This window comes from Eubalaena glacialis, chromosome 5 (assembly GCF_028564815.1).
Source record: "Eubalaena glacialis isolate mEubGla1 chromosome 5, mEubGla1.1.hap2.+ XY, whole genome shotgun sequence".
NCBI classification, from domain to species: domain Eukaryota; kingdom Metazoa; phylum Chordata; class Mammalia; order Artiodactyla; family Balaenidae; genus Eubalaena; species Eubalaena glacialis.
In genome coordinates, this window is record NC_083720.1 from 95,721,445 (window position 1) to 95,793,533 (window position 72,089).

The window sequence follows — 72,089 nt, forward strand, 5'->3', positions numbered from 1 at the left end:
TCCATTTCATTAGCATAGAGTTGCTTGTAGTAATCTCTCATGATCCTTTGTATTTCTGCAGTATTGGTTGTTACTTCTCCTTTTTCATTTCTAAATCTATTGATTTGAGTCTTCTGCCTTTTTTTCTTGATGAGTCTGGCTAATGGTTTATCAATTTTGTTTATCTTCTCAAAGAACCAGCTTTTAGTTTTATTGATCTTTGCTACCATTTCCTTCATTTCTTTTTCATTTATTTCTGATCTGATTTCATTCCTTCTGCTAACTTTGCGGGTTTTTTGTTCTTCTTTCTCTAATTGCTTTAGGTGTGAGGTTAGGTTGTTTATTTGAGATGTTTCTTGTTTCTTGAGGTAGTATTGTATTGCTATAAACTTCCCTCTTAAAACTGCTTTTGTTGCATCCCATAGGTTTTGGGTCATCGTGTTTTCATTGTCATTTGTTTCTAGGTATTTTTTGATTTCTTCTTTGATTTCTTCAGTGATCTCTTGGTTATTAAGTAGTGTATTGTTTAGCCTCCATGTGCTTGTATTTTTTTACAGATTTTTTTCCCCTGTAATTGATATCTAGTCTCATAGCATTGTGGTCAGAAAAGATACTTGATATGATTTCAATTTTCTCAAATTTACCAAGGCCTGATCTGTGACCGAAGATGTGATTTATCCTGGAGAATGTTCCATAAGCACTTCAGAAGAAAGTGTATTCTGTTTTTGAATGGAATGTCCTGTTAATATCAATTAAGTCCATCTTGTTTAATGTATCATTTAAAGATTGTGTTTCCTTATTTATTTTCATTTTGCATGATTTGTCGATTGGTGAAAGTGGGGTGTTAAAGTCCCCTACTATGATTGTGTTACTGTCGATTTCCCCTTTTTTGGCTGTTAGCATTTGCCTTATGGATTGAGGTGCTCCTATGTTGTGTGCATAAATATTTACAGTTGTTATATCTTTTTCTTGGATTGATCCCTTGATCATTATGTAGTTTCCTTCTTTGTTTCTTGTAATAGTGTTTATTTTAGAGTCTATTTTTTCTGATATGAGTATTGCTACTCCAGCTTTCTTTTGATTTCCATTTGCATGGAATATCTTTTTCCATCCCCTCACTTTCAATCTGTATGTGTCCCTAGGTCTGAAGTGTGTCTCTTGTAGACAGCATATATATGGGTCTTATTTTTGTATCCATTCAGCCAGTCTGTGTCTTTTAGCTGGAGTATTTAATCCATTTACATTTAAGGGAATTATCGATATGTATGTTCCTATTACCATTTTCTTAATTGTTTTGGGTTTGTTATTGTAGGTCTTTTCCTTCTCTTGGGTGTCCTGCCTAGAGAAGTTCCTTTAGCATTTGTTGTAAAGCTGGGTTGGTGGTGCTGAATTCTCTTAGCTTTTGCTTGTCTGTAAAGCTTGTCATTTCTCTGTCAAATCTGAATGTGATCTTTGCTGGGTAGAGTAATCTTGGTTGTAGGTTTTTCCCTTTCATCACTTTAAATGTCTTGCCACTCCCTTCTGGCTTGCAGAGTTTCTGCTGAAAGATCAGCTGTTAACCTTATGGGGATTCCCTTTTATGTTATCTGTTGTTTTTCCCTTGCTGCTTTTAATATTTTTTCTTTGTATTTAGTTTTTGATAGTTTAATTAATATGTGTCTTGGCCTGTTTCTCCTTCGATTTATCCTGTATGGGACTCTCTGTGCTTCCAGGACTTGACTATTTCCTTTCCAATATTAGGGAAGTTTTCAACTATAATCTCTTCAAATATTTTCTCAGTCCCTTTCTTTTTCTCTTCTTATTCTGGGACCCCTATAATTCGAATGTTGGTGCGTTTAATGTTGTCCCAGAGGTCTCTGAGACTGTCCTCAGTTCTTTTCATTCTTTTTTCTTTATTCTGCTCTGTGATAGTTATTTCCACTATTTTATCTTCTAGGTTGCTTATCCATTCTTCTGCCTCAGTTATTCTGGTATTGATTCCTTCTAGAGAATTTTTAATTTCATTTATTGTGTTGTTCATCATTGTTTGTTTGCTCTTTAGTTCTTCTAGGTCCTTATTAAACATTTCTTATATTTTCTCCATTCTATTTCCAAGATTTTAGATCATCTTTATTATCACTACTCTGAGTTCTTTCTCAGGTAGACTGCCTATTTCCTCTTCATTTGTTTGGTTTGGTGGGCTTTTACCTTGCTCCTTCAACTGCTGTGTGTTTCTCTGTCTTGTCATTTTGCTTAACTTACTGTGTTTGGGGTCTCCTTTTCGCAGGCTGCAGGTTCGTAGTTCCCGTTGTTTTTGATGTCTGCCCCCAGTGGCTAAGGTTTGTTCAGTGGATTGTGTAGGCTTCCTGTGGAGGGGAGTAGTGCCTGTGTTCTGGTGGATGAGGCTGGATCTTGTCTTTCTGGTGGGCAGGGCCGTATCTGGTGGTGTGTTTTGGGGTGTCTGTGACCTTATTATGATTTTAGGTAGTGTCTCTTCTAATGGGTGGGGTTGTGTTCCTATCTTGCTAGTTGTTTGGGATAGGGTGTCCAGCACTGTAGCTTGCTGGTTGGTAAGTGGAGCTGGGTCTTAGCATTGAGCTGGAGATCTCTGGGAGAGTGTTTGCCATTTGGTCTACCAGAGACCTCCCAGCTCCACATAATATCAATGTCCTGAACTCAGTTCTCCCACATCAGAGACAAAGGCCTGACCCCGGCTGGAGCACCAAGACACTGTCAGCCACATGGCTCAGAAGAAATGGGAGAAAAAAAGAAAGATTGAAAGGAAAAAAATAATAATAATAAAAAGAAAAAAAAAAGAAAGAGCAACCAAACTATAAAGCAAATCCTCCACCCATGATAACAAGCACTAAAAACTATACTAAAAAATATAAATAAAAACAAACAAACAAACAAACAAAGGACAGACAGATCCCTAGGACATATGGTAAAAGCAAAGCTATACAGACAAAACCACACAAAGAAGCATACACATACATACTCACAAAAAGAGAAAAAGGAAAAATATATATATATCGTTGCTCCCAAAGTCCACCGCCTCAATTTTGGGATGATTCCTTTTCTATTCACGTATTCCACAGATGCAGCGTTCATCAAGTTGATTGTGGAGATTTAATCCGCTGCTCCTGAGGTTGCTGGGAGAGATTTCCCTTTCTCTTCTCTGTTCGCACAGCTCCTGGGGTTCAGCTTTGGATTTGGCCCCGCCTCTGTGTGTAGGTCACCTGAGGGCATCTGTTCTTCACTCCGAGAGGATGGGGTTAAAGTAGCAGCTGATTAGGGGGCTCTGGCTCACTCAGGCTGTGGGGAGAGAGGGGTACGGAATGCTGGGTGAGCCTGCGGCGGCAGAGGCCAGTGTGACATTCCAACAGCCTGAGGTGCACCGTGTGTTCTCCCGGGGAAGTTGTCCCTGGATCATGGGACCCCGGCAGTGGCGGGATGCACAGGCTCCCAGGAGGGGAGGTATGGATAGTGACCTGTGCTTGTACACAGGCTTCTTGGTGGCTGCAACAGCAGCCTTTGCATTTCATGCCCGTCTCTGGTGTCCGCACTGATAGCTGTGGCTCGCGCCCGTCTCTGTAGCTCGTTTAGGTGGTGCTCTGAATCCCCTCTCCTTGCGCACCCCGAAACAATGGTCTCTTGCCTCTTAGGCAGTTTCAGACTTTTTCCCGGACTCCCTCCCTGCTAGCTGTGGTGCACTAGCCCCTTTCAGTCTCTGTTCACGCAGCCAACCCCAGTCCTCTCCCTGGGATCGGACCTTCAAAGCCTGAGCCTCAGCTCCCAGCCTACACCCACCCCAGCGGGTGAACAGACAAGCTTCTCGGGCTGGTGAGTGCTGGTCGGCACTGATCCTCTGTGCGGGAATCTCTCCGCTTTGCCCTCTGCACCCCTGTTGCTGTGCTCTCCTCTGTGGCTCTGAAGCTTCCCCCCCTCCACCCCCCATCTCTGCCAGTGAAGGGGCTTTCTTGTGTGTGGAAACCTTTCCTCCTTCACAGCTCCCTCCCACTGATGCAGGTCCCATCCCTATTCTTTTGTCTCTGTTTTTTCTTTTTTCTTTTTCCCTACCCGGGTACGTGGGGAGATTTTTGCCTTTTGGCAAGTCTGAGGTCTTCTGCCAGCATTCAGTAGGTGTTCTGTAGGAGCTGTTGCACATGTAGATGTATTCCTGATGTATTTGTGGGGAGGAAGGTGATCTCTACATCTTACTCTTCTACCATCTTGAATGTCTCTCTCCTCTTTGTCTTTAATTTTTGTCAATTTGATTACTATGTATCTTGGTGTGTTTCTCCTTGGGTTTATCCTGCCTGGGACTCTCTGTGCTTCCTGGACTTGGGTGGCTATTTTGTTTCCCATGTTAGGGAAGTTTTCGACTCTAATCTCTTCAAATATTTTCTCGGGTCCTTTCTGTCTCTCTTCTCCTTCTGGGACACCTATAATGTGAATGTTGGTGCATTTAATGTTGTCCCAGAGGTGTCTTATGCTGTCTTCATTTCTTTTCATTCTTTTTTCTTTATTCTGTTCCATGGCAGGAATTCCACCCTTCTGTCTTCCAGGTCACTTATCTGTTCTTCTGCCTCAGTTATTCTGCTATTGATTCATTCTGGTGTATTTTTCATTTCAGTTACTGTATTGTTCATCTGTTTGTTCTTTAATTCTTCTAGGTCTTTGTTAAACATTTCTTGAATCTTCTCAATCTTTGCCTCCATTCTTTTTCCAAGGTCCTGGATCTTCTTCACTATCATTATTCTGAATTATTTTTCTGGAAGGTTGCCTATCTCCACTTCATTTAATTTTTTTTCTGAGGTTTAACTTATTCCTTCATCTGGTACATAGCTCTTTGCATTTTTATTTTATCTATCTTTCTGTGAATGTGGTTTTCTTTCCACAGGCTGCAGGATTGTAGTTCTTCTTGCTTCTGCTGTCTTCCCTCTGTTGGATGAGGCTATCTAAGAGGCTTGTGCAAGCTTCCTGATAGGAGGGACTGGTGGTGGTTAGAGCTGGGTGTTGCTCTGGTGGGCAGAGCTCAGTAAAACTTTAATCTGCTTGTCTGCTGATGGGTGGGTCTGAGTTCCCTCCCTGTTGGTTGTTCGGCCTGAGGCAGCACAGCATTTGAGTCTACAGGCTCTTTGGTGAGGCTAATGGCAGACGCCAGGAGGGCTCATGCCAAGGAGTACTTCCCAGAACTTCTGCTGCAAGTGTCCTTGTCCCCGCGGTGAGCCACTGCCATGCCCGCCTGTGCAGGACACCCTCCAACACTAGCAGGTAGGTCTGGTTCAGTCTCTATGGGGTCACTGCTTCTTCCCCCTGGGTCCTGATGCACACACTACTTTGTGTGTGCCCTAAGAGTGGAGTCTCTCTTTCCCCCAGTCCTGTCAAAGTCCTGCAATCAAATCCCACTAGCCTTCAAAGTCTGATTCTCTGGGAATTCCTCCTACACTTTTCAGACCCCCAGGTTGGGAAGCCTGATGTGGGGCTCAGAACCTTCACTCCAGTGAGTGGACTTCTGTGGTATAAGTGTTCTGCAGTTTGTGAGTCACCAACCCAGCAGTTATGGGATTTGATTTTATTGTGATTGCGTCCCTTCTACCATCTCATTGTGGCTGCTCCTTTACTTTGGATGTGGGGTATCTTTTTTGGTGAGTTCCAGTGTCTTCCTCTCAATGATTGTTCAGCAGTTAGTTGTGATTCCCATGCTCTCGCAAGAGGGAGTGAGCACATGTCCTTCTACTCTGCCATCTTGAACCAATCTCCTCTTTAACCTTTTTGAATAAAATTTATTTTTAATATCCTATGTATTCTATAACAGACATAGAATGCAAAATTTTATTTTAAAACTCTGCAGTCCTTTTATTGGTAACCTAAGATACTTATTTTATACATTTAAATTTTCTTGAGATTTGATGACAGTATTTAGATACATTTGTAGCCCAGAAATTAAAATATACAAAATAGTTCTAGGAACACATGTATTTTTACCTGTGTGTACACTTATCAGTCATACAAAGGTACATATTTATTTTAAAATAAAAACTTTGAAAGTGAAACCAGTTCATCTAATTTTTACCAAGGTATGACAAGAAATATTTTATGCAAAAAATAAAAATTGAAGCAGAAATAAGACTTTCAACTTATGATTTTTTAAGACATTAGAAAACTATTCTACAAATTGCTGTTTCTCAGGACAGAACCATAACTGTTCCCCTTGTGTTTTAATCATGCTTATGATAAAACATAAAAAGTACTCTAAACACAATAAATGGAATTCTTACATTTTAAACCATTTTAATATAAAGGATAGCAATTCAAATCATATTTTACTTTTCTACTTAAGTTTACATTGCACTAAAATTATTTTACAGGGATGAACTAGTTGATGTATCATGACATAATACCTTAGAATCGTTCTTTGATGTTCGCATCTATATTAGTGGATATTTCACAGTCCACTTAGATGATTTGGTGTATACTAAAAAATTTAACAGAAACAAATCTATAATGCTAATCTGTTTTAAGAGCAAAGATACTCAGTATTTATTACTGCCTTTGGGAAATACACTAACTTTTTTTAAATGTTATTTAATTAATTTATTTATTTATGTCTGTGTTGGGTCTTCTTTGTTGTGCACAGGCTTTCTCTAGCTGCGGTGAGCAGCAGCTACTCTTTGTTGTGGTGAATGGCCTTCTCCTTGCGGTGGTTTCTCTTCTTGCAGAACACGGGCTCTAAGCATGCAAGCTTCAGTAGTTATGGCATGTGGGCTCAGTAGTTGTGGTTTGCAGGCTCTAGAGCACAGGCTCAGTAGTTGTGGTTCATGGGCTTAGTTGCTCCGCAGCATGGGGGATCTTCCTGGACCAGGGCTTGAACCCGTGTCCCCTACATTTGCAGGCGGATTCTTAACCACTGTGCCACCAGGGAAGTCCCAATACATTGACTTTTAAAAACACATTTAAATCACTCACAGTAACTGGAAATAACATTTGTGCAATTCCTGAAAATTCTTATTGTTGAGTCTCTACACAGCTACTTTTTAAATACAATTTTTATTAAGAAATGAAGAGAAAGTGTCCTTTTATTCAGTAGATCAGAATTACAAGAAGAGCAATATTAATAATAATACTTCAGTGTTGGCTTCTAAGCATGCTTCATATAACTTAAATTTTCAGTTCTCATGATTCTGCTGCAATATAACCAAGCCCGTTTATAATAAGAACTGATGCCAGAGTCTTTGAAAATCATGATTACAATTTAAAACTGGAATAGCATGATAAAGCTAATGGCAACCTCTTTTTAAAATTATAGTTGATTTACAGTATTGAGCTAGTTTTGGGTGTATAGCAAAGTGATTTAGATATATATATATAACTGAATATATATATTTCAGATTATTTTCCATTATAGGTTATTATAAGATATTGAATACAGTTCCCTATGCTATATAGTAAATCTTTATTGCTTATCTATTTTACATGTACTAGTGTGTATCTGTTAATCCCAAATTCCTAATTTATCCCTTCCCCCTTTCCTTTCCCTTTCCCTTTCCCCTTCCCCTTTGTTTTCTGTCTGAGTCTGTTTCTCTTTTGTATATAGACTCATTTGTATCCACATATAAGTGATATTACATAATATTTGTCTTTGACTTACTTCACTAAACAATATTCTCTAGGTCCATCCATGTTGCTGCAAATGGCAATATTTCATTCCTTTTTATGGCTGAGTAATAATTCCATTGTATGTGTGTATATATATACATACATATATAGGTATATATGTTTTATATATATATATATATATACGCACACCACATCTTCTTAAGCCAATCATTTGTTGATGGGCACTTGGGTTGTTTCCATATCTTGGCTATTGTAAACAGGGCTGAACATTGAGGTGTGTGTATCTTTTACTTTGTCTTTTCTGTATATATACCCAGGTGTGGGATTGCTGGGTCATATGGTAGCTCTACTTTTAGTTTTTTAAGTAAACTTAATGGCAACCTCTTGAATCCCATTTTAAGTTAGTTCTACTTCCAAATAACACTTTTTAAAAAAATTAATGTATTTATTATTATTTTTTGGCTGCATTGGGTCTTCGTTGCTGCACGCGGGCTTTCTCTAGTTGCAGTGAGCGGGGGCTACTCTTTGTTGTGGTGCACGGGCTTCTCATTGTGGTGGCTTCTCTTGTTGCGGAGCATGGGCTCTAGGCGTGTGGGGTTCAGTAGTTGTGGCACATGGGATCAGTAGTTGTGGAGCACGGGCTTAGTCGCTCCGCGGCATGTGGGATCTTCCCAGACCAGGGCTCGAACCCGTGTCCCCTGAATTGGCAGGCGGATCCTTAACCACTGTGCCACCAGGGAAGCCCCCAAATAACATTTTTAGCCAGCAACAGCTTACATTTTTTTCAATGTTCTAAGATATAACTTTTGGCATCCAAAAGTATAAGTAAGCACTTTCGATTTGTGATGAATAAAAAAATCAAGTGCTAAAATACACATGGTTTCCTGTGACAGGGTATATATTCCCCTTCAAGTAATGTTCTCCCCCCAAATTAACATTTTATTTCTCCCTCAAAGAGTTTACTAAGGAAAAGAAATCACAACAACTTTTTTTAGTTGAGGAGAAAAGACTGCTTCATAAGTTCATGTACTGTAAAAGCAACTGCTTGAGAAAGAACACAGTGAATGTAATTAAGAGAGAAACCATGATATCCTTCTGAATTCCCTGCCGTATAGACATACTTTATAGTCACCTCCATGGTATGGCACTTTTCAAATTCTGGAAGAACAGTCCTTAACTGCATTAACCGATGAGTTACATCATATGGGTCAGATACTGTCTGTGTTATTGCTCCAGCAGCACCACCATAATGTAAGTTTATGTGAGTTTTCAAAACTCAGACGTTAGGGTAGTCTGAAGGTCTGCGAAGAAGGGTGGGAGCATGGGAAAGGCACCAAAAGTAAAAAAAAAAAAAAGAAACACCTGCACGGGGAGCCGTTCCTAATACAGCAGGCATCAGGCCTCTGTAAAATTCAAGGCACCTTCCTTTGCATAAATTGTTTTGAATGCATGAATAATTCCTGTATAGGTATGTTCCCCTTTCACCGGGAGTGCTAGGCGTACTCTAACCACGTGAAGAGCCTAAGTACCTATAACTGCTGTTAAACCTGCCATCGATCCAGCCATTCATCTGTGCACAGACCAGAAACTCCCAGCTTTGTAGTAATTAATATTCTATAATGCTCTAAACGCGATAAACTGGATCGCACCACAGGGAACGATTTGGATCATCACTGCACCATTCCCTTTATACAATCCCCAAGGTATCCCTCCTTTGGGGAACAGCACGCAATGCAGCAAACACTCCCAAATGTTTGTAATGGTGATTGTGAGCTGGTAATAAAACCTTTGTTGATCTAAAGGAGCACCTGTTTTGGCACAGCGTCCGGCAACACCTGTAGCCAGGAAGGAGCACAGCCAGGAGAAGTCTCGGCCTGCGATGGGCCCTCCAGCTCCTGCTGCCTGCCGCATCGCTAGAGGTGGGGTCGCCACAGCCAGTGCAGCCTCGGGAGATTTGGTCGCCAAATTACAAGCCAAGGGCCCTAGCCATGGCCAGAGCGGGCAGTGACAGGGCACCAACCGCCAGTCAGGAGGGGCAGAGTCTGTCCTTTAACCTTTATACTAGAGTTATGTGGTTATATGTCATCATATTATAGTATTAGAGTATTCTAAATCTGACTATATACTTAGCTTTACCAGTGCAATGTGTATTTTCACGAGCCTTACATATTAGTAGTTAGCATCCTTTCATATTAACTTGAAGAACTTTTTTCAGCATTTCTTCTAAGGCAGGTATAGTGGTGATGGATTCCCTCAGCTTTTGGTTGTTATGAAAAGCTTTCTCTTGCCTTCATTTCTGAGGCATAACTTTGTTGGGTAAACTATTCTTGGTTGGCAGTTTCTATGTGACCATGCTGGTGCCTTGATTTTGGACTTCCTAGGTTCCAGAACTGTGAGAAATATGTTTATAAGCTATCCAGTTTGTGGTTTTTTGTTATTGCATCCTGAATGGACTGTATCAACCAAAATAGAATTGTTTATTGAAATTCTTTTTCTCTTGTAATGTCTTCTCCCCCTCTTCATATATTACACACTTTGGTTTTGGTGATTGTTCCCCTAAGCACTTTTATGCACATATATGTACCTCCTTATATACAGATATCTTTTCCAAAATGATCAATAAGATCATAATTGCACATGTTCAATATTTTTTCCCACTAAACAGGACATGGACAGGTTTCCAAGTCAGTATATAGTTACACTTCAGTATTTTTTAAATGCTGTATAAAACTGGATAGTATGGACATTGTGATTTTTTTCCATGTAATGAAAATCTTGGTTGTGTCCAGTTTTTAGCTCCCGTAAGCCTGTTCACTGGAAAAGTAACAAAACTATTTAAGGACACATATATATGTATAAATATACATGTGTGTGTGCATGTATATAGATGTGTATATATGTGTGTATGTGTGTGTGTGTATATATGTGTATATATGTGTGTGTGTGTGTATATATATATATATATATATATATATATATATATATATATATATATATAAAAAGAAAGATTCCTAGCAGTGTAATACAATCCTTTCAATTCAAGGAACTGAGCTCCAGAGGGCAAGAACTTTATCCAAGGCCAGGTTTAAACCATGACTGATACCAGTGATCATAAAATTTCCATGAAATCCTGCCAGCCTTTCAGCTTATATAGTTAATAAGGAAGAAATGACTCTTACTAATGTGATTGATAGATTTCTTGAGGATAATTTTTGAAATCCAAGGCAGTAATTATCATGCATTTTCATCTTGTCACTCTTTTGCTAAGTATGGTTCTTAAACGTCAGGGACATTTTTGTTGGCAGGATGAACATTTACAATTATTTTGTAGAATAGAGAATTGAGCCCCTGGGACTTCAGATTCTTTTTTCTTTTTTCTTCTCTTTTCTCCTCTCCTCCTTTCCCTTCCCTCCCCCTCCCTCTCTTTCTCTCTTTTTCCTTCTTTGTTTCTTTCTTGGCTATTTGTCCAAGGTTGCCCATAGGCATAATTTGAGTACTCTAGTACAATAGCCTATGTCCTGGGGATACAAGAGAACTCTGAACAATGGGAGAGACAACAAGGAAATCAATGCTCCACGGTAGGGATAGGGTTAAATAGATAGCATGGCTGCAGGAGAAGGTGAAGAGTCAGCTCTACTTCGAGATGGACATAGTGGGTGATGCTTGAGTTGAGAATTGAAGGATGAGTGGACATTTATCAAGTGGAGAGGGCATGCTAATCATAAGGAACAGCATGTAAGTGCTTGGCGTTCTGAAAATAATTGGTATAATCAGGCAAATGTCTATTTTCTATCCTGGGATTGGCAGGAGTTGCAGTGGGAAGTAAGAAAAACCAAATCACAGAAGGCCTGCCCCCTGTTAAAAACTTGGTCTGTCCGCCTCCAATCTTGTCTCACATTGCAGTAATCATCTAGATGAGAGATGAGGGCCTAAGCTATGGAATGAGACATGATAGATGTGAGAGATTTAAAGATTGAATCAATGCCAGCTGAAACTTAGCCAGGGTCCTAGTTCTGCTGAGTCTCAAACTAATTGGGAGACAATGGTCAGCCAAGAGATGGGAAAATTGGTAGTTATCCAATTTCTTGTCTGATTCAAGATTTCCTGAGTTACTTGATATATCCATATCCAAGGCACTTTTTCAGGGACCATAGAAGGCATTTAAGTATACTAATACTTGGGATTCTAAATTTCTTTTCAGGACAGTGTGAGAGTGGTCAAAACTTATAAACCACAAACCTAAGGAAGTAATGGGTTAGGGATAAAGTTCAGAGCTTGAATCCTGGTCATTCCTAATGTAAAAGGTTGCTAGGACTTGAGTCTTGGTGTAATTTATTTTCAATGCAAAGGCACACAATGAATGATCTCTATTTTGCTTGTACTATATCATAGTAATTGAGATATACTGAGCTAATCTCTTAGTTTGTGTTTCAAAGGGGAATAATGTAGAGGCACATTAATACCATCCCCACTCCTAAAATTCTCCCCTACCTTCTTTCTCTAACTTCACCAACGTGAAGCTCTATTCTATGTCCACACCAGCAGATTCCCGACTAATCAATTTCAAAAGTCTAAATGAATGATGTTCAGCTTAAAAACAAAATGGCCCGCTGGCCCCTGTAAACAGAAAATAAACTTAATTCCATGAACTGCCCAAAACCTTCTCATTTTCAGGAGCAGAAAGATCAGGCTCAGAAAATGTATAAATAGAGGCAGAGCTGAAAACTCCCCAGAGAAACAACTGAAGATACAGGCATCAGTGCTAGGACCTCACGTAGCAGGCAATTCCACCATCAATGAATCTGAAACAAGCAACACCAAGAAATGAGGACACTAGAGAATTTTGACACTTTAATTAGTAGATGCAGCAAAGTGGATTCAAAATTTCATATACAAGCATTTGATTAACAGAGCCCAGGTCATGTGCCCATGCCCGGTTACCAAGATGGCAAGGAAAAGTTGAATATACCTTTGGATGTCTAGGTTTGTAGCAGGAGGTAAGCTCTGTTAGATACCAAGACTCACACAGGACCCAATAAGAAGGGGTTCATGCTGGGTATAATCTGTTGCCACACTAATGCTGCATTAAAAACTACACCAGACTTAGTGGCTTAAAACAACCATTTATTATACTCACAAGACTATGGGTCTGCTGGGTTGTTCTGCTGGGTTTAGCTGGGCAATTCATTTGGTCCTGGCTGGGCTCACTCTGGTGATAGGCTTGCTGTTGGCTAGTCTAGAATGGTCTCAGCTGGTGTTACTGGCTCTGTTCTATGTATTTCATCTTCCAACCAAATTCCCTGGGCAAGTTCTCATGACAACTGCATGGGTCTAATACCTAGGCTTGGAGTTGGCACACTGTCAGTTCTACCACATTCAATTGGCCAAGGTCCAGATCCAAGGAATGGGGAAATTGTGGTTCCTCCCATGAAGAGGTAGAACCTAAGACCAATTCCAAAATTAGCCTCAATTCTCCACCTCTCCTATATCTATGTTTTTTGTTTTTTTTTAACTTTTAGAATGATGGGCAAAGTATCTTGCCTACCACTTCACCTAGCCATCCAGCTTCTTTTCTATTCTCTGATATTATCAGTAATTATAGGTAAACGTGTATGCATGGTTCCTTTTTCACATAAATGGTCATATATTCACACAATTTTGTGCTTGATTATTTGCATTTCATGTAACTTGAAGTATATCCCATATTCATAGGTGTATATATCTGTAGCGTTAATTCCTAAAAGTAGAATTATTGGGTCAAAGTGTATATGCATTTTAAAATTTGATAGTGACAAACAGCGCTCCATAAGAAACAGCACTTTTATATACTTTCCCACCTAGAAATCTATGCAGTTGTTTTTCCCAACTCCTTGCCAAAATGCCAATCAAACCATTTTATATTATAAACATGATTTTTAAAAAGGTATTTTAGTAAATTTTTAAATTTCAAATGTACAGAAAAATTGCAATGACAGTAAAGTACAGCATATCCCCATCATCAAGATTCCCCAATTATTAATGTATTTGCTCTGCAAGCATCTCTTTATGAATATCTATTGCCATTATTTGTTTTCTGAGCCACTTGAAAGCTAGTTGCTAACATGATGCCCCATCACCTCTAAATCTAGTGTATATTTCTGGAACACAAAGACCCTCTCTTACTTATAAAGCAACAATGCAACCATCCAAATTAGGATATCAACACTGATAGAAAACTACTGTCCAGAAGTGATGCTGTGTTCTTCTCAGTGTATCACATCAGGAGGCACATGACATTGACCCATCCCACTACTGCTTATGTTAACCTTGATAACCTGCTCAAGTTGGGGTCTGAATTACAGGTGGAGAAGCCTGCCATTTCCCCCTTCTGGTGTCCTTCATAATTGAGAAGTATTTTGTGGGAAGATTTCTAATAAGACATGGGATATTGGCCTAGTTTCAAATTTCTATCTACCAGCCTTAACATCCATTGATAATTCCCACTTGAACCAATCAGCATTGTAATGGTTGCCAAATGGTTTGTTATTTTCCTCATTTCTTCTACATTTATTAGTCGATACTCAACTGTAAGGGAAAGCATTTCCTTCTCTCTCATATGTTAATATCAGTATGTACTTCTACAATTTTATTCAATGGATTGTAATCCATTACTGTCCTTTTGTAAAAATTTTATTATTTTTAATTGAAGTATAGTTGATTTACAATATTGTAATTCAGGTGTACAGCATACTGATTTAGTATTGCACACTCCACTTCATTATAGATTATTACAAGATAATGGGTATAATTCCCTGTGCTATACAGTATATCCTTATCGCTTGTCTATTTTATATATAGTAGTTTGTATCTGTTAATCCCATACTCCTAATTTTTCCCTCCCCACTTCCCTCTCCCTTTTGGTAACCATAAGTTTGTTTTCTATATCTGTGAGTCTTTCTGTTTTGCATATACATTCAAATGTATTTTTTTAGATTTCACATATATTATACAGTTTTTGTCTTTCTGTCTGACTTATTTCACTAAGTATAATACTCTCTGTGTTCATCCACACTGCTGCAAATGGCAGTATTTCCTTTTTTTATGGCTCAGTGATATTCCATTGCATATATGCAGCATCTTCTTAATCCAGTCATGTGTTGATGGGCACTTGAGTTGCTTCTGTCTTGGCTACTGTATTGGGTTGGCCAAAAAGTTCGTTCGGGGTTTTCTGTAACATCTTATGGAAAAACCCGAATATCTTATGAAAAATCCAAATGAACTTTTTGGCCAACCCAATAACTAGCATTGCCACAAACATTGGGGTGCATGTATCTTTTTGAATTAGTGTTTTCATTTTTTCTGGATATATACCCAGGAATGGAATTGCTATGGTAGTTCTATTTTTAATTTTCTAAGGAACCTCCATGCTGTTTTCCATAGTGGCTGCACCAACTTACATTCCCACCAATAGTGCAGGATGGTTCCCTTTCTCCACATTCTCGCCAACATTTGTTATTTGTAGACCTTTCGATGATAGCCATTCTGGCCGGTATGAGGTGGTATACCTCCTTGTGGTTTTGATTTACATTTTTCTAATAATTAGTGATGTTGAGCATCTTTTCATGAGCCCATTAGCCATCTGTGTGCCTTCTTTGGAGAAATGTCTATTCAGGTCTCCTGCCTATTTTTTTTATTGGGTTGTTTGTTTTTATGTTGTTGAGTTGTATGAGTTGTTTGTATATTTTGGATGTTAACCCTTTGTTGGTCATATCATTTGAAAATATTTTCTCCCACTGCATAGATTGTCTTTTCACTTCGTCTGATTTCCTTTGTGCAAAAGCTTTTAAGTTTAATTAGGTCCCATTAGTTTAATCTTGCTTTTATTTCTTTTGCCTTAGGAGACCGATTCAAGAAAATATTTCTATGATTTAAGTCAGAGTGTTCCATCTGTTTTCCCCTAAGAGTTTTATGTTTCAGGCCTTACATTAGGTCTTTAAACCATTTTGAGTTTATATTTGTATATGGTGTGAGGGAATGTTCTAATCTCATTGTTTTACACGTGGCTGGCTCTCCAGTTTTCCCAGCATCACTTATTTAAGAGGCTGTCTTTCTCCATTGTATAGTCTTGCCTCCGTTGTCATAGATTACTTGACCATAGGTGCGTGGGTTTATTTTGGGCTCTCTATTCTGTTCCATTGATCCATGTGTCTGTTCTGGTGCCAATACCATGCTGTTTTTATTACTGTATCTTTGTAGTATAGTCCGAAGTCTGGGAGGATTATACCTCCAGCTTTGTTCTTTTTTTCTCAGGATTTCTTTGGCAATTTGGGGTCTTTTGTGGTTCCATATAAATTTTAGGATTATTATTTCTGTGAAAAATGTCATGGGCATTTTGATAGGGGTCACATTAAATCTGTAGATTGTTTTGGGTAGAATGGCCATTTTAACAATATTAATTTTTCCACTCTGAGAGTATGGAATATCTTTCCATTTCTTTGAAACATTCTCAGTTTCTTTCATCACTGATTTATACTTCTCAGAGTATAGGTCTTTTTCTTTTGATGCAATTTTAAATGGGATTGTTTTTTACTTTCTCTTTCTAATATTACATTATTACAGTAAGTCACCTACATACGAACCTTAAAGTTGTGAACTTTCAAAGATGCAAAAGTGCATTTGCATGTCCAGTCACGTAAGTTAGTTCACGTGTCTGGCATACATTGTCACATGTGTGCATTCTCTACAAGTGGTTGTGCTTTTGTGTACTTTACTGTATAGTACTGTATAGAGTACAGTACAATATCTTTATTTCAAGCCCAGGATATCCCAAAGCAAGCATAAGAGTGGAGGTGATGTAGCTGGTACTACTGCACTTTTCAAGGCACTGTACTGTAAGATGAAAAATGTTTATTTTTTGTGTTTGTTTTTTATGTATTATTTGTATGAAAAGTATTATAAATCTATTACAGTACAGTACTATGTAGCCGATTGTGTACCTAGGCTAACTTTGTTGGACTCGCAACAAATTGGACTTACAAACACGCTCTCGAAACTGAACTCATTCGTATGTAGGGGACTTACTGCAGTGTATAGAAACACAACATATTTCTGTATTAATCTTATATCCTGCAACCTTGCTGAACTGATTTATTCTAATAGATTTTGGGTGGAGACTTTAGGGTTCTCTATATAGAGTATCATGTCATCTGCAAATAGTGACAGTTTTACCTCTTCCCTTCCAATTTGAATACATTTCCTTTTTCTTGTCTGATTGCTGTGGCTAGGACTTCCAAATGCTAGAAGTGGTGAGAGTAGACATCCTTGTCTTATTCCTGAATTTAGAGGGAAGGCTTTCAGCTTGAGTATGATGTTGGCTGTGGGTTTGTCGTAAATGGCCTTTATTATGTTGAGATATGTTCCCTCTATACCCATTTTGATGAGAGTTTTTATCATGAATGGATGTTGCATTTTGTCAAATACTTTTTCTTCATCTATTGAGATGATCATGTGATTTTTATCTTTTGTTAATGTGGTGTATCACATTGTGTGATTTGTGTATGTTGAACCATCCTTGTGACTCTGGGCTGAATCCAACTTGATCATGGTGTATGATCCTTTCTATGTATTGTTGGATTCGGTTTGCTAATATTCTGTTGAGGACTTTTGCATCTATAGTCATCAGAAAAAAAAAAAAGAATTACAAGCCAATATCTTTGTAGTGTCTTTGTGTGGTTTTGATATCAAGGTGATGGTGGCCTTGTAAAATGAATTTGGGAGTGTTCCCTCCTCTTCAATTTTTGGGAATAGTTTGAGAAGGATAGGTATTAGTTATTCTTTACATGTTTGGTAGAAGCTGTCCAGTCCTGGACTTTTGTTTGCAGGGAGTTTTTTTTTAATTACAAATTCAATCTTACTTGTAGTGATCAGTTTGTTTAAATTGTCTTTTCTTGATTCAGTCTTAGCAAGCTGTATGTTTCTAGAAATTTGTACATTCTTCTAAGTTGCCAATTTGTTGACATACAACTGTTCATAGTATTCTCTTATGATTTTTTTTGTATCTCTGGGATATCAGTTGTTGTTTCTTTCATTTCATATTTTGTTTATTTGGGTTCTCTTTTCTTTGTGAGGCTGGCTAAAGGTTTATCAATTTTATCTTTCCCAAAACCAGCTCTTGGTTTCATTGATCTCTTTTATTGATTTTTTTCACTTACATTTTCTTTATTTCCTTGTTGATCTTTATTATTTCCTTCTGCTGACTTTGGGCTTTGCTTGTTATTTTCTAATTCTTTTAGGTGGTAGGTTATATTGCCCTGAATTGCGATGAACTTCTCTCTTAGAATTGCTTTTGCTGCATTTCATAGGTTTTGGAAACTTGTTTCCATTTTTATGTCTTGATGTATTTTCTGATTTTCTGATTTTCTGATTTCTTCATTGACCCATTGGTTTTTTAGTAGCATGCTGTGTGTAGTCTGTGTTTGTACTTTTCCATTTTTTTTTTCTGTAGTTGATTTCTAGTTTCATACCACTGTGGTCATAAAAATGCTTAGTATAATTTCTATCTTCTTAAAATTTGTTGTGGGTTATTTTGTGACTCTAGGATGTGATATATCCTGGAGAAAGTTCCATGTGCACTTGAAGAATGTGTATTCTTTTTTTGGATGTAATGTCTTATAGATACCAATTAAGTCCAACTAGTCCATTGTGTCACTTAAGACCACTGTTACCTTACTGATTTTCTGTCTGGATGATCTGTCCATTGATGTCAGTGGGGTGTTTAAGGTCTCCTACTATTGTTGTATTATTAATTTCTCCTTTTATGTCTGTTAGTATTTGCTTTATATATTTAGGTCCTCCTGTATTGGGTGTGTATATATTAAAGAGTGTAATATGCTCTTCTTGTATTGATTCTTTTATTATATAATGTCCTTCTTTGTCTTTTTTATAGCCTTTATTTTAAGTCTATTTTGTCTGATATGAGAATTGCTATCTCTGCTTTCTTGTTGTTTCTATTTGCATGAAATCTTTTTCCATCCCCTCACTTTCAGTCTGTGTGTCTTTCACCCAGAAGTGAGTCTCTTGTAGGCAGCATATTGAAGGGTCTTATTTTTTTTATCCAGTCAGTCAGCCACCTATGTTTTTTGATTAGAGAATTTAGACCAATGACATTTAAAGTAATTATTGATAGGTATGTCCTTATTGCTATTTTATTACTTGTATTCCAGGTGTTTCTGTAGTTCTTCTCTGTTCATTTCTTTTTGTTTCTCTCACTGTCATTTGATTTTTTTTTTTTGTAGTATGCTTGGGTTTCTTTTTGTTTTTTGTGTGTCTACTGTAGGTTTTTGATTTTTGGTTACCATGGGTTCATATGTGTTGACCCATAATTATATCTACTTGCTTTAAACTGATATTCAAATTCAAACACATTCTAAAAGATCTACATTTGTACTCTCCTCTCTCAATTTTTCTGATGTCATGTTTTATATCTTCATGTTTATCCTTTTAGTGTTTACTGTAGTTATAGTTGCTTTTACAATATTTTTTGTCTTTTAATGTATGTACTGGCATACTTAACACATTATTGACTGGGGGATTTTTGCAGAAACTAATACCTATGGCTAGTGATTTGTTACATAAGTGAATACTGAAACACCTGCATTTGAGTAAATATCAACAACTTTTTTTACATTTAACGTATTTATTTGAAACTTTGTATGTGTCTTACTAAAGCATTCTAATATTTTGTTAGAGTGTGTTAGGCAGTATAGCAGGCACCTCTGTGTAGGGGAACAGAACATCTGTTACAAATATACCATGTTTCACTGTGTTTTCCCCGGAAGAGCAGAGTCTCCACTTTCTAGCAGCATTTTGTTTTATTCCTGTGGGTATTATTTCCTCTAGAATATGTTCTTTTATTTTACCTGATAGTCGACAAGGTGGATCTTTGTGGGGGGCTCTTTTAGAAATGCCACAAGAAGGACCAGGGTGGAACTACCACTACATTCACCAGAATGGTCAGTTACCATTCTCTAGTTACTGCTAAAAAAAATTGCTTGTAAGTCATTTTATTCTGTGCATTTAGGCTACAATACATTTTAAAGGCATTGAATAAACTGCAATTACTCAAATAGAAACCCACTTTCTTATACCATTTTCAGGTTTTCCAGAGGATATTGAAGTTTGCCAGATATTGATCAGATCGATCAACTCCTTTCATACATTTATTATACTCTAATATACAAGTGGACTTAGTCATCTGATGTCTAGTCCTCCTGTCTTCCTTTCCTGTAGATGCTATGGAGGCATCATGAATAGTTGTCACCATGCGGAGTGGCCTCTTGTCTTTCCATATAAGAAGAATCATTTCTCTCTTACATAAAAATGTCATTTCTCCCCTCTGTAGATTTTTAGATTTCTCCTTTAATTGGTTTGGTAGACCACGATTCTCTCTTATAGTCCCACAAACTCTGGTTTTATTTTTCAACAATATTTCAGATGTGGACACACTGTTGTAATAATTGTCTTGGTAAATATGGTGACATGAACTAAGATAAGATTGTAGGACTGATAATATTGTTTATTGCAGTTTCTTTCCTTCACTTGTGTAAATCTCAAGGTTGCATATACATCCAGTTTCACTTTTCACTAACCATCCTGACCAAAATTCCATATTTTGTAAGTTTTCCAGAATTATAGGTTTTGAATCTGAGTCATCTTCTCCACATTATCGTTGCCTCATCAAGTGATAGCTCTTGTTTGGGTACATAGATCGACTGACATTTTGGTAGAAAATAATCCAAAAGAGGTTTAACTTTGAAATTCTGTCTGCAGGAAGTGGAGTTTCCAAGTTATTGTTAAAGTGAAGAAATGTCATTATCTGTTTGAACCTTCTTGTCATAATCTTTGGAAAGATAGGTGTTTTAAATAAGGGATCAGTTGACCAGTATTCTCTCCAGTGTGACTTTATTTGTCCCATCAAAATAATTAATCCAAGAAACTTCTTCATGTCATTATTGGTTACATCAGTCCATTTTAAAGCCTTATCATACTTTTTATATGATTTTTCATTCTGTTGGTAATACAAGTTTGTTTGAGAAGCAACCAATTTGAAAAAGTCATTACCAAAAATTAATTCTGTTATTTCACTAACACACACTTTGTGGGTTATTACATTCAATAGTTACACCTGACACATATGTAAAGTCTTCTAATTTTCCTGAAATGTTGTCTTCAATCCACTCTTCTATAGAAGCAAAGGCTCATTCTCCAGCTCCGTGAGTTTCATTTTCACTTTCCGTATCAGAATCAATCACTAAGGTTTTTTGTCTTTTTCTTGGTCTAATATTCACATCGTCTGAATCAGAACTATATTCTGAAGAACTATCTTCTGAGACGCTAGTATATATGTCACTCGGACAATCAGAGAAAGCATCTGCATAAAATTCTTCTTCATTCAAAATTTCGTGATGTGTCGTTTTTGAAAATTTTATGGTATAAACTTGCGTTTATAATATACACAAGGTTGGAACAAAAACCTAACGGAGCAAAATGTGAATGACTATGACAATTATAAGTTGTATAATGAACTCGACCAATTTTAAGCTCTAACAATTTCGCATGGTGATGTTAATTGTATCACTCTAAAAATGTATTGATACGTCTCTGGTCAATAACATTCGGGTAACAAAAGATGTATTACTATGTTTCCGGTCAATAACGTGTTAAGTGATCTTCAATCCTTACTATATATTTGCTTTTTCTATTGGGATTTTCCGTTTCCTGTATATTCTTACTTCTTTTCCATTTAGAGAAGACCCTTCATTATTTCTTTTAGGGTAGGTTTAGTATTGCTGAGTTCTTTGAATTTTTGCTTGTCTGAGAAGTTCTTTATCTCTCCTTTGGGTAGGGTACCCTAAGTTGTAGGTTTCTCCCTTTCAGGGCTTTGCAAGCCAGAAAGGGGTGACATGATATATTCAAAGCTTCTGCAGAGAAATCAGCTGATAGCCTTATGGGGGTTCCCTTTTATATGACTCTTACTGCCTTTAGAATCCTCTTTAACTTTTGCTATTTTAATTATGATATGTCTTGGTGTAGGTCTGTTTGGGTTCATCTTTTTTGGGACCCTCTGTTATTCCTGTACCTGAATATCTGTTTCTTTCTTTAGGTTTGGGAAGTTTTTTAAAAAAATTATCTTCTTTATTGAAGTATACTTGATTTACAATGTTTCAGGTATACAGCAAAGTAATTCAGTTTATACATATATGTTCTTTTTCAGATTCTTTTCCATAATAGGTTATTATAAGATATTGAATACAGTTCCTTGTGCTATACAATAGGTCCTTGTTGTTTATCTATTTTATATATAGTAATGTGTATTTGTTAATCCCAAATTCCTAATTTATCCCACCCCCTTTTCCCCTTTGGTAACCATAAATGTGTTTTCTATGTCTGTGAGTCCATTTATGTTTTGTAAATAAGTTCATTTGTATCATTTTTTTAGATTCCACATATAAGCAATATCATATGATATTTATCTTTCTCTGTCTGACTTAAACTTCACTTAGTATGATAATCTCTAGGTCCCTCCATGTTGCTGCTTGGGCATTCATAAAGTTTTGAAAAACAACCAAGAATTAGGGTATGGGTTATATGATAAGGTTAATCTCCTATACAAGGACAGTCAGGACTGGGAGAGGTGGCTGTTTATGCAGCTAATGCATATCCAGCACAGAGTGTCAAGCAAAATAAACAGGAATATATTCTGAACAAAAGAACAAGATAAAATCTCAGGAAAAAATATTAGTGAAACAGATAAGTAATATACTTGAGAAAGAGTTCAAAGTAATTGTCATAAGGACACTCACCAAAGTCAGGAGAACAATGTATGAATGATATGAGAATTTCAACAAAGAAACAAAATATAAGAAAGTACCAAACTGAAATCATAGAGCTGAAGAATAACTGAGCTGAAAAATTCAATAGAGGCATTCACTAGCAGGCTAGATAAAGCAGAAGACAGGATTAACAAACTCATTTTACCAGGCCAGCATTACTTTGATACTAAAACCAGAAAAGGACACCACAAGAAAAGAAATTATAGGCCAATAGCCCTGATGAATATAGATGCAAAAGTACTTACCAAAAATATTATTAGCAAACCAAGCTCAGCAATACAGTAAAAGGATCATACACCATGATCAAGTGGAATTTATCTCAGTGATGCAAGGATTGTTCACCATTCAGTTCATCAATGTGATATACCACATTAAAGTGAAGGATAAAAATCATATGATCTCAATAGATTCAGAAAAATCCTTTGACAAAATTCAACATCCATTTAAAAAAACTCAACAAATAGAATGTACCTCAATTTATTAAAATGCCATATATGATAAGCCTACAGCTAACATCATATTCAACGGTGAAAAACTGTAAGTTTTTCCCTTAAGATCAGGAACACGATAAGGGTAACCACTCTTCCCACTTTTATTCAGCATGGTATTGGAAGTCCTAGCCAGAGAAATTAGGTAAGAAAAAGAAAAGACATCCAAGTTGTCTTTTTGCATATGACATATACAGAAAATCCTAAAGGCTCCACCAAAAAACTGTTAGAACTAATATTTAGTAAAGTTGCAGGGTACAAAATCAATATAAAAATGTCTGATGAATTTCTATAAAGTGTCAGAGAAATTAAGAAAACCATCCCATTTATAATTCCATCAAAAAAGTAACATAGTATACAGGTCTTTCACCTCATTGCTTAAATGTAATCCTAAAAACTATAAGACATTGATGAAAGAAATTGAAGACAACACACACAAATGGCAAAATATACCATGCTCATGAATTGGAGGAATGAATATTAAAATAACCCTACTACCCAAAGCAATCTACAGATTCCATGCACTCCCTATCACACTACCAATGGCATTTTTCACAGGAAAAGAACAAATAATTCTAATTTGTATGGAATCAGGAAAGACCCTGAATAGTCAAAGCAATCTTGAGAAAAAAGAATACAGCTGGAGGTATCACACTCTCTGATTTCAGACTATACTACAAAGCTATAGTAATCCAAAGAGTATGCTACTGGCACAAAGCCAGACACATAGATCAATGGAACAGAACAGAGAGCCCAGAAATAAAACCACATTTATAGGGCCAATTAATCTATGACAAAGGAGGCAAGGATGTACAATAAGGAAAAGACAGCTCTTCAATAAATGGTGTTGGGAACCCTGGACAGCTATATTAAAAGAATCAAATTGGAAGAGTATCTCACACCATATGCAAAATACACTCAGTGGATTAAAGACTTAAATGTAAGACCTGAAACCATAAAACTCATAGAAGAGAACGTATGCAGAATACTCTTTGACACTGGCATAGCAATATTTTTCTGTCTCCTCAGGCAAGGGAAACAAAAGCAAAAGTGAACAAATGGGACTACATCAAACTAAACTGGATAGGCACTTTTTTACCAAAGAAGACATACCAATGGCCAACAGACATATGAAAAGATGCTCAATATCACTAATCATCAGAGAAATGCAAATCAAAACCACAAAGAGATACCACCTCACACCTCTCAGAATGGCAGTCATCAAAATGACAATAAAAGTTGTTGGCAAGGATGTGGAGAAAAGGGAACTCCTGTTCACTGTTGGTGGGATTTGTATATTGGTGCAACCATAATGAAAAACAGTACAGAGGTTCCTCAAAGATTAAAAATAGAACTACAACATGACCCAGTAATTTTACTTCTGGGTATTTACCCAAAGAAAACAAAAACACTAATTCAAAAAGATGTATGTGCCGCAACATTCATTGCAGCATTATTTACAATAGCCATGATATGGAAGCAACCTAAGTGTCCACTGATAGATGAGTGGATAAAGAAGATGTGATATATATATATATATATATATATATAATATATATATATATATATATATAAAATACTTAGCATAAAAAATGAAATCCTGTCATTTGCCACAACATAGATGGATTTAGAGGGTATCATGCTAAGTGAAATAAGTCAGACAGATGAAGATAAATGCCATATGATCTCACTTATGTGTGGAATCTAAAAAACAACAACAGCAAAAAACCAAAACAAAATGAAAAGAGACTCATAGATATAAACAACAAATGAGTAGTTCAGAAGGTTAGGGATTGGACAATTGGGCAAAATAGGAAAGGGGATTAAGAGGTACAAAATTCCAGTTGTAAAATAAATAAACTATAGGGATGTAATACACAGTATAAAGAATATGGTCAGTAATATTGTAATAACTTTGTATGGGAACTGATGGTTATTAGACTTATCATGGTAATCATTACATAATGTATGTAAATGGCAAATCACTATGTAGGACACCTGAAAGTAACATAATATTGTAAATAAACTATATTTCAATTAAAAACTCCATACTACCCAAAGCAATATACAGACTCAATGCAATCCCTATCCAAATTCCAATGGCATTTTTCATAGAATTAGAACAAACAATCCTAAAATTTATATGGAACAACAGAAGACCCATAATAGCCAAAGCAATATTGAGAAAGAAGAACAAAGCTGGAGGCATCACACTCTGATTTCAAACTATACTACAATGCTACAGTAATCAAAACAGTGTGGTATCACCATAAAAACAGACACATAGATCAATGGAACAAAATAGAGTGCCTAGAAATAAACCCACTCATGTATGGTCATTAATTTATGACAAGGGAACCAAGAATATAGAATGGGGAAAGGACAGTCTCTTCAATAAATGGCATTGGGAAAACTGAACAGTTACATACAGAAGATGAAACCAGATCACTGTTTTTACACCATACACAAAAGTTGACTAAAAATGGATTAATGACTTGACTGTAAGACCTGACCATAAAACTCTAGAAGAAAACATAATAAGCTCCTCAACATTGGTCTTGGCAATGATTTTTTGGATTTGACACCAAAAGAAAAATAAACAAGTGGAACTACAACAAACTAAAAAGCTTTTGCACAGAAAAGGAAACCAACAAAATCAAAGGCAACCTACTGAATCGGAAAATATATTTGCAAATCATATACCTGATAAGTGGTTAATATCCAAAATATATACAGAACTCATAAAACTAGCAAAAAAAATCCAATTCAAAAATGAGCAGAGTGGATGCTAAACAATATGCTACTAAACAACCAGTGGATCACTGAAGACATCAAAGAAGAAAAAAACCTGGAGACGAATGAATGAAAACACAATGATCCAAAATCTATGGGATACAGCAAAAGCAGTTCTAAGTGGGAAGTTTATGGCAATACAAGCCTACCTCAGGAAACAAGAAAAATCTCAAATAAATAACCTAACCTTATACCTAGAGGAACTAAAAAAAGAAGAACAAACAAAACCCAAAATTAGTAGAAGGCAGGAAATCATAAAGATCAGAGAAGAAATAAATGAAAGAAACTTTAAAAATAGAAAATGTCAATGAAACTAAAAGGTGGTTCTCTGGCTAAAGGTTTATCAATTTTCTTTTCAGACTCATCAAGGAAAAAAGAGCATAAATCAATAAAATCAGAATTGAAAAAGAAGTTACAACCAAACCCACAGAAGTACAAAGGAACATAAGAGATTACTATGAACTATATGAAAAACAAAAACAAAACAAAAAAAAACAGAACTAGAAGATATGGACAAATTCCTAGAACTGTACAATCTCCGAAGACTGAACCAAGAAAAACAGAAAATATGAACAGACTAATTACCAGTAATGAAATTGAATCAGTAATTGAAAAAGCTGCCAACCAACAAAAGTCCAAGATCAGATGGCTTCACATGTGAACTCTATCAAACGTTTAGAGAAGAGTCAACACCTATCCTTCTCAAACTATTCCCAAAAAATTGAAGAGGAAGGAATGTTTCTGAACTCATTCTACAAGGCCAACATCATCCTGACACCAAGTCCAGACACACAAAAAGAAAATTACAGGCCAATATCACTGATGAACACAGATGCAGAATTCCTCAAAATATTAGCAAGCTGAATCCAACAATACATAAGAATCATACATCATGATCAAGTGGGATTTATCCCAGGGATGCAAGAATTTTTCAGTATCTGCAAATCAATTAATGTGCTACACCACATTAACAAATTGAAGAATAAAAATTATATGGTCATCAACAGATACAGAATAAGTTTTTGACAAAATTCATCATGAATTTATGATAAAAACTCTCCAAAAATTGGGTATAGAGAGAACATATCTCAACATAATAAAGGCCATATATGATAAACCTACAGCTATCAACATACTCAATGGTGAAAAGCAGAAAGCATTTCCTCTAAGATCAGGAACAAGTCAAGGATGCCCACTTTTAGTCAACATAGTTTTTGAAACCACAACAATCAGACAAGAAAAAGAAATAAAAACTCCAAATTGGAAAGGAAGAAGAATAAAATTGTCATTGCTTGCAGATGACATGATACTATACGTAGAAAATCCTAAAGACACCACCAAAAAACTACTAGAGCTCATCAAGGAATTCAGTAAAGTTGCAGGATACAAATTAATATAAAGAAATCTGTTGCATTTCTATACACTAACAACAAACTATCAAAGAGAAAAATTAGGGAAAAAATCCCATTTATAACTGCATCCAAAGGAATAAATCTCCTAGGAATAAATCTGACTAAGAAGCTAAAAGATCTGGACTCAGAAAACTCTAAGACACTGATGAAAGAAATTGAAATCAGCACAAACAGATGGGAAGATATACTGTGTTCATGGATTGGAAGAATTAATACTGTTAAAATGATGATACTACCCAAGGCAATCTATAGATTCAATACAATCCCCAACAAAATACCAAGGGCATTTTTCACAGAACTAGGACAAATAATTTTAAAATATGTATGGTATACAAAAGACCCCAAATAGCCAAAACAATCTTGAGAAAGAAGAACAGAGCTGGAGGTATCATGCATTCTGACTTCAGACTATATTACAAAGCTACAGTCATCAAACCAGTATGGTACTGGCACAAAAACAGACACATAGATCAATGGAACAGAATAGAGAGCCTAGAAATAAACCCACACACTTATGGTCAATTTATCTACAAAAGAATGCAAGAATATACAATGGGGAAAAAACAGTTTCTTCCCTAAGTAGTGCTGAGAAAACTAGGCAGCTACATGTAAAAGAATGAAATTAGAACATTTTCTCACACCATATACAAAAAATAAACTCAAAATGGATTAAAGACCTAAATATAAGACTGGAAACCATAAAACTCCTAGAAGAAAACATACGTAGAACACTCTGACATAAACTGCAACAATATATTCTTTTGGATCTTTCTCCTAAGGCAAAGGAAAAAAAATAAAAATAAACAAACTGGACCTAATTATACTTAAAAGCTTTTACACAACAAAGGCAACCATCAACAAAATGAAAAGACAACCTATGGAATGGGAGAAAATATTTGCAAATGATATTACTGATAAGGGGTTAATATCCAAAATATATAAACAGCTCATATAACTCAACTTGAAAAAAACAAACAACCAAATTTTAAAATGGTCTTCTTTAAGAAGACCTGGATAGACATTTTTCCAAAGAAGACATACAGATGGCCAACAGATACATGAAAAGATACTCAACATTTCTAATCATCAGAGAAATGCAAACCAAAGCCACATGAGATATTACCTCATACCTGTCAGAATGGCTATCATGAAAAAGACCACAAATAGTAAACATTGGCAAGGGTGTGGAGAAATGGGAACTCTTGAACACTGTTGGTGGGAATGTAAATTGGTGTAGCCACTGTGGAAAACAGCATGGAGGTTCCTCAAAAACTAAAAACAGAACTACCATATGACCCAGCAATTCCACTTCTGGGTATATATCCAAAGAAAATGAAAACACTTATTCAAAAAAGATACATGCACCCCCATGTTTACAGACACATTATTTACAATAGCCAAGATATGGAAGCAACTTAAGTGTCCATCAACAGATGAATGGGTAAAGAAGATATGTTATTTATATAGAATGGAATACTACTCAGCCATAAAAAAGAATAAATTTTTGTCATTTGCAACAACATGGATGGATCTGAAGGGCATTATGCTCAGTGAAATAAGTCAGACAGAGAAAGACAAATACCATATGTTATCATTTATATGTGGAGTCTAAAAACACCAACCAACCAAACAAAAGACCTGAGCTCATGGAAACAGAGAACAGATTGGTGGTTGCCAGAGGTAGAGGTGGGGATGGGTGAAATGGGTGAAGGGGGTCAAAAGGTACAAATTTCCAGGTATAAAGTTACTAAATCATGGAGATGTAATGTACAGCATGACGACTACAGTTAATAATACTGTATTGCATATTTCAAAGTAGCTAGAAAAGTGGATCTTGAAGGTTCTCATCACAAGAAAGAAATTCTTGGTAACTATGTATAGTGATGGATGTTGACTGGACTACTGTGGTGATCATTTTGTAATATATACAAACATCAAATCACTGTGTTGTACACGTGAAACTAATTATAATGTTATGTCAATTGTATTTTTTAAAAAATTCCGTGCTGTCTTTTGGAATCATATCTGGAAGCTTGCCTTAGAGTCTGTTTCTCTCATCAATTCTGTAAATCATTTCACACCCTTTTAAGTCCCTGTCGGCTTTTCAAGCAGGAGAAGGCTCAATTTTCTCTGCCTGCACTCTGAATGGATACACATGGTTATTTTTGGACTGAGATGCAACTTTCCTTTCCTTTTCACTTCTGAAACTCCAAAATGTTGTTCTAGTGAAAGTGTTTAACTTCACTAATACTGATGACCATGTTGGAGTTTGAGGGAGGGCCCTATGAATAGTAACCACTCTTCTTTACCTGAGTTCAGAACAGGTTGGGACATAGAGAGAGGAGTTGATGATGTGGAGGTCAAAAAATCTCCCTTTTTAGCTGATAAAGCTGTTGGGAGAAATGCAATTTAGGTTTCTGGTCAAAAAGACTTGCAAATACTGCACCCAAAGTTAAATTCACCCACTCAGTACAAGCTGAGCTGGACTCTGGCAGGTCTCCCTAACAAGGTCTAGCCCCTGAAAAGTTGATGGTATAGAGGAGCAGAACAGATGAGAACATATACTCTTCTTCCAGACTGGTAGATCAGAGAGAGAGAGAGAGGAGCATCTCCCACATCCCTCCCCTAAACTCAATCACCAGAGTGCAATCTCCATTCTTCCAGGTTTCAGAAGGAGGAGCTTCCACTTTGGGTGAGTGTTCCCTCCATCTTCCAAAATGTATGTCTCAAAACTTCCCTTCAGTCATCTCATCCAACTAAGATTTATTTCTTTTCAAGGGTTCTTATGCTTTTTTCTCCCTCTGGTTTATCTTTCTGGGAATAAAAACAGTAGTCTGTCTAAAATAGTTTTATAAAAATAAGTTAATTCAGTCTTGATCAATGATAGGTATAGTGGATGGTGTCCCATGTCACCCAGACACCTCTTCAGGAGTGAAGTACTTTTCACCTACTACTGAGAACACTTAGCTATCAGTCTTCATGTCTTGCCTGAAGAGAGGCAGTTTGCCTGAGTGCACAGCCCCTTCCTAGAACAGTCCACATTCAGTGACTGATTATCCTACTCATTGACGCCTCTGCCCGCTTGATCCAACTGAGAACAACAATAAGGGGTCACCTCAGCTTCAGAGATTCCTGTCGAGTCTGGTGAGGTCTTTGTGTAACCATGCGGTGGTCCAAATTCCCTTTCTGCTGAATCCTTCTTTCTATCCATCCCTTCCGCATGTGTTCAACTTAAGAGCAACATTTAATAAACTTCCTGTACACTATTATTTGTCTCAGAGGCGGTTTTCTGGGGACCCAACCTGCAACAGTTAGTGCCAGGAATGATCCAAGAAAGTCAGTGCTAAGAAAGGATCCTGAAGCTGGGTTGTCACCAGCCAGCTGGCCAGAAGGACCCTGTAGTGAGCTGGATACTGCACACCCACCTCCCAAATTCATGTTCATTCAGAACGTCAGGATGTGACCTTATTTGGAAATAAGGTCTTTGCAGGTGGAATTAGTTAAGGATTGAGGTGCGATCATGGTGGATTAAGGTGGGCCCTAAATCCAGAGACAGGTTTCTTTATAAGAGAAGAGGACATAGAGCAGAAGGCCAGGTAAAGATGGGATCAGAGATTGAAGTGATGCTGCCACAAGCTAAGGAACATCTGGAGCCATCAAAAACTGGAGGAGGCAAGGAAACATTCTTTCCAAGAACCTTCAGAGGGAGTATAGCCCTGCTGACACACTGATTTTGGACTTCCAGCCTCCATAATTATGAAAAAATAAATTTCTATTGTTTTAAGCCATGCAGTTTGTGGTCATTTGTTACAGCAGCTCTAGAAAACTAGCACAGACCCCCTCACTGATCATGCATGGAGTACTGATAACTCCTGACACAAGGCTGAATTATTAAAAGGTTGAAATTGTTAAAATGTTTGCTGATGGAGAAGTGGAAGGAAATGAACTAGCAGGTGCACTGGATCAGGTGTTTGAAAAGTATGGGGAAATACTGACCACATGTACAGTGGAATTAGGTGGCTCTTGCTAAACGCAATTGGTATTTTGGAAAAATAACAAGAAGTTGAGTGTTTAATCAGTAACTAAAAGCTAAGCCAGAGGGCTTCTTTATAGCATCTAAAGAGGCTCTTGTCTCCTTCACCAGAAACCAGAGAAAACAGAGGACTAGGCTCTGGACTTAATCATAAATATAGCAGAGCTCTGAAGAAGATTCACTTCTCAGCTAGGCAAGTATGCAATGCCAAGGTCAGGGTCCTAGTTGGGACAGAATGGGGTCATCTTCAAATCCCTGCATTCCTCAGAACCCATGATCCTGCAGAACTTATCCAGTCTTCCCCATTAATGGGATTCATGATGATGCAGAACCCTGACCACCCCGCTCCAGATCTATACTCAGTAAGTAGATTTCAGTCACAACATAACCCAGCTGGGGATGTTCTAGGCTGGCTAGGCTGATTAGGGAGAAAAGGTACTCTACCTCAAAGGAAGTTTCTTGGGTGAGAAAGATGTCATGTGGAATTCATGTACGTCTCAATGGGAGAATCACAATGCAGACTGCTAGGGTTCTGGACAAGGTCATTTACAGCAAGAATTGTACACTGTTTGTTTGAAGAACAGCTTCTGGCTTGCTACTGGGCCTTGATGCAGATGGAGCATCTGAATATGCTATACCAAGCAACTATGCAGCAACACTGCCCTTCATAAATTGTGTTAAACCAGAACCCACAAATCTTTAGATTGGGTAGATGGAATGGTACTCCAGGATCAAGCATGAACAGAGCTGAAGGCAAAGCAGCAAAACAGATAGCCCAGACCTCATCACTGTTGCACTAGTGTCTTACCCTCAGGTCACACCCTAGGCAGCATCAGGGTCCCTTATGACCAGATGTAGAAGTAGGAGAAAAAAGATGTCAATCCTTTGAAGAGTTTCAGCTGGCCTAAACTGCTTCACAGGATGGCACGGAGGAGACACTGTCTACCAAACCATTGAGTATGAGCTAATGAGAAGGGCATCAGCATCTCTAAGAAATTCAGTGGTGGCTGCCTTTGTAGGCCAGAGGTGACAAATGGAGATGCCACTACAAGACTGGCACCACTGAGAGCAAAGACCATGATCAGATTCTGAAACAGTAGAGGCAGGAGGTAGCGCATAAGCATCAGAAACCTAGTGGACACGAACATTGCAATCAGCAGCATGGTCAGAGTGGCCGCCAGAGGGTTGCAATATGGCTCAAAGAGATCTGAACCATGAAGACACTCTGTGGAATGTGACATGGGCCCACTATACAGATGACATCAGGCAAGACATTTATTAGAGAAAGTGCCTATCAGGGAAAATGGTGTAGCAGCCGGGTGAGGCTGAGAGAGCCATTAGTCTGCATTGCATGTCTAACTCCAGAGGAAAGAAGTAAGGTTGCATGGAAGCTTCTTAGACTGAGTGCAACTCTAAGGAAAGTTTGGCAAGGCCACTGCAGAGTCCTTGAGCCACTTTACTTCCCTGCTTGTCCTGCCAGAGTGTCCAGTGTGAGGAAGAGCAAGGGTTATTTGTCCCAGATAGTGGGGACAAGATGGCAGCTCCACTATTGACTTGGCTTTGGGGGAATTCCAATTCCATGCACATATATTTCAAGAACAAATTAACCTGGTTATGGAATTCATTAGACAGTGGGGTTGCTTTTAATCATCATCTGGCATCTCTTTAAACTGAATGGCTTGCTTGGGATTTAATCAGGCAATAACAAAACTTTGATAAAAATCACAACTCAGGGGTTTTTTTTTTTTAATATTACATAACTTGAGACAGAGTGATTCCAGATAAATTAAAGTTGGGCAGCACTCTTCTTTTGGATGAACTCTATTAATCAAGTGTATTTTATAATTATTGTTTATTTGATCATCAAGCCCTAAGGGTGAGTTAAAGATTTTAATTTCCTGGGAAACGATATGCCAAAGTATGAAATCAAGAAGACTGCTATAAAAGGCAAAGGATATCTAAAATGATGGGGCTACCACAACTGGTCAGTTCATAAATAATATTTGTATGATTTTACAGGCTGGTTGCCAGTAATTATGTCAGTTACTCCTACTAAGGAAATATCTCATTCCAAGATATTAAAGTTAGACCTCACTACAGAAAATCCATTAACTTCATCATAACTTTATAGAAGTTTGATAAAAACTCATTAATCAAATTGTATAGACCTGGAATATCTTTGGAAGGATACTCTATTGGAGGGTCATGGCAGTCAAGATTATGAAGTAGATTAACAGTGTTTGTTGTGTTAGAATTTTTTACTATATCAATGTACTAATTTTAAAATTATAATCAAAATCAAAGCTATAAGTCATAGTTGGTACAATTATCACTTTAAAATCATAGTATTTTGATACTATGATATACTTAATGTAGGAAGTATTGGATTTACATATGAACATATTTATATACTGTGGGTCTTGTTTTGTTAAAACCTGGACCTATCTCTTGGAGACCCTTTCTAGGATAACCTAACCATAGTCAATGTGGAATGGCCCAGGTTTGGGGAAATATGCCAAAGCACCAGTAATTCCACAAGACCACACCATAGTAATCCTATGAGGCCACACCATGAGTCCACACCGTGAGGAAAAGACATTTCCACATTAACTCTGGGGTAAGAAATGAGATGTATTTTGGACTAGGGAAAGTGAAGAGGCTTGGAGTACTTCTGCTGGTGGGGGTGAGATCCACGTGGAGACAGACAAGCGTAAGAGAGAACACCCAATCTCCTCCTGGTGTCAACAGTGGCATTGTGGAAACACCCCTTCCTGAGCAGCTGGGACCCAGGGCAGCAGCGTCTACAGTGGGCCTCCAAACTTAAGGGGGTAGGTCTGAGTTCTGGTCCTGTTACTGAGTGGCAAGACTGACATTTTGGACATGTAATTACTGTTTTGCCTTCCTGAATTTGAGAGGGGGACAGTCATGGGGGTCACCACGAGAGAGCTGTGTCCAGCAGAGCGACAAGTGATGAGCTCATCAGTTTAAGTAATGGAAAGAAGCAGCTTGCAGTGGCCAGGTGAGGAGGAGAAAAATCTGAGATAATTAATCCAGGGTACATGTGAGATAGTACATTTGCAAACAGCTAGAAGTCAGTGTCCTCTTCCTTACCCTATTTGACAAAAACAAACAAAACCAAAAACCAAAAACCAAAACAAACCTGTGGGGAATAGGCCAATAACTTTGCCTTTAAATGGAGTGTAACATAGCTACAAGCTAGGGACCTTGATGGATTATCTTCTATAAGCGCCAAGTTCAGTAACTCCATAGGCTAGCAGGGAAAGCTTCCTCCAAAACAATCTCTGCTGGTCACTTAGTTCAGGAACCCCATGGACTGAGATCTCATTCTGGGCAGCCCAGAGCAAGATATTTTAGCCTCCTGTGTCTGGGGTCTCCAACCCCATGTAGGAAACAACCCCATCAGTGCTAGATGAGCCATGTCCTCCCTTTGGAGCCTGAATCTCTGACCTTTGAATAAGACTCTAAGTTCCCGATAGGCAAATTATCAGGAGAGTCAGTTATTATACTCTTATCAACTGAGGAAGAATTATGCCTGTTACTCAAGGGATGCAAAGCCTCTCCTAGCAGGCAACTTTGTCAGACAATTTTCATGAGGGGCTTTCTAGAGAAAGAGCTGAGGGATATAGTAAGCAACATCTGCCATGTTGCTGGAACAAAGAGAGTAATGGATTCCATTAGCCTGTTTTTTTAAAATTTTTAACACCATCCCTCGATGAAAGCTGAAGGCATAACACCAAAGTATAACACAGCAAACGTGATTGTGTGTGAGGCCAAGAAAATATTGTGCAAGTACATGAGGGTCCTATTCAATCTGAGGATGGAATGCACAATAACAAGAATTGGATGTGCTGCTTGACCTGTAATCAATTCTTCACAAACATCACTTTTCTCAATTAGTCTTTTGGAAAGAGGCAGCAGATGATTTGAAATTAACCTCTACTAAGGGTGTAGAGGGGAATTGTTTTGCTTGTTCAAAGTTTATCCAATACTTTAAAGAATCAAATGAGCATGGGGTAAAATTAATATCCAAAATTATGGTAATTAAGCAGATTCACTAAGCCCTCTGATCCAGATGAATCTCCATCTCTCTTTTGTTTGGGATAGACTTGGAGGTCCACACAGGCAAAGTCAGAGTCTTTAATGTCCCAAGTCTACTGGATAATCTGTTATAAACTGGAACCAACTTCCTACACATTTAGACTTTCAGGCTATAGGCTTTTTTTACCCACTTCTAGAAACTTATGTCTGGCAGTTTCTTTCAACTCCTGAAGGCCTGCTTGGTTTCAGGGATTATATCTGCCCATTGGTATCTGGGTTTTTCTGGCCAGAGGAACAGAAATCTTTCCCTTTTGTGATCCTGAGGGAATTCCTGAAGCAGAGCTGGTGATTACATAGATTCTGGCAAATGTTGCAGGCAAGAACCAGCTCCACCCAAGAGAATCCCCTGTGCCGTAGGGTCTCGGAATGAAGAATGAGAGAGGATACTGTCTATAGATTCAGCTGGCTTAGACTTTAGACGAGTAGATATTTAGCACTTTTGGTCTCAGCTCCTTAGCTTTGATAGAGATGTTGAATATGTCAGTTAGCCAGTCTCTCTGTTGGAAAAGTAGACTTTTTATGCCTGCTGGAGTTTATCTACTGAACAGATTAATAACTCAACAAAAGACTGCTTTATATTTATATGGAGCCATCCATCAGAAATCTAACTCCAAAAGCTACTGTATAAAAGACCCAACCTAACCCTGGTTACTAGGAGAGACTGATTAGAAGTCCACATGAAGACAAGTATTCATCCAAATTAAGACAGCAATTTTTAAGATTCCTTTCAGATGACTCATTGGACCAGCTAAGTGGATGATAAAATAATGAGGTCTAGGATCCAAAGTTGATGTCTCTCTATGGGAGAGATGCATTTGGACTCTGAGGGAGGTGTGGTCTTTAGATGGGTCCCCAGGGCAGTACTAGCTGTTGATTCTCTAAGTTGTAGGCCTTATAAGATGTGGAGGCACGGTGGTCAGGAGTGTCTCTCCAATCCTGGCTGGCAGTGTAGATGGGGAATGCACACAACTAAGCCCAAGTGTGAACTGCTGGGGCACACCCGTGGGACCAGGTTTAGTGCTTTAGCCAGGAGATGGCAGTGTCTAATCACACAGCAGAGCTCATGGAGCCCTGAGGCACCTTGGCTGGATGGAACCACAACTGGGTAGCTTCTGAGGGGGCTTTCTGAGAAGAAATGACTAGCCGTGACCGACACATGCAGTCTTAGGACATCTGGGGTTCTACAGCTATGGGTAAAAATATATAGTTCTTGGGAGGAGAATGGCCAGGTTAATCTAATTGACCCAATCTGAGGCTGATTAGCAGAAAGAAGACCCCAAGAAGGGGAGGAGATGCTGAAAGGCTAAAGCAGAGCAAGACACACCGGAGAAGAGGTAAGAGTTGGACCAACAGGTGTAGGTCTCAGAAGAGAACGAATCCCAGGGAGGCGAGAGAAAAGACAGGTTCTGTCAGTGGGGAAATTGTGGGGACCACATTTCAAAGCGCCAGTGTGCATGGCTCTGTTGACCTCTCCTCTCTCACAAAATAGATTATGCCCCAAACATATACTGAGCTAACATAGCTGGCAACAGGTGGGCAAGACACAGATGGTCCCTACTCTCTTGGATCTCTGTTTTCTCGTTAAGGCACGTGACCTCTTTTACCTGCCTTGGGAGGGGTGTTCCTTACAGTGGTTCAGCAATCCTACCTGTATGGGTCCCTCCTCTTTGGAGACTGCTATTTTGCCAAAAGCATGATGGTCCCTGGTTTATATGCACTGTTTTGGGGTCTGCTAAAATGGAAATGGTAGTGGTAGGGGGAAGGCTTTTATGAGATAAGAGATACTATGTATACTATGTGCCATACAAAGAAAATAACATGGTATACCATAGCAACTTTGGTTCTAAAATATAAACCCAGTGAACTTCTAGGTGATTTGCCTAGAAATTAAACTATCTAAGAAAATAACTTACTAGAATAGTGGTTTATAATTATGAAACAGTTTTAAATACTTATTAAATATACTTTTACTTATTAAAAACACTAATACTTTATGGCATTGGGTTCCAATTATTTTGCCTTATCGTCATACTAATATAATACCAATACTTATTAAAAATAGTGGTTTATACTTATTAAATGGTTTTTATATAACTCCATTTGGTAATCAGTGACTTGCTGGAACGTTCTAACACTGACAACCTCATCTGGAGCATATGAGTAAATAACTTGTCCAAGGTAACTCAGCTCTGAGAGTTGGACTAACTCTGGATCCCAGAACTCCTGATTTAGTCCAGAGAACTTTATTCATACACCATGATACAGTCTAGTTTATGTAAGCAGAAATTGCACCCATGTACTCTTTCAGGTCCCACGGGTTCACACACTAAGCTGTAGGAGTTTTGAATATTAGTAAACTCTCTGGAGCACTTGTTTGTGAGAAGGTACCTGATGGTGATCAGGAAACCAAGGTGAAGAGACCTGCTCTGTTGTGTCCATACAGAACCTTGCTCAGAGCAATGGGGCTGAAGAAATTGGTGCTCCATTTCCCCCTACTAGCCTGGAGGTTCTTCACTGGGTGTCATTCGAGACACCCAAATGTAGAACATGAGTCATTCTTGAGGCCAATCCAAAATACTGCAATGCCCATTGTGGGCACTGTTTTCTCCTAAAGATGTAAGACCAATCTTGACCTTCTTAGATATTTGTGTTTCAGAGCCAGATGGATGTCAGGCAAACAGAAAAGCCCCTGGGGGAGGATCCAGCACTAGGCAGGAAGCCAGACCATGGAACAAAATACTCAGCCCCCAAGGCCACAAGGAACTTTTCACTTGTAATGGAATTCGTGACTAGAGGGGTCTTTGGGGGTATCCTGGTGGTAACTTTGGAAAGCCCTATAGTGGGGTCAGATCTGGGTAAAACATACCATCAAGGGTCTCTAGTGTTTTGCTTTCATAATCCCCTGTTCTCAGATATCCCTTAACTTGTCAAACTGTTGAACTCACTCTGATTCCTTAAGCCATTGGAGCAGCTCACATCCAGACAACATGGCATCCTTTATGTGCACCATTATGTTTTGTTTAAACAAAACAGCTTCAAACCAAAGGAATGACCTATTTTGAATATTTAGAGTTTAGAAGAATGGGCCATAGCATTTTCCAGATGCCCCATGGTACATGCCCTCAACCACTTATGACTTCACACCTGAGGGGGTATTTATGTCTTATTCATGCTGGCAGTGTGCTCCCCAGGCTCACACTGGACCTCTTCTGAGGGGCGTGGCTTTTGCCAGTCCAGGCTTTTTTCTACGTGTAGCCTGGAAGAGTTAAGGAGTTGTTTCTGGGGGCAAATCTGAGAAGCATACAAATCCTTCTGCAAAGGTGAAAAGCTGGATGGTGGACTTCAATATTGCACCTCATGATGGCTTATCCTTCTTTTCTATCTGATGCTTCCCCTTATACACTCCTGTTTTCTGGGTGTAGGCAGTTTATATAGGAGGCAATCCCAAATCCTTATCTCAGATTCTGCTTTTAAGGAAACCCTAACTAAGACACAGGCCCCAGCTTCAGGAGATTTAGGTCACTCAGAAAAAAAGCCTATAATTTTAAAAAGTGAGTGAGGGAAAATTACATCATAAGTTATAAAACCACAGTAAGGCATCATTCAGTAATGGAAGAAGACACAGAGGTGAAAATAATTCTTGACCTCAGGGAACTTCCATTCAATGTTTTAAGTTTCCTCCATTAGTGAAGGAATAGAAAAATTGGCTTCTGACATGCACTGCACACTTTTTGCTGTTTGAGCCTTGTCATAATTCCTCATTTGGTGGACTTTTTTCTTATCTTTCTTTTCAATCTTATAGGAGCCAATGAATCCTGGTGCCTACCTTGCCTTTGCTGGCCTCTACAGCTGCTTCTCTTTCATTCTTTTAAAGGGTGGCTTTTGCCTCAACTGTAAAGGAGATCTAAGATTATATGATGATTCTGATTGAGAGGCTGAGGGAGACTGTCTTAAGAAACTGGCATCCTGTTCAGAGGGTTCCAGTCCAAGATGGTGACATCAGAGGCTCCTGAACTTACCTCCTCCCACAGACACACTAATCTACAGATACGCATGGAACAATTCCCTATGAAAAAAAATCCAGAAACTATCTGAGTGACTCCTACACTAAGGTGAATGAGAAAAAAACCTACATCAAAAAGGACAGGCTGAGGGGCTTCCCTGGTGGCGCAGTGGTTGAGAATCTGCCTGCCAATGCAGGGGACACGGGTTCGAGCCCTGGCCTGGGAAGATCCCACGTGCCGCGGAGCAGCTGGGCCCGTGAGCCATAATTACTGAGCCTGCGCTTCTGGAGCCTGTGCTCCGCAACAAGAGAGGCCGCGATGGTGAGAGGCCCGCGCACCACGATGAAGAGTGGCCCCCGCTTGCCGCAACTAGAGAAAGCCCTCGCACAGAAATGAAGACCCAACACAGCCATAAATAAATAAATAAACAAATACTTTAAAAAAAAAGGACAGGCTGAGACTTACTCACCATAAACTCCACCCCTGGCACAGTACCATACAATCAGAAGGGAACTCCCAACTCCCAGCTTCTCCCTGAGGAGTGAAGGGTTTAGACCCAACATCTCACTCTCCAACTTTTAAGACTTGAACCTGGGGGATGGCCACCCCCCACACCCAAACACTTAGCTCAGAAAGCCAACAGGGCTTGCATCCATGAGAAGCACCAGATTATAGCAAACAAAGAAACAGTTTTTAACAGACTCTTGAGGACTCCCCATGGCTATCCCTCCAGGGCTCAGTATAGAGGCAGCAATCAGAAAAGCCCATCTCACAGTCTTTCCCTGAAATAGGCCTATTTGCATATCTTAAAAGGTGCAGCCTGAGGGTCAGGCTCCTAATTTAGCCCACATCTAGGGTGACTGTGGTTCTCCCTGGAGACCAGGGAGGCCATTGGGAGCCATCTCTGGATCCTCCCTCTGCTCTGCTACGGGTCACTAATATCTCCCTGAAAGAAGTGTTTGCATATGTCTGGAGCCCTGGCTTTTTTAGCTCTTGCCCAGAGGATGCAACCTTTGATCACATGGCTCTGGTAGCCAGTGGCGCTTGTGTTCATGGATCCCACAGGACTGTAGCAAAAAAGAATCAGTTCTTAACCAGCCATCCACCCCTATCCCACCAGGACTCAGTGCAGAGGGAGCAGACAGAACCACCCAACTCCCAGTCTTTCTCTGACAGATGTCTACTTGTATACTTTAGAAGCTGCTGCCTAAGGGTCCAGCTTCCAATCAGCCAGCATCTAGGTGTTGACTAAGATCCTTCCCCTGGATACTGATAAGTCTTGGCACACTCTAAAACACTGGGAGCCACAGAGACAAAGAAGGAAGCTTGGACCATCACAAGTGTTTGAGAGATAACCAGGAACTAGGGCTGATAAGATTCATTTCCTACAGAAGTCCACTCCTTTAAGACTGGGAGAAGTAGCTACATTATCTGAAGTGCAAAAACCAACACAGAGAGTCAAGGAAAATGAAGAAAGTCAGGACTATGTTCCAAACAAAAGAACAAGATAAAACTCCAGAAACAGACCTTAATGAAACAAAGGTGATTTACCTGATAGAGAGTTCCAAAAATGGTTATAAAGATGCTCACCATGTCAGGAGAACAATGCATGAACAAAATGAGAATTTCAACAGAGATAGAAAATAAAAGAAAGTACCAAACAGAAATCACAGAACTGAAGAATATAATAATTGAACTGAAAAATTCAATACAGGAGGTTCGAAAACAGACTAGATGAAGCAGAAGAAAGGATCAGCAAACAGAAAAACAGGGCAGAGGAATTCATCTAATCAGAGCAGCAAAAAAAAAAAAAAAAGAGTGAAGATAGTTTAAGGGACCTATGAGACAACATCAAGTGGACCAACATTCGCATTATAGGGGTCCCAGAAGGAGAAGAGAGAGAGAAAGGGCAGAAAACTTACTTGAAGGAATAATGGCAGAAAACTTACTTGAAGGAATAATGGCTGAAAACTTCCCTAACCTGGGAAGGGAAACAAGACATCCAGATCCAGGAAGCCCAGAGAGTTCAAAATAAGAAAACACAAAGAGACTCCACTAAGGAATGTTATAATTAAAATGACAAAAGTTAAGACAAGGAGAGACTCTTAAAAGTAGCAAGAGAAAAACAACTTGTTACATATAAGGGAACCCCATAAAACTATCAGCCGATTTTTTCAGCAGAAACTTTGCAAGCTGGAAGGGAATGGCATAATATATTCAAAGTGCTGCAAGGAAAAACTGCCAACTGAGAATACCTTACATGGCAGAGCTGTGCTTTAGAATTGAAGGTAAGATAAAGAGTTTTCCAGACAAGCACTAAACCAGCCTTATAAGAAATATTAAAGGGACATCTTTGAGCTGGAATTAAAGGACACTAATTAGTAACAGAAAAACATAAAATCTCATCAGTAAAGTAAATATATAGTTACATTCAGAATATTCTAATGTTGTAATGGTCCTGGTAAATCACTTACAAACCTAGTATGAAGATTGAAACACAGGAGTAGTAAAAATAACTATAACCACAATAATTTGTTAATGGATACATAAGGTAAAATGATGTAAACTTTATCATCAAAAACATAAAACATGGAGGGGGGAGAGTAAAAATACAGAGCTATACTATGTGTTCAAACTTAAGTTGTTATCAGTTTAAAATATACTGTTACAAATAGAAAGTATTTTGTATGAGCCTTGTGGTACCACAAGTAAAAATCTATAGTAAATACACAAAAGATAAAGAGATCTAAGCATACCACTACAGAAAAATCATTAAATTACAAAGGAAGAGACAAAGAGGAAGAAAAGAACAAAGGCATTACCAATAGCCAGAACAATTAACAAAATAGCAACAGTAAGTCCTATTGATAATTACTTTTAATGTAAATGAAGTAAATTCTCCAGTCAAGTGACATAGAGTGGCTAAATAAATTTCTCAAAAGACCCAACTATGTTGCCTGTAAGAGACTCACTTCAGATGTAAGGACACATAGAGACTTAAAGTGAAGGGATGGAAAGAGATATTCCATGCAAATGGAAACCAAAAGAAAGCAGAGGTAGCTATACTTATCAGATGAAATAGACTTTATAACAAAGATTGTAATAAGAGACAAAGAGGGTCATTTTATGATGATAAAGGGGTCAATCCAACAAGAAGATATAACATTTGTAAATATGTATGCACCCAACATAGGAGTACCTAAATATGTAAAGCAAATATTAACAGATCTAAAGGGAGAAATAAACAGCAATACCAAAATATTAGGGGACTTCAATACCCCCACTTACAGCAATGAATAGATCATTCAGGCAGAAAATCAATAAGGAAACATTGGACTTAACACTTAACTAGATGGACTTAACAGACATTTACAGAACATTCCATCCAAAAGCAGCAGAATACACATTATCCCCAACTGCACGTGGAACATTCTCCAGGACAGATGATATGTTAGGCCACAAAACAAGTCTTAATAAATTTAAGAAGATTGAAATCATATCAAGCATGATATGCTGATATGTTAATGAAAAATTGCAAATATGTGGAGGTTAAACAACATGCTACTGAACAAACAACTGATCAAAGAAGAAACCAAAAGAAAAATCAAAAACCCTTGAGATAAATGAAAATGGAAATGGGATTCAGCAAAGGCAATTCTAAGAGGGAAGTTCATAGCAATAAACGTATACATTAAGGCATAAGAAAGATCTCAAACATCCTAACTAACACCTCAATGAACTAGAAAAACTGAGCTCAAAGTTAGTAGAAGGAAGGAAAAACCAAAATCAGGCAGGTATAAATGAAGTCGAGACTACAAAGACAATAGAAAGATCAATGAAACTCTGGTTTTTTGAAAAGATAAACAAAATGCACAAAACTTTAGCTAGACTTAATAATTTAAAAAAGAGAGGACTTAAATAAATAAAAGTAGAAATGAAAGAGGACACATTACAACCAACAGCACAGAAATACAAAGGATCATAAGAGGCTACTATGAAGAATTATATGCAAAAAAAAATTGGTCAACCTAGAAAAATGGGTAAATTCCTAGAAACATACAACCTACCAAGACTGAATCATGAAAAAACAGAAATCTGACCAGACCAATAGCTACTAAAGAGACTGACTCAGTAATCAAACACATATCCCAAAAGAAAAGTCCAGGAACATATGGACTACATATGGTAGTGAATTCTACCAAACATTTAATTAATGGAATTTTATCACATTCTTTTTATATTTTTATTATACATTATATACATATATAATTATGTATTATTTATTATATTTTATGTAACATAATTATATACTATTTATTATATTTTATATTATATAATAACATTATAACTATAATAATATAATCAATAAATTATTTTAATGATATTAATGTAATTAAAACCAATCCTATCAAACTCTTCCAAAAAATAGAAGAGAAGGGAATGCTTCCACACTCATTTTATGAGGCCAATATTACTCTGATAAAACCAGACAAGGGCACTACAAGAAAAGAAAATTACAGGTCAATATCCCTCATGAACATAGGTGCAAAAATCCTCAACAAAATGTTAGCAAACCTAACTCAAAAGCACATTAAAAGGATCATACACCATGATCAAGTTGGATTTATTCCAGAGATTCAAAGATGGTTCAACATTTGTAAATCAATCAATACAATATACCACATTAACAAAATAAAGGATAAAAATTATATGATCATCTCAATAGATGCAAAAATGCATCTGAAAAATTCAACATCCATTTATGATAAAAATTCTCAACAAACTGGGTATAGAGGGATTGTACCTCAACATAATAGAGATCATATATGACAACCCATAGCTAACATCATACTCAATGGTTAAAAGCTAAAAGAGTTTCTTATAAGATCAGGAAAAAGACAAGGATGTCCACTGTTACCACTTTTATTCAGCATAGTATTGGAAGTCATATAGTAGGAAAGGGTGATGGTGGAATTTGAACTCTTGCAATCTTAATCCAGAGCTCCTGGCCAGAGCAATCAGGCAAGAAAAAGAAATAAAAAGCATCCAAATAATAATGGGAGAAGTAAAACTGTGTCTATTTGCAGATGACATGATATTTTATATAAAAACCCTAAAGACTTCACAAAACAAAAACAAAAAAACAAACAAAAATGACTTCACAAAAAAACTGTTAGAACTAATAAACAAATACAGTAAAGTTGCAGTGTACAAAATCAACATATAAAACCAGTTATGTTTTGATACACTGACAACAATCAGAAAGAGAAATTAAGAAAACGATCCCATTCACAATTGCATCAAAAAGAATAAAATACATAGGAATAAACTTAACCAAGGAAGTGAAAAATCTGTACACTGAAAACTGTAAGGTACTGATCAAAGAACCTGAAGAAGATACAAATATGTGGAAAGATATTCCATGCTCATAGATTAGAAGAATTAATATTGTTAAAATGTCCATACTGTCCAAAGCCATGTACAGATTCAATGCAATTCCCATCAAAATTTCAATGACATTTTTCACAGAAATAGAACAAACAATCCTAAAATTTGTATGGACCCACAGAAGACCCATAATAACCAAAGCAATACTGAGAAAGAAGAACAAAGCTGGAGGCATCACACTCTCTGATTTCAAACTATAGTACAAAGCTACAGTATTCAAAACAGTATGGTATTGTCATAAAAACAGACACATGGATCAATGGAACAGAATAGAGCACCTAGAAATAAATCCACTCATGTATGGTCATTAATTTATGACAAAGGAGACAAGAATTTAGAATGGGGAAAGGACAGTCTCTTCAATAAATGGTATTGGGAAAACTGAACAGCCACATGCAGAAGAATGAAACCAGATCACTATTTTACACCATACACAAAAACTAACTGAAAACAGATTAATGACTTGAATGTAAGACCTGACCATAAATCTCCTAGAAGAAAACATAGACAGTAAGCTCCTTGACATTGGTCTTGGCAATGATTTTTTGGATTTGACACCAAAAGAAAAATAAACAAGTAGAAATACAGCAAACTAAAAACCTTCTGCATAGCAAAGGAAACCATCACAACAATGAAAAGGCAACCTAGGGAATGGGAGAAAATACTTGCAATTATATTTGATAAGGGGTTAATATCCAAAACATATATAAAGAACTCATAAAACTGAATGGCAAAAAATAATAATTCAATTCAAAAGTGCACAGAGGAACTGAACAGAAATTTTTCTGAAGAAGGCATCCAAGTGGCCAATGGGTTTGTGAAAAGGTGTTCAATATCACTAACATTCAGGGAAATTCAAATCAAAACTACAATGAGATATAACCTTACACCTGTTAGAAGGGCTATCACCAAAGGGACAAGAGAAACGAGTGTTGGTGAGGATGTAGAGATAAGGGAACCCTTGTGTACTGTTGGTGACAATGTAAATTGGTACAGCCACTGTGGAAAACTCTATGGAGGCTCCTCAAAAATTAAAAATAGAACTAACTACTGTATGATCCAGAAATTTGACTTCTGGGTATATATGTGAAGAAAATGATATTGCTATGTCAAAGAGATATCTGCACTCTCATATTCATTGTATCATTATTCACAATAGCCAAGACATTGAAACAACCTAAGTGTCCATGGACAGAAGAATGGATAAAGAACATGTGGGAAAACATACAATGGAATATAGTTGACCCTTGAACAACATGGGGGTTAGGGTGCCAAACCCCTGCAGCCAAAAATCCGTGTATAACAGTCAGTCCTCTGTGTCCACTGTTTTACATCTATGGATTCAACCAACTTACAGATTGTGTAGTACTATAGTACATTTTTATTGAAAAAATCCACATATAAGTGGATCAGCACAGTTCAAACACATGTTTATCAAGGGTCAACTGTTACTAAGCCACAAAAATGAAGGAAATCCTGACTTTTGTGACAATATGGATGGACCTGAGGGCATTATACTAAGTGAAATACAGACAGAAAGACAAATACTGTATGATATCAGTATCGTAAAAAAAAAAAAAAAACCCCAAAAAACGAATAGAAACAAAGAACAGATTGGTGGTTGCCAGAGGATGGGGGGTAGGGCATGGGCAAAATGTGTGAAAGTTGTCAAAAGGCATAAACTTTCAGTTATAACATAAATAATTCCTGGGGATGTAATACACAGCATGGTGACTATAGTTAGTACTGCTGTATGGCATATTTGAAAATTGCTAAGGGAATAGATCTTAAAAGTTAACATAACAAGAAAAAAATGTATAACTATGTGAGATGATGGATGTTACATAAACTGATTGTGGTGATCATTTTGCAATATAAACACATATCAAATTATTATGTTGCATACCTTAAACTAATATAGTGTTATATGTCAATTATATCTCAATGAAATTGGAGAACAAAACAAAAAGAAACTGGAACCCTGTGCAGCCCTGGGGATGTCCCCTCAGATCTCCTTTCAAGAAAGAACTTACCATGGAGCTCTGAGGAAAGCAGCTGCTGACAGCCTCTCTGCAGTGCCTTTGGGATCTAACCCAATATTGAAGCAGTTCCCAGCCAATGAGTTAGTACAGCGAAAATACAAGGGCCTGCCTGGCCATTTCTGACCAACTCCACAGGGGGTAATCTTTGCTCCAGAGCCCCCTTGAGTTGCCCAAGATATCTCTGGTGTAATGTGGTAATGTGGTGCAAAAACCTTCCGTGACCAATCCTGCTTCCTCCCCTTCATTTGTCACAGGTGCTACCCCCCAATAAGCCTCTTACACTCCTAATTTCATCTCAGCATCTCTTTCCTAGAGGATCTGAACTGACACAATTGACACCAAGAATGGTCTGAGAAAGCAAGATATGTTTTGGGGACTGGATCCCTCATTTCCCAGCTGGCAATGCGAACTCTATCCCGGTTGTTATGTGAGACATGGATAATCTATGGGTGTGTCTGGGGGGATGGGCAAACTCCAGACCAAGGGCCAAATTCCACCTGCCACCTGTTTTATTGTTGTTTTAATTTGTATGGAAAAGTCTTTATTTTACCTTCAGTTTTTTTTTAATTACTAGACTTTTTTGGGTGCAGTTTTAAGGATACAGAAAAATTGAGCAGAAATCCCCTCACCTCCCCCCAAGTTAGCCTTATTGTTAACATCTTGCATTAATGTAGTGCATTTGTTACAACTGATGAGGCAATATTGGTTCAATATTATTAACTAAAGGCCATAGTTTACATTATGGTTTACTTTTTCTTCTGTGTGTTCAATGGCTTTTGACTAATGTATAAACACATGTATCCACCATTATAGTATCACACATAATAGTTTCACTGCCCTAAAAATCCCATGTGCTTTATCTATTCATCCCCAAATCATTGGCAACCACTGATTCATAGTTTTACCTTTACCAGAGTCATATAGTTGGAATAATACAACCACCTGTGTTTTTTTTTAAGTTGTATTGGATCTCAGCCATGTGCATTCTTTTATATATTGTTTATTTTTGCACTACAACAAGAGAGCTGAGTAGTTGCTATAACTACTCAATAATAATAGGCAAAATATTGTCTGTTTTTGCTACTTTTGCACTACAACAAGAGAGCTGAGTGGTTGCTACAGAGACTGGTCTCAGAAGCCCCAAAGTACTTACTATCCAGCCTTTTACAAGGAGTCTCCTGACTCCTGTTCTATGGCACAAGGTGGCAGCCCAGTTGCTAAAATTCTCTCCAGGTTAACTTAGTGGAATGTTTTAGTAGAGGAGAACAGTCTGGCTAGAGCAATCATTCAACTGTTTGAGAAGCAGGCATGGGTAGGTACAGAAGAAAATGAAAATGAGGACAATAGAACTGGCTGGCTGGTACTAAATCACATTGAGCCACTAGATAGAGAGAGGAACAAGCTGAAGCAGTTAACAAACCATCAAAATCAAGTGTGGAGGCCAGAGAACTTCTTCAGTAGCTTCCAAAAAGCCCTATTTCCTAAAGTGAAAGAGCAAAAGAAGTGGAAGACCAAACTCTGGATTTAATAGTTAGAGTTGCTGAGAAGCAAAGTTGACTGAATGCTCAACTGAGGCAGGTCTCTTATACCAAGGTCAGGGCCTGGTTGGACAAACTTGGAACGATTAGTATGGGATGGAACTATGTTACTCCTCATACTCCTCTGAACCCTTAGAGACTGCAGATGTGGCTAGCTCACCCTTCCCGTTCCTATAAAGAGAGTTACCTCTTACCCTAGCCCCCACCCTCACCCTCCACAAGGCAACAGAAGCGCTACCATAAGATCTGCCCCCATTTTCCTCTGGCAGCCAGGCTGATACCTGGGGTTAAGCATTACACAGCCAGGTAGATATGGGCCTGCAAGAATTAGCCAACATGAACCAGCAGGGGTCAGGAGAGCACCCATGGTTTTGGATTTGAGTGTGCTTGACCTAGGGAACCAGGACATTAGACCAGATAAGGGAGAGTTTTTTGACTTGATGGCGCTACTGCTGATACTGGATTTAACACCCTGGCAAGGGATTCCGGGGATGAAGCAAACTTAATGCTATGGTGACTCCTAGAAGCCTGGAAAATGCAAGGGTCCATGCTGAGCCAAGTTGAAACACCTTAATTGCAATGACAGACAGTAGAAGAAGGAACTAAAAAAGCCCAAGGACATGGGCATACTGGATTAAATATATTTTGTGGTGATAAAAGACCTACCATGGAATGATGTTCCATGGGACAGCCCAAAAGACACTCATTCACCAAGGTCATTAGGAATGTACTGGCAAGAGGGTCACCAGCATCAATAAAAAGTTCAACAGTCACTCTCTTCTGAAGCCCAGTTGCAGACAGTAGGAGGTGCATTTAGAGGTCTTGGCTCATTTCTAATAATGGAATGGTGGAGCTCCTGAAGCAAAAGAGGCCAGGTGGCAGCCCTCAACCAGCAAAAGCCAGGGTGTCATGATTATTATAAAGCCAGGTAAGGCTGGAATGGCAGCCAAGTGGAAATGACCTCCAGAGAGTTCTGAGATGTGTAACATCTCACAGAACACAGCATTCATAGAAGCACTATACATGAGAATCAATGAGGGCACTGATTAATATGTATAATGAGAAGAATGAACAAATGGATGACAAGACGGCTGAGAGTAGTTACCCCGATAAAAAGTCATAACGTCTTGCACTGTCCCCAGACTGAGCCAAAATTACTCTGCCGGTTGATGTTTGTTAGCCTTTGTCATCTGCCACCCCAGAAATGACATGATGGGCATAGAGGGTATACAGATAGAGGGTCCACAGTGGCAGAGATGGAGGCCATGAGTGGACCCAGCAATGCAGACTCTCACTCAGTAAGGCCAATCTAACTACTGGTGCTTCTGAATGTTTAACCTGCCAGCAACATAGACCAACGCTGAGCCCCTGACACAGAGCTCTTTTCAAGGAGACCAACCAGCCATTTGGAGGCAAATCAATTACACTTCAACCCTTCTGTCTCAGAAAAATGAGTGAATCACTCTCACAGGAATAGCCACTCCGGATATGGGTTTGCCTTTCTTGCCCTCAGCCCCTCGTTCAGCATCACTATCCAGAGTATCACAGAGTTCCTGATCCACACAACACAGTATCTGACCGAGGTCTCCCATTACAGTGAAGGAGGTATGGGAGTGAGTCATGACCATGGGATTCCCTAGTCATATGGCACTGTGCCATCCAGAATCAGCTGGTCTCAGAGAGCTTTGGAAAGGCCTGCTAAAGGCAGAACTGAGGTATCTTTCTGCAGAATACACTGTACATATTATCGAGAGATTTCTAAATGGCGCAGTGACTCCAGCGGGGAGCACATTTGGACCAGGAGCCAAGAGTTGGAAGCAGAAATGGGTTTACTCATCATTATCCCCAGTATCTCACTAGGGAACTTTATGCTTCTCATCCTCACAAATCTGGGCTCTACCATGTTGGAAGTCCTAGTCTCCAAAGTAGGCGCACTCTTGCTTGATAATACAGAAAGGGTCCCAGTGAGCTATAAACTATGGTGGCCACCAAGGCACAAAATTTCTGCTTGGAGTTACTCTCCAGTTGCTCACAGTGGTAGCTGGCTTGATAGTATGCACTTCACTGGCTACTTTGCTTCCCTGTTTCCCTTCCCCACTCTCCTATCAGGGTTCCATCTACCTCTCAAACGACTTGCATTCTAGCCTCATAGTCTGCTTTTGGGGGACCCCAAACTAAGGGACAGGCCTAGGGAACACAAGAGATGCTGCAATAACTCTTGCTGCTGTTTAGGAGCAGTGTTCTGTTAGACTAAAATCATTCAAAATCTAAACAAATCTAAAAAATCTATACTCTATGAACCCTGAAACAAGAATCCCCAAATATTCTACTTACAGTTGTTCTGCTTTGGAACACAAAAATGTTCAGTGGTCACACCAAGACGACATGCAAGTGGTGCTTGATGATCTTGCTTCCCCATAAATTATTCCATTGATCCAAGAACATAGATGGTACAGAAGGACCAGAGGAGATTTGAACTCAAGGCATTTGAATTTTACACAGGCCATGATCAGGGACCAAGAAACACATGGCAAAGACTCCCTTCTCATGATAAGATGGGGAAGGTAGCACCTAGCTTGGAGCAAGAAGAAAGTCTATTCTCTCTCTTTTTGTGCATGGCACGGCCAAGGGGGAGAGACATCATCTCCCTTGCAATCCTCTCAAGCAGAGACTGAGTGGTGATCAAATGTTAATGAAGCCAGGGAGATTAAGGGGAATACTGTGAAAAGATTAAAGCAGATGGGACACCATTCTGATGGGAACAGGGTTGACCATGTTAGAATGGAAGACAGCAGGGGAGCCACCATCTGCACAGGATGCTGCCTTAACCAAGTTCATTACTAAATGGATTGGTTGGTTATTACATGGACAGCTCCACACAGGTTTCCCATTTCAGTGAAAGAGCCAGCATTCTGCCCTGCCAGCCCCTCTTGAATCTATTCTTGTATTACAGAAGGGACATTCTCCCTGGAGGAGGTTGAGAGACAGCTAAAGCAGCGTTTGAACCTTTCCTTCAGAGATGAGTGCCTTTGCCTGAAATGATCTTTTGCCACTCTCCCATAGGACAGAGGTCATGGAGGGTCACTGTCCTCAAGAAAGCTCTTGCCCAGAACTGCAGACCTCTGCCTGATGGGGTACTTGCAGAAGGAGACTCCACTAAGAGCAGTTCTCCTTCTCCTTGGTGTACACTGCCTCCGCCTACTGAACCCCCAAAGTGCATTCTGAGCTCTCTGGTTCCTTGTGCATAAGAGAAATTGAAAGAAGCCCCACAGCAGACCAAAGTTTGCTGTCTTTCCAGGCAGGATATGGGTGTATATAAAAAGACCTCATGAAAAAACAAAATAAAACAAAATAAATGAATAAAACAAACCAAACAAAAAAGAACACATAGAATAGAGTAGTGGTTACCAGAGGCGAAGGGGGTGAAGGGATGGTGAAATGGGTAAATGGGATCAACTATATGATGAAGGATGGATATGAAACTTTTGGTGGTGAGTACCCTGTAGTATATACAGAGGTCAAAATACAATATTGTAGACATGAAACTTAAACAATGTTGAAAACCAATGTTACCTCCATTTTTTAAAAAAGTTACATTCTGGCATCCAGTGCAGGATCATACAAGAGCAGTTGGTAAAGAATGTTGTTGTGGGATTTCTACAGGACTCCCCAGAGTAACTGGCCACCCTATCTTATACTTGTGGATCAAGGCAAAGAGACATTCTCCACATCCAAGATGGTTTGGACCATACAGAATATTTTTGCCTTAGCTACACTTCAGCTTCCTTCTTCCTTAAGCATATGCTCAAATCTCTTGAGAGACAGTATTGCACAGGAGTAGATCAAAGCAGGAGCTCTCGTTTCAGGTTGTAAGAGTTCAAATACCAGCATCACTCTTCCTACTGTGTGACCTTATACAAATTACTTAACTTTCCAGCACTTTACTTGCCTGTAAGTAGAGATAATAATAGGATCTATCTCTGTGGGGATGCTGTGAGGATTAGACGAGCTAATGCCTGTACTTGGCCTTCTCCATTTAAAAGGCACTATCCTGAGACTCAAAAAATGAATCATGAGTTTACTGTCTCATTGTTAAGGGAAGGAAAAGCCCATCAAAAGAAAAGCTGCCCCTCCCGTGAGAAGAAACTGCATGTGTCCGGTGCTAATAGCGCAGAGCTGGGGTCTCGACCAATGATCCCAGATCTCAGGCCGAGGCAGTTTTCAGGCAAGACCACCCACTCACTATCCATGGGGAGTGAGAATCCACAGAGACTGTACCCACAGGGTGCAGGCCTTTAATTCCTTTGTTTATCACAGGAAACCATACAAATGCCTTTGTCTTTGACCATGGAACTTCCCTCCACTGATGAGTGAGGAAGAGGGTGGTTGAAAGGTACAGCGTGGTGCAGGCCCTGGTGTTTGCATGGAAGATCTGACTAGTGCTCCGTGGGTTGTGTGAGGGGAGGGAGTGGGGGCAGAAGGGATGATGGCTTCCACTCGCAGAAGCTTTATGGACACTGAAAGCTACTCCCCAAGCACAATGGCATGAAAGTCGTGGCAGCTCTGGGAAGTTGTACATGGAAACAATTTGCAGTACGGTGGGCAGCCAATCTGCCAGCCCCGATCTTGAGTGTTGACAGACTGTCTTCCTTCACGGACCTTCTTCATTAGTACCTGACTGTCCCCTCCCAGACGGTGAACACTTTCATCATGCTCTACCTCACGTCTCAAACTCTGATGCCTACAGGGGCCTGGCAGGTGATGCAATGAGTGATTTCCCAGTGACTAAGACGTGGGGAGTTCTGGAGATAGGAGTGAACTAGAGAAAACATACCCTGTATGAGGAGGCAAGTCTTATTCCCTGCCATTGGATTGTTGCCACGTGGGATTTTTCATAAGAAGCCAGAAAGCCAGATTTTCTGGAAAAGTTTCAGATTAAGAAAATGTTGTGTGTGGGGAAAACCCAGCACATCTGTAGACCAGATCTGCCCCACTGACCATCACTGTACAACCTCTGTTCTACAGTTTATAAAGTAAATTCCGCATTCTCCTGTAACTTTCACAAAAAGCGAAAGTCTTTTCATTTTCCAGATGAGGAAATTAAGGGTCTGAACAGTGGTCTGCTTGTCACCACTCAGTTGTGGATGAAATAGCTTGAGCTCAAGTCCGTCTTTCTTTCCATACGAGTCCTGTACTTTCAATCACACAGTGCCCTCCTTCACTTCTAATGGGAGTATGGACCACTTGAGCCAAGGATTATATGCTGAAAGTTTGGCACTGCTTTCCAAAAAGACCTGGTTTTTTGTTTGTTTATTTAATGAGCATTCAGTACTACTCCAGTTAGAAATGGCTGAAAGAGCCCCTATAAGAGAGAAGCTTTAGGGCTTCTCTTTTGGGGGAAGCTTTTTGGAGAAGAATCTCTAGGAAAAGAAAGTTTAGAGCCCCAATTAACTAGACCTATAAAAAAATGGCTCAACACGGTAATTACCTTTTCCAAGGCCTGATCAAGATGTCTCTGAAGGTCCTCAGCAAGTGGGAGATTTAAGCCTTCAAAACAATTTTTAATTTTTTTGTCACATGTGCAACAATTAAATAGAAAAGTTTTGTAATTAAGATAGGGGTGCCCAGATTCTGGTACTGCTTTACAAATAGGCAGCCCAAAGCAGAATTCTAACACAAAAGAAGCAAGCACCACCTCAACGATTCTTCATTTTTCTGCTTTTAGTAGTTACTTCCTGTGTCAGTTCAGATCCCCCCAGAGTCAGACACTGGGATGGATTAGACATGCAAGATACAGGGAGATACCAATGAAGTGTAAAGGAGAAAGAAGCAGGAGTATGCAGGGACAGCCTTCAGACTATCATGCAGGACTGACACCTTTTAAAGGAGAGAAGGAAGCAAGGGTTGGTTAGGAAGAGCCTCTCAGCCTGCAGTACAGTTCTGAGAAAGTTGTGACCAGGCAGATGTGGTCCTGGAGCCAAAGTTGACTGTGAGATGAAACCTGCATCCCATAGGACTGGCTGGCTTCAGAGCTCCTGATGTGCTCAGTCATTGGCTTGGAAAGCCTCAGTCCCACTGGCCTCTGGGTGAACACCATGGTAGAGCCAGGAAGCAGCAGCTGAGGTTGCCAGTCATCTAAGTTTTCTGCAGCTGGTTTCTTGATGGAACATCAGAGTGGGGCATCTCCATGGCCACTATACCCTCCTTGCCTGGATACAACCCAGGTGACTCACAACAGAGCTGGAGTTTGCTCTCTAGATGAGTGAAGGGGAACAAATTATTTTTTTCTTTCCTGCCTGAATTCTTAAACAATATAGACACAGGACAAAAGCCAGCAGGTGGTAGCCAAAATATTGCCTTTCCTACTGAGAAGCCAGATATGGGAGAAAGTAACTTATATCTGCAGGGCAGTGGGCTTCTCAAAACAGCCCAGAATTAGACACTTAGCCATTCCAGCAACACTGACCACTCCAGGACTCTAAGTCACGTGTTGCCTCTAGAAAACCGACAGAGGCAGGAATGGAAGAGAACACATGTTTCCTGCGGGCAGCCTCACTCCCAAAAGGAAAGAGGAACAAGCTGGGCTTCATGTCCCCAGTCTACTCTTTCAGGGAGGAGGAAAGGAGTGGTGAGAGAAAAGTGAAGAGTGCTTTAGCTGCAGGAGCTACCTCAACATGGAAAGATTAAGAACAAGGAAGGACACTTCTCTTCTTTCCTTCTGGTTCTAGTTTGAGTTCCCTCCAAACAGTCAAAGACTTGAGTGCAGGAGTTTTGTCTGTGGTGTCTGGAGCAGAAGTGAAGGAGTGAGGAGAGAGATGGGAAAAATGTAGATTGTTTTTCCTAGAAGCAGTCTCTAGGCAGAGTTTGGTGTGCAAGGTGTTTCTTAGGGATCAATGTCTGTGAAAGGAGGGAAGGGGAAGTGGGATTGGGCAGTCACACTGGATGCAGACCTAACAAAGCCAAGGTCAGCCAGGAAGGGTGCTCTGGAGCAAATATTGCCCATAGCATCATGCTGCATGGGACCAAAATGGCCACACCTTTGTGCCCTCATCTCACGTAGTCATCAGGTGTGGGCTTCCCAGGAAGCGCATGACCTCAGGTGAGACAACTCTGGGACTAAGGTAGACCCGGAAGGAGCTGACGTCTGGAGCTGCTGGTCACAATCTCTGGAGCAGGACAGTGCATCTCTTTGTCTACCACTGAAGAAAGCCAATACAGTTGAGCAGGATACTGCTGTAGGCAACTATGGTTCAATTCCCCTGGGGACTCACAGAGCATCTGCTAAGAATATGCCTCAGGATTGTCCTACCAAGGGATGGGGGGGCTACAGTATTTCTCCACTGACTTACATCTGTCATTAGTTGAGGGATACTCTGAGGGTCATTCAGTCCTTGGCACTTCCAGGCAAGCACCTTTAGCACCAGAGAAAACCCTCAGGCCGAGCAGCTCAGATAGATGTTTGAGGAGGGAGGCTGCCCATTGCAGCCACAGACCAGCTTGGAAGTGACAAGGGGGATGTAGAGCAGGATCTACAAACAGCATCTGCCATACCCCTGAATATGCCTAGCAATGCCATCTACTCTAAGGTAAAATTAGGTAGCATTCTGAGTTTCTGCTGAATTTTGGGGTTGTAAACAATGGGTCTATGATTCTGTGGTTGGTCCAGTTCCAGAAAATGTGAGCTCTGGTATTCATTCTAGTAGCAGAGAATGAATACAATGTGAATGATGACTGATAGGGCTGTGGGTGATGTGAGACATTAATCCCATTGAGGACAGCAGTCTGCAATTCAGGTTGCATTTTGGACAATCTGTGATTTTCAGTAGGGATGTTGAGTCTACTCTGTAAGAACAAATGTTTGACTTTGGGAGGTGTTTGGGCCTCTTCCTAGTCATCTAGTAGTTCAATATTAGCCATTCTGCACCACACACAGTGAAGAAATCCTGAAAGGAACTGAACCTGAAGTGCCCTAGCTCACTGGGGGTTGTCCAGCAGGATTCCACCTCTTCCCAACCTCTCCATGAGTGGTGTGATCTACCAAAATGAAAGTTACACGTGTGAATGCCTACAGACAAATTTCCAGAAGCTGAGCTTCTTGTATGGCCCACCACTCCTATGTCTAAGCCTCTAGAATTCCTACCCATTTAGTATAAGTCTCCAGTGATTGAAATATAAGTCTTTAGTGATTGTTGGCCTACAGCTGATGCCAGCAGGACTGTTGTCTTCCCTAGTGTTTAAAAGGGAGCTATTTCTTTCTTCCGAAATCAGAAGAAAGAAATGGATCCAGTGGAGACAGAGGCTTAAAGAGCTGGCTGGGGGATGCAGACTGTTTGAAGTGTTTCTATGTTTTGTCTAGAAAGCAATTGCTTTTGGACTATTTTCCAGTGTCCTTCTGCCCTGCACAGTTCAAAATGTACAAGCCATCCGTGCTGTCCAGGAAACTGACTGTTCCTCCTCCTGCATGAAGAGAACATGGTCCATTTGTAATTACTTTTCGTTTTCAGAATATGCACTTCCAGTAGTCTGTGTGGTATAACTTGGTTAAGAGTCAAGTTAAAATTTGCAACTAACTATTTTTGTCATTAAGAAATTGTAATTATATAATAAAATGAACTTGGAAAGGCAACAGTGTCTTATCATTATACCTAGAAAGTATGACAAAGACAAAAATATTAACACGTGTGTCCCCAGCCCACTTACTGCCCCAACTTGTGAAAGAAGTTCTGTCAGTGTCCACTGAGCTCTTACACGCCCTACCCCCCACCGACTCAACCTGGGCAGAAGTTCCTGGATCCTGGACCTCTTTAGACAAAAAGGTAAACAGTAGAGAAGAAATACTTAATCTGAAATTTGAAGCATGCCCTACCTCATCCTCACCATTTCAGTGAATGGCACAATCATTTTCCCTTGGTCCACATAACGAATCCATCAGCAAATCCTGTAGAATTTAACTCTAAAATATTTGGAATCAGCGCATTCTTTCCTCTCCATGGCCACATTTCTCAACTAAGTACCCTCATCTCTCCATAACTGGCCCTCCTGCATCCATTATTGTTCCATTAAAATAATTCTCTTCAAAGCAACCAGCATAATCTTTTTAAAAAAAACTCAAATTTATTCATGTTATCCCTCTATTTAAAACATATCTTGACTTCCCACTGCTCTTAGAATTAAATCCAAGCTTTTAAGCCACTACAAAACCCTACATGATCCTACCTGATTCTTCACTTCACCTCATTCCATTTCCCCGCCCTCACTGAATTCCAGACACCGTGAGCTTTGTCTTAGATCGGATGCTCCTAAAAGGAGAGCCCGGGACAACTATTTGTATGCTCTAGTTTATTTTGGAGGGAATCCCAGGGAACACAGTGAAGAAAAGAGAGATGAGACAAGGAAGAGAGTAAAACCAAAAAAAAAGGTGTTTTAACAAGTGGGTTACTACTGTGGGCAACTGGGGCTCAGTCCCACTGGAGACCCTCAAAGAGCTGCATGGAATACACTTTGCATTGTCTATTGACAGGCAAGGAAACTGGGGTATTCACTCATCCACTCCCATTCCTCACTGACTGAGGATCACTGCTGGGAATGTTGACTCTCTGGTACTTCATCCCCATGTTACAGCCAACCTTGTTCCCATAGCAATGGGATGAAGCCTGAATCCATAGCCTGAATTTGCTGCAGAGCCTTCTCTTGCTCTGACTCCTAAAGCATGATGGTACCTCCTTAGTTGGGCCATGCTGGCTCTTGATCCTTGTTATTAGTTTAGAAGCCATGAGGAGAGATGCAGTCAAAATTTAGGACAAGCATCATTTTGCAAGGCACCTGCCTCAGGTGAAACCTATGCATGTTTCCAGGTAGTGGGAGGCCTGTTATGCTCCAGTAAGGGGCCATGAGGCAAGTCCACCATCCCCAGAGTGTTCGGGGGAATGTGGGCATTTAGAGTTCTTAAATGCATCCCACCAGATGTTCTTGTCACAGTACTTACTTCTTCCTTATAGGGCCAGACTTTAGCATAGGAGATTTTCTGGGACTATGAGTTCAGCCTTATTTATAATTCTGCTCTTCTACAATCAGGTATTGGATCTGATTTTTATCACAGTCTGCCCTCCAACTGCAGGAAATGACCTTTTTAAATACTGCCTGGGGAGGCCCTTTAGTTTTCATATTGTGACCGAGTTGGTAGTTAGCTGACGTGAACCTGTCATTTTCTTCCTTGAGAGCATCAGCATCACTTCATAACCAACTGGCTCCATGGTCCCTAAGCTTTTCATTGTCCCGATATCTCTGCAGATTGCATAAGCCAGTGCATCCCCTTCTACCTGTATCCCAGCCCAGCTGGCCACAGATGAGCGTCTTGGTAATTGTGATGCTACAGCACAGCCATCCCACTTACCACAAGCAATGAGGTTAGAAATCACAGGCAAAACTCTCTGAGTCTGCTGTACTTTCTTTTTAATGTTTAAAGATTTAGAAACTGAGGCCGAAACAAAGTGGCCAAAGTGGTCCTCCAGCTAGCTAATGGCAGAGCTAAGCCTAAAATAAGTCCCATGAGGGGTACTGTTTCTGGCAGCCCAGGTATAAGAGAAATCTTCTATAATATTTTGATCCAACAGATCATTTCTTTAAGGTGTATAGTGTTCTTTTTTTAAAATTAATTAATTAATTAATTAATATATATATTTTTTATTTTTTGGCTGTGTTGGGTCTTCGTTTCTGTGCGAGGGCTTTCTTTAGTTGCGGCAAGCGGGGGCCACTCTTCATTGCAGTGCGCGGGCCTCTCACTATCGTGGCCTCTCGTTGCAGAGCACAGGCTCCAGACGCACAGGCTCAGTAGTTGTGGCTCACGGGCCTAGTCGCTCCGCGGCATATGGGATCTTCCCAGACCAGGGCTCGAACCCGTGTCCCCTGCATTGGCAGGCAGACTCCCAACCACTGTGCCACCAGGGAAGCCCCTGTATAGTGTTCTTGATGCTCTTGGTGCTCCACCCCTTTACTGGCTGGTGCACCCATCCCCCACATGCTCTGAATGTTGGCCAATAAAGTTCACAGCTGCTCCTTCTCCAGAGAATTGGCTCTGGGCAAACAGAAACCTGTGGGAGGCTGCACTACACCTCCTCCCTCTCCCACGCTCTCACCTGGGCCAGACCTTCCAATGACTAGCTTGGGGCATAAGAAGCCAGCCCCCTTGCCTTGAGGTACAACTAGATTTATGGTGGAATTTATGCTTCAGAATTCCCAAAGGTTCAGACTTAAGTGAGATTCCAGTGAGCTTTTTGCTTAGCTTTTTCATCTGCTCTATCTTGCTTCCCTCATTTTCTTAAGAGTACTCAACCAATTAATCACTTAAAAATCCCCATCATAGGTCTGCTTCTAGTGAAACCAAATTAAGACAGTTGGTAGAGGAAGCAGACCCTAAGGATGAGATTCTGAAGTTGGATTGCTCACTATCTGTATGGCACTGAGTATGTGAAGTAGTAATAGTTCCTGGCATGCTGGAGCTCTGGGATTGCTAAAACTAACTGGAATGATGTATAGGTGGAAGAGGAAGCTCTAGTTGGTACAGTGCCTTGCGCGTTTGAGGGGTATGGTAGAGAGGGCAACCAACATTCATTTCACAATCTTTATGGTTGCTAAGACAAACTCAGATATATTGATCAATGATTTAAAGAAAGCTTCAAGAGTCAGGTGGCCTCCTTGACAACATTTAAAAAGACCCATATCCTTTGCAGCTGAAGGGAAGACACAGCTGAACAGGGTCAGGGCTAAGGTGAGGCAAAAGAGGCACCTAGGGCACAAAATTTGAGAAGGCACTTACACTCGGGGTCGTGCTGGAGCAAGGTCAGTACTTGCATGGTCTTGAGTATGAGCACCTCCTTAAATTTTGTACCCTAAGTGCTTTACTTGCCTCACCCTAGTCCCAAACCTACAGCTGAAGATCAGACACAGGTGTTAATTTTAACAGAGGCAGAACTTCAGAAATGGCTGGATTCCCAGCCCAGTCAAGAATCCTACACCAAAGTTGGGGCTCTAATAGGGAAGGATTAAGACCTTGAGATTTGGAATGGTTGTATCTGGGGAGATGGACTTGAGAAACTTGAATCTTCTGATCCCTTTGAGCCCTCTGGGCTTACAGAAGTAGTTCATGCCCTTTGTTGGAAGGTAGAGCTCCCTCCTTTCCTTGAAGACTACACAGAAGCCTCAAATGAGACACATGCCTGTTAAGACACTTGCCCTCCTCAGCATCTGTCCCCACCTAATCTCCTGTCCACCAGACCTATAATTAGGGTCAAATCTCAGCAGGGCCCTCCTGGGGAAGTGATGGGCTTGTTCTGGTGGGTGAGAGATGTCAAAGGAGCTACAGAATCTGGCTAACAGACAGGCATGAACCAGGAGAGTATACCTGGGAATAGATCCTGTGGGGGTTGGCCCAGCTGGGGAGGAACTTAAATCTGGATAAGTGGGATTTGGTCAAAATGAAGGAACTCTTCCTTGACACAGGACTTAATGCCCTGGAAAGAACAGTGAGTGACAGTGCTGGGATGGCTTTTGGAAGCTTAGAAAAAGTGATGGCCCACATTGAATGAAGTAGAGATGGCAGAACTGTCTAGGCAGCCTATTGAGGAAGGGATAGTGCTAAAACAGATCTACTGCAAAAGACTTGACCATGATCTACTCTATAAGAGCTAATCATGCTCCTCAGCCAAGTCTGCAGGACGCTCTTTAAAAAGGCAATAATGAATGCACCTGTAAGAGTGTGCCAACCTTGATGAAAAGCTATCCTCTATGAGCTGCAAGTTACAGTAAGAGATGCTGTTATGGACCTGGGCTCCCTAGAAGCAATGGAGATGATAGGTTCCCGGAAGAGCAGAGGCCAAGTGACCACATTTAACCCTCTGAACAAGGTGGACATAATGACCATAATGGGCAAAAAGGTTGGATGACTCTCAGGGAGACCTGACCCATAGTCATCTCTGGGGATGACTCACACAAAATGGCATTCCCATAGAGCAGCCCACAAGGATACTGTTTAATATAGAAAATAAAAAGCCGTCAGGAACACATGAGCAAAAGTGTGATGTCAGTTGCCCCAGTAGGAAATGATGATCTCTTGCTACCCTTTTCATAATTTAATATTCTGGGGCCTTAGTTACCTTAGGAGTTGCGTTTGTTACCCCAATTGGTACTATCTTTTTCTTCCAGATAGGACAGTGGTTTCTGCTCTTATACCAGGGATATCCACTTGCTCCTAGATGAGCCCTTTCATGTTTGGATGAATCCACATGCCCACCACCATGTTTATATGGTCCACCAGGGTCCTTTCCAGGTTGCCTTGCTGCTACCAATCAATTTTTCCTCACAGAGTTTCCTACTCTGTGAAATGAATTCTAATTTCCCAAAAAATTGGAAGTACATTTACTTCTTTGCTGCTTTACATAAGTCTTCGGGCATATAGACAATACCCAGAATGCTGATATGGGATAGAAACTAAGATTATGTCATCTTAATGTAATTTTGAATGTTTAGATAGTGATTCAAGCAAGGTTTCTTTTAAGAGCATTGAGTCTGACTCTCACTGCATCTCTTTTTTGGTGTTTAAACATTTTTTTAAAATGAGGATGTAGCTCCTTGATTGGCAAAGAGTTGGCAATGTTTGAAGCAGAAGTTCAACTGTACAACAAGCAGTTGACATGCCATCATCTGAGCATGCTTGTATAATCCAAAATTTAGGGTCATTCCCTTTATTTTCCTTACCAGAAAGTGAATAAGGCTTCCTGCTAATGGGTACCTCCAAGAGTCCCATTCCTGCTGGCAGACAAAAGGCATCCAGAGCCTGATTCAGCAGATTTGTGGTCAGGACTTTGAACCAACTTAAGAGCGTCCTTTTGAAATGGGGGCCAGAGGGGACTTCCAAATGCCTTGAGGTTGCTCAGTGTCCTCAACTAATTATACTGTCCTCCCAAATATGTAAAAGAGGAACTAGGCTCATGTAAAAAGAGTGGGATTCCCCTTTTGGCTCACGGTGGATGTTTAAGCCTTTATTCTGAACATAATGTTCTTTCTTCCCGAGTTCTCCTCCTTCTTCAATCCTTTCTGCCTCTTTCCTCTTATAAAATAAACAAGGCAAGATTGCATTTATGGGCCCGTCCCTGACCAGCAATTAGATCATCCACAAACCTTCTTGGTTTGGACATTATCCACCACTCATGTCCCCACTGCTTGGGGGTGTTAGAAGAGGGCTGAGATGGGGGGGGCGAGGGTAGGGTAAGAGCATCCTGAGTTCTACGGCCCTATAGTACTTACCTGAGATGAATACTCTCAGACAGGACCATATTTCTCGTCAGTAAACTATTCAGAGAATCACAGAATACTCTGTTGGTCTGGATATTCCAAGCTCTATCTGCCCCAACTGTCTCATCTTTTAAGCAAGGATCCTGAGATCCCTGACTATAAATATAAAATGAAAACTTAGTAAATGTTCATGGCTTGATCCTGAGAGGGCTTGAGGGGCTCACCTGAAGAAACCCAAATAGCTCCTGTCAGAGCTGAAACCAGCAAACAGGTTTCCCTAGGCAAAGTTCTTACTTGGAGACTGCAAGACTGTTTATGGATGTTCCTGTTGTGGTCCAGCTGACTTCTAGATCAAACAGATGCATGCCCAAACAAAAAAATCCCCAAGCACTTATTTCTAGGACATCATCCCCACCCACAGGCTTCTGAACACAATGGGTCCAGGGCATTGGGTCTGGGCTTTCCCACCCCTCTCCTCCACCTCTCTCTACCCCCACAAGTCCAGTCTTTGGGACAGAATTCGCTATACTCAAACCAGCAGGCTGCTCTGCAAGGTCCTTATTCAGTTGACCCTTGAACAACGCGGGTCTGAACTGCATGGGTCCACTTATACATGGATTTTCCCCTCCACTAAATAGTACTACAGTACTACACAATCTGTGGTTGGTTGAATCCAGGATGCAGTTATGTAGGGCTGACTATAAAGTTAAGTATGGATTTTCAGCTGCAGGGAGGGTTGGGGTTCCTAACCCCCAGTTGTTCAAGGGTCAACTATACTATTGACCAAGTGGGTCCCATCTATACCACTCGAGTTTGCAAGTGTTTCTATCTGGTTTTGTGCTTCCAGAAATCCTGAAAAAGACCTGGTTGGTGATTAAGGAATATACTTCTTATAAAGTTTTAGAGCTGATACCTGTCATGAATAAGACTGGCCCTGCACTTTCAGTACTCACCATCCATCCCGGCAGCCCCCAAGGCATTCAGTTGCTATAGGAGTGATTATTAGCTACAGTGAGAGTCTTCCCCTTTCATCCCTATATGAACATTTCTCCTCCAAGTTATGGGTCATTACTAACATTTGCATAGAGTTCAGCTGTTTCCCACTTGCTATTATGCCAGTTCAGTTGATCTTCACAACCATGTGAAGTCCTAAATCAAAAAGATCTTAATCTCTCTGCTATTAGATTTCTAATTTATTATAAAAGCAATAAGTGCTTGCTCAAGATAACTCAAGGTGTGCAGCTAGAATTCCAAGTCTGACTTATTCATATCAAATCCAGGGTTCTTCCCACTGTTTCATGCTATCTTACTACATGACTTCTTCCTAGGTGTTTAATTTATATTTTTTAATTTAAAAGTTAAAAGATGTTTTCTTTATGCTATTTACTAAAAGATACCTTCACAATTATGGAGTCAGCTATTGGCCACTTCCAAATTACCATTTTCTGCCTTTAGCATATTTTATGATCCTTAAAGTGAGACCCACACATTCTTTTTCTGTGGTAGCAAGACTGCCCAGTTAGAGATCTTTGTTGGTGAAGGAATCAGTATCACCTCTGTTCTCAGTGTCTGAGTTGTTCTTACCTTCCTTCCAACCTCTCCCTTACCTCTCTTACCCAAACACCTCTTCTACATGACATAGGTGACAAACGCCTGGGAGTTGGACTTACCTTTCCATGTTCTCCTCCTTCTAGGTCACCCATTGAACGAAATGTGAAATCTAATGTGAGAATAGGATAGACTCAAATCACACTGTCAAACTCAGTGATCACCAGAGACTCCTGAAGACCAAAGCTATACCAAGTCATACTGTGACAAATTTCTCTGGTTCCAACACTATAATAGATAACTGTGATGTCTGCAGAGCACATAATAATACTTTTCTCTTAAACTTCTTCTCATTTTAGGGATAAGTTCATAGAGGCCATACTTATATTACATAATTGTGTCTCCCTGGCATTAGTAGAGGCTGGATAGATCCTGTCTAACCCAAAGAGGATCAATCAGATCTTCTCCAAGGACATGGAGTTAAGTCAGCATGTTAGTGGGTGGTTGGAAATATAACATGTAAACTTAAGAAGTGTGGAGTGGTTGTTTTCCATCAATAGCCTAGGAGAGCAGAGAAAAAGTATCTGAATATGTAGAAACAGAGATGGGAGAGTTCTGGCAGTTTACCAGGCTTAGATTCTTGTCACTTTCTGAGGTCCAGCTGACTTCATAGCTTTAGAGTCTGTTCAACATCCTCTCTCTTTAAAAAAAAATTAAAGTTGGTTTACTTGACACTAGAGAGTCATAACTTACAGAGCTGGTTAAATTTATCCATAAGCTTCCTCTTTATCTTGACTTCTCATTCTCTTGAACTCCTGCCAGGGTCTGGAGTAGAAACCTTGCAGAAAATTGATTTTTGCCCATGTGTTTAATCCCAGTTTCCTTCCAGCCTGCTTCTCTCCCCACCCTCCAAGCCACATCTTCTTTTTGATATTGTTCTTTCAACCACGTCCACTGCTGACTATAACTCTCATTTTTCTTATAAATAAACTTATCTATGTACATCACAGCAAAATAGACTACCTCTATACATTTTTCCTCTAATTAAAACCTGGGCATACTAATTTCTTGGTCACTCACTTGAGAGGAATCTGCCCATTCTCCCAGAAGACCTTGAAATTTGGCATGGAACTCAGTATCAGTGTCCTGGTTCTGCCTTGTCCACAGATAGGTCATGGATCTTTAGCTAGACTGATCACCTTCCTCAGGTACTTGTTATACCTGTCATTATTGCCATCATCTTATGAAACCTACCCACCCCATTTCCAAATGCTCACAGATTCATTGAGGATTTAGGAATCTGGATATGGTCATACTCTTTGACTTGACTCCTGTCATCCTAAGAATATTCATCATCCATGTCATTGTCTTATCCTTTATTCTAGTCTGTTTTTTAACCATCTGTTCCTATGGCCTTCATGTAACAAATATGAATATGCCTATGTGGCAAATACTGTAGATTGCCTGCCCTATGGGCACTCACCTCCCCTACAGTTTCTTTACTCAACTGAGGCTGATACTTGGTTACCCAGCCTCTCTGGCAACTAGCTATTGGTGGCTAAGTGACCCAGTTATGATCATAATCATAAGAAAAATGTTTGGAAATGTTTCCATAATTGATAAAAAGAGAAAAGTCAGGGAAGAGACCCAGAGTCTCCTTTTCTGCTTTTGGACTTTATCATGTGAAGATATGTTGCTTGGAGCTACTGTAGTCATCCTGTAGCTCTGACCAGTAGTTCTGACCGACACCTGAGGTTGGTAGAAAAGACAGATAGAAAACTCTGGTTCTCAATGACATCGTGGAGCTTCCAAATCAACACTGCAACCAGCTACTTCTGGATTTCTTGTTACTTGAGAAAAGTACACTCCAAATGTTTGTCACTTCTAGATCAGGACCTTTGCTACTTGCAGCGGAAAGCAACTTATATACACTATGAGTACACCAAGAAGCTTACTGGGAAATAACGGATAATAAGAGTCCTTGCCCTTGAGGCATATACTTTAGTGAGGAGGTAGTCATGTGAACTAAAAGTACATTGTATTTGCTAAACTAGTGGTGAACTAGACTGTTAAGTTCTAAGCTGACAGGGTTGGTGTCTGCTTTGTCTGTTGCATCCCTAAAGCCTTCTGTGGCACCAAAAATATTGTGAATGCTGAAAATAAAACTGAAGAAAGGGTGACAAGAAATAAAATCTCAACTCCTGTGTGCTTGCACATGTGCAAGGTGGGTGAGCATGCTAGAACTTAAGAAGGATCATTGACTTTGCGACTTATTTAAGGTGGGGGGTAGGTGTATAATTGTGCTGAGGTAGGAAAAATCAGTCTTCTAGATTAGACCTCTGTTTTTTAAATGTCTTTAAGAAAGGGTGTGTGTGTGTGTGTTATGAGCGAGAGAGACAGAGACAGAGACCAGTGGCCAATCTCCACTGAATAAAACTGGTTTTCTAAAATGGTACAGATGAACTGGGTTGCAGGGCAGAAGTTGAGACACAGATGTAGAGAACAAACGTATGGACACCAAGGGGGGAAAACTGCGGTGGGGTGGGGATGGTGGTGTGCTGAATTGGGCGATTGGCATTGACATGTATAAAGTGATGTGTATAAAATTGATGAATGATTAAAAAAAAAACAAAACTATTTTTCTAGATGTGATACAATTTTTCAATTGGCAATCAGGCCATGTCATAAGCTCATTCTACAAGCTTGTGTGTTACAAACATTACTATTTCCAACATAAAATTTTGAATTAAAGTACCACATTTTAGTGACAATTTCTATAAAACATCAAGCTAAACGAAATTAATACCATATATTCTTGGAGTCCCACATCTTAGCCAGATTTGTATGCATTCGGTACACTTTATTGCTGTATATGTTTAGTGCTATTTGACTTCACTTATACTAATGTGTTAGATAAAACCTTTTAAAAGGAGAAAATAAAAATTAGGTATTATTCACACCAAACACTGAAGTACCACTCTTTCTACCTAACCTTAGGGAGAAAAATATATTATAGGAAAGATATCTAAGTTTTAAAAATTATATCATATCCAAAAATGGAACTGGAGTCTCAAATTCCTGTCTGATTAATAGTTCCCTTTATTGCTCCCTAAATGCCAAAATTTCACTGTAGATGTAAGACATATAGTCTTTCAGCTCAGTGTGCCATGGAGCTCAAGTGTGGCACATGTATGTTGGCAGCACTTTAGGAAGAAGAAAAATAGCATCAAAAACACTAAAGTCCTACAGTAGAGGAGGTTAGAAATACAAATGTTGAAGCACTAAAATCTCAAAGTAATAATATCCCTAATTTTATTAGCAAGAAGATATACAAGCATAGCAATGCATGGTAACCCAGCATTTCTGCCTCTTTACTATTTGCAAGTTGCAAAGCACCATAAAACAGCGGTTAACGGGAGTAGGCTAAGGGGCTACAACATGGGCACAAGAAGTCTCTGCTACAAGACTTTTCTTTGTTCCAGGTTCTTTCTTTGTTCTTTGTTTATGCTAGGCCCTGGAGATATCTATTAACTTGCTAGTCTCAGGATTGCTTTACACTCAAAACTTATTGAGGACTCCCAAAAACTTTTGTTTATGTGGGTTGTATTAATTGGTATTTCCTATATTGATATTGAAACTGTACTTCTTGATAAAGCACATGAATTTAAGAAAGAAGAGCAGACAAGGTTATACTTTCTTCCATCCAAATTCATCAGCCTCCTACAGGGCATCCCTAATTGGGAGCTTTTGCTCTTGTTATATAGGAAGAGGAAACCAATACCAATACCAAATATATCTCAAAGGGAAGGACCCTATCGCATGCTGGAAGGGAACACCAAGCTTGTTTTCCCTTGAGCTACTACATCAGTTACAAGATTTGAAAAGCTGTGCCTTTGGTGCAATGACTTTAACAAAGATCTAAACACCCAATGGACTTAAACTATCCTTTTTTCTAATACCATGGACTGGGTGCCCTCTCCATTCCCACCCTGGAGAAATCCAGGAATAAAAAGTTGATTAAATATATACATACATAAACTGTATTTAATTCAAACTTAAGGTAAACACAGAAAGTATAAGTGTCTTAGCCCTAGAAAGCAGAGAGTACGGCAAAGCTTACATGTAAATGTGATGTTAGAGGTTGCAATCCCAGGGCAACAAGAGTGAGAGAAAGGGATGTGAAGAAGGGAAATACGGAAAGAAATCCTATAAAGTAATATATTATCAAGCAAGCTATAACTTCATACAAATTCACAGGGGGTTGCTTGGATACAGGAGACATCTCTGAAAAGGCCATATGAAAGCTGTCACTGGGTCTTGAAATCTCTGGTGGGGGATCAGGAGGAAGGAAGTAGCATTTGTCAGCTCCCTTCTGCCTCCCATTGGTCAATATTTTATTAAGGAACAATAACTCACCTACACTACCAGATATGTTGCCTGGCCATTCCAAGCACCTGCCAGGTGAGCTAGAGCCTCCATGGGTCTGGTTAAGCCAAACCTTGGCAGTGAAGCTGCTATAGGTGCTGCTATGATGGCACCACAGAAGCTGTGCCCTGGAAGAGGATAGGGCCACTGGCAGTATTTGGAGCAGCAATGACCACTGAACAATGTTGGGATTGGAGCTGAGCAACTCTGGGAATATGCATAAACAGTCTGGCATAAATGTCACTTGACTGAAATGTGACTTCATGCGTACATCTGGAATTTAAGAATGCGGTGGCCACGATTTGTACAACATTTTATATCTAGGCATTTGCCAGTTATTAGAAACACACAGGAACAAGCAGCCTAGGATGAACCAATAGCGTAACCAATGTAGTCGTTTTTGCACCCCCTTCAAAATCCACCCTGCTTTACTTAATGCATTAGAAGATAACCTTGCTTATAAATTGTTTGAGGCTTATCTGTTACCCAACTAGAGAAAAACTGGTTATCATTTTCCTTTAGTTTCTTTTCTTATTTTTTGAGTCCTGTGATGACTGGTACTGTCTGGAACATTGTTGGAGTTTTTTTTTTTTTTACAGTAAAAAAAAAAAAAAAAAAAGGAACAAATACTAGCAGTCACAATTAACGGTCAAGAGATAGTTCACTGCTTAGTTGGTGGTCTCTGGGCATCTTTACTTAGATGGATGATTCTTAATAGTGCTATATTGTGTAACTTAGAGTCAAAAATCCCCAAATGTCACAATACATCAGAATTTCAAGGCTTTTTTCATCTAGGGTCCACAATATGCTACCTACATAAAGCAATGAGCTTTTTATGGATCTGGGATTCCCGGTAGCTGTGTATTGTCCTTGCCTTAACAGAGAAAACTTTTTAAAAAAGTGGTTGAGAGGGAGGAGTCAAGATGGCAGTGTAGGAAGACATGGAGTTAGCGTCTCCCCACAACTAGGGCACCTGCCGGCACCTGGTGGGGGACTCTGACCCCCAAGGAGATGGGAGGAGCCCCAAAGTGAACCGGTAGGACATAGGGGGACTGAGGGGGGAGGAGAAGTGGAGGGCAGACGAGATCAGCGCCCCTGAGGCCAGGGAGATGAGGAGACTCAGCTGGGAGGGACTCTCTGGGAAGAGGGAGAGGAGTGGAGGGCCATCACCTGGCCCACTTGGGCTGGGGAGCCTGCTGAGCTCCCAAGCTGCTTCCCTCCATCCAAAGCCCATCCAGGCCACGTGGGTCCTGGAGGCATAGGAGGGGGGCCTGGGAGATCAGGAGTGGCAGGTGGGAGGAGCCATCCAGGAGGAGCGGGAGAGGAGTGGAGGGTGATTGTCCTGCCCACTGGGGCCCGGGGAGCCTGCTGACCTCCCAGGCCGGTCCCCTACAATCCAAAGCCCCCTCCAGGCCTGTGGGTCCTGGGGGCATAGGAGGGAGGCCAGGGAAATCAGGAGAGGCAGGTGGGAGGGGCCCTCCCAGACCCCAGACCGGAGGAGCAGGAGAGGAGACGAGGGCATTTGCCCCACCCACTCTAGCCCAGGAAGCCTGCTGGGCTCCCAGGTGAGGTCCCCTGCCCTCTGAGACCAGGGTGGGGGTCACACCTGGGCCCCATCTGTTCCTTGAGCCTAAGCCCCACCCCTCACAGACCCCAGGGCCTTTTCCAGCCCTGTGGGTCCTGAGCATTGGCCCTGCCCAATGCCCAAACCTCGCCCTTGCTTAGGCCCTGCTCTTCACAGCCAAGGCCCTCCCCCCACCCTTTTCTTTTCTTTTTTTTCCTTTCCCTTCTCCTCTTTTTTACTATTGTGGTACTGATGTACCTTCTGGTTGTTGATTCATCTATATTTTTATTTTTACATTCTTTCTAACATATCTGTTAGTTTCCTAGTCTAATTTTATTTTTTACTTCGTTATTTTTCTCTTTTATTTTTCCCACCCCACACGGCTTGCAGGATCTTTATTCATGAGCCTGGGATAGGGGGGAAGGTCCTGTGGTGGGAGCTCCAAGTCCGAACCACTGGACTAACAGAGAACCTCAGACCCCAGGGAATAGTCATCGGAGTGAGGTCACACAGAGTTCCTTATCTCAGCACCAAGACCCAACTCTACCCAATAGCCTACAAACTCCAGTGTTGGAAGCCTCAGGCCTAACATCCAGTAAAACAGGAACACAATCCCACTCATTAAAAAAAAAAAATGAGATAGCAAAAAAATATGTTACAGATGAAGGACCAAGGTAAAAACCTACAATACCAAATAAATGAAGAGGAAATAGGCAATCTACCTGAAAAAGAATTCAGAGTAATGATAGTAAAGATGATCCAGAATCTCAGAAATACAATGGAAGCACGGATTGAGAAAATAAAAGAAATGTTTAACAATGATCTAGAAGAACTAAAGAACAAACAAGCAGAGATGAACAACACAATAACTGAAATGAAAAATACACTAGAAAGAATCAATAACAGATTAATGGAGGCAGAGGAACGAATAAGTGAGCTGGAAGACAAAATGGTGGAAATAACTGCCAAGGAGCAGGATAAAGAAAAAAGAATGAAAAGAACTGAAGATAATGTCAGAGACCTCTGGGAGAACACTAAAGGCACCAACATTCGAATTATAGGGGGCCCAGAAGAAGAAGAGAAAAAGAAAGGGTCTGAGAAAATATTTGAAGAGATTATAGTGGAAAACTTCCCTAACATGGGAAAGGAAATAGTCACCCAAGTCTAGGAAGCACAGAGAGTCCCATATAGGATAAACTCTAGAAAAACCACACCAAGATACATTTTAATCAAACTAACAAAAATTAAATTCAAATAAAAAATACTAAAAGCAGCAAGGGAAAAACAAAAAATAACATACAAAGGAATCCCCATAAGGTTATCAGCTAATTTTTCAGTGGAAACTCTGCAGGCCAGAAGGGAGTGGCAGGATATACTTAAAGTGATGAAAGAGAAAAATTTACAACCAAGATTACTCTACCCAGCAAGGATCTCATTCAGATTCGATGGAGAAGTCAAAAGCTTTTCAGACAAGCAAAAGCTAAGAGAATTCAGCACTACCAAATCAGCTTTACAACAAATGCTAAAGAAACTTCTCTAAGCAGGAAACACAAGAGAATAAAAAGACCCACAAAAACAAACCCAAAACAACTAAGAAAATGGTAATAGGAACATACATATCAATAAGACACTGATGAAAGAAATTAAAGATGATACAAATAGATGGAGAGATATACCATGTTCTTGGATTGGAAGAATCAACATTGTGAAAATGACTCTATTACCCAAAGCAATCTACAGATTCAATGCAATCCCTATCAAACTACCACTGGCATTTTTCACAGAACTAGAACAAAAAATTGCACAATTTGTATGGAAACACAAAAGACCCCGAATAGCCAAAGCAATCTTGAGAACGAAAAATGGAGCTGGAGGAATCAGGCTCCCTGACTTCAGACTATACTACAAAGCTACAGTAATCAAGACAGTTTGGTA

General features: G+C 39.8%; 1 pseudogene; it reads right to left on the reverse strand.

Moving 5' to 3' along the window:
* Window positions 1-8,572: 8,572 nt before the first annotated feature.
* On the reverse strand, window positions 8,573-32,418 carry LOC133091818 (solute carrier family 25 member 16-like; annotated as a pseudogene).
* Between the last annotated feature and the right edge of the window lie 39,671 nt (window positions 32,419-72,089).